Raw genomic sequence first — 72,089 nt, 5'->3', positions numbered from 1 at the left:
GCTGCCACCCCGTAGATCCGCCTCTGACAGTAGTCAACATTTGAAGTGGATCAAACCTTTCTTTAAAGTTGTTTTAAAATCAATATGTCCTAAAAACCTGTTCTGCAAGTTTGAAACCCTCATAAGACACTGTCTATATGAAAGATCAAGAGATTCACACCTTTATCTCGACCCCCACAAGCTATACAGAACTATTCCCAGCCCCCTCCAGCAGAACTGAATTCGGTCTGTTTTTGGGCTGTGAGGAGCGGTGTGTTCTCATGTTACCGGGTTGAAACATGCCTGCACTCACAGCAACCCTACTCTTTTTATTCATTATTTTCTCACAGCCCATATTATTATTTTCACAAGACCACAATAATAACAAATTATCAATTGATAATTAATCATTATTTTTGAGAAAATCGTAGACGTTTGTGAACGTAGACATTTGAGGCAGGCTTTAAGACCAAGCGGAATCCTCCGTCAGCTGCTCCCGTTTCACAGCTAAGACAAACTAAAGGCCAATTTATACTTCTGCGTCGGGTGCACGTAGTAGGTACGGCGTGGCATATGCATTGACGTGTACCATACGTTGTACCCTTCGCCGTACCCTGACGCGCACCTCCTCAAAAATGTAACTACGCGTCGCGACGACGCGGACTGCAAGATCTGTGATTGGTCGGCTTGGTAGTATCACGTTACCTCCTACGCATTTCCGGAATGATCTTCTGCACTCTGGACCGCCCGCCATTTTTAAATTCCGAAATTCAGTGAAGAGCCAACATGGAAATGGACCAAGTGACCGAGCGATTAATTGAAGAAGTGAGGAAATACAGCCATCTGTATGACTCCTCTTCGGGAGATTACAAAGACTGCCAGACGGCAGCGAATTCGTGGACTGTAAACACAGTGGAACCCGCTCGCGTCAACTAGCGTTTCGGCGGTGTAACTGCAGAGCAAAACAGACATACGCAGAAGTATAAATGCTCACGACGGCGTCGCCTACGTGCGTAGTCTATGACGTACACTACGGCGTACACTCGACGCAGAAGTATAAATTGGCCTTAACTGACCCAGCTTCACCATCCACGTTTGGATTTTATAAAATCAGTTTGAGCGAATACAGGAATTGGGTCGTTTCAGCCTGCAGTGTGTACGTAGCCTTATTGATCATGAGCCCAATATTTAGCAAGGCGGGAAAACATTCAGTCTACCTGAAGGAAGACGTATTTCATTGAGTGTAGGCTATTCTTAAACTTGGAGCTCATTATATCGAAGTACAAATCCAAACACCAGAAGCAACCTACATTAAGTGTTCTTTCATTGAAAAGTATGCATTTTATTTATTCACAGGCCATACGGTTGAAATAATATTTTAGTTGAAAACTTTAAGTGCTATTGTTTAAAAAAAAAAAAAATGCATCATAGAAATGTTTCATAGACCTTCAGTTGTTATGCTTTAAAATCCAATGGACAGACATAGGCCTATATTATTGTACATTACAAATATACAAATATATATCCCTTATTTTCTTAAAGAGTATGAGTAAATACTTATTTTCTTCAAGAATAAACATTATAAATAAAGAATAAAAGAAAGAACCTCTATTAGCCCTTATTTTCCATTTCTGACGTTAATTTGCAACTCTAATGATGATGTGATTCCCCTGACAGTGGCACGTTCCTCCAAAAAACAAAACATAAAAAAATAAATAAAACCTTGTTAGAGCTATGTGAGCGATTAATAGATTTAAAAAATAAAAAAGTGTGTGCTTGGTTTCCGAAATGGAAAACGAATACAGCTCGTAAAAAAATGATATGATGAAAAAGTCATGATAACATGTTATTAATTCATAGTATATGTTTGAGTATTTAAAACCTTTTTTTTTTTTTTTTGAAAACGAATAATACCTGAATATGATATTCATCTTTATTTTTATACTGTTTTTATGATTTTAAGATGTTTATAAGTTTATACGGTAAAATGTCACAGTGCATGTTAGTCTAAATGAACTTGTATCTTATATAGTATCTGAAGACCTTGATTGCATGTTAGCATAAAACTAACAATATATTTTGACTTTTTTTTTTAATGAACCATTCCTGTATATAATATGTGACAGGAATCTTTATATCAAACATTCTGAAATCGTCCACAGCTGAGCATCGCGGGAGGCAGCTTGAGCGTGCGGAGTGAATGCACATGCACAAAGTCATTTTCGGGTGCAATGGAAAAATAAAGCTGGATAAAATTATAGCTACACAAAACTTGTAAATAGTTAACATAGCCTAAGTATATAATGTAAGTTTGTTAACCCACAATAACACATTTTAACCGATTAATCGCCTATTTTCGTTTCCTGCATTTTTAATTTTTTTTAAACACGCTAAAGAAAAAATTACATTTGTGAGAGTTGCATTTTATTACATTCAGAAATAATAACGGCAGGCTTAATAATGCTATAGGCTAATGTACCAAAATAATATTTTTAGTTCCCTTCACTTTACAACAAATCCTTTAAATTCAACAAATTTATCAGAACAGAACAATAATTACAAATATATAATTCTAATGGGTAAATATAATTGCAGTATATAATAATATAGTCTTATAAACAAAACAAAAATAATAATTAAAAATAATTTAAAGCGATACATAAGGTTGGGCTTATCTCTCTCATTCGGGACAAATCCGAACATGTTGCCCATTTGAAGCTAAACTCTTATTCATTAGGTAAAATAAGCTTTGGATTTCACACGTGTTTCAGTATCGACGGAAAAAAAGTCATAATTAGCAAAAATATGCCAAAGTGGACCGCTGCTCGCGCCGCATGGCTCGGCGAATGAGTGCTGTTTCCAATGAATATGTGCGCGTGAGGCACCAGCACGATCAAACTCACAATTCACAATTTTTGGTCACACAGTAAAGACATAATTCAAAAATGCAAAGTGTTAGCAGTTTGAAAAATCAAGAATAATAGAGTGAATAATAATTATTTGTAAATCCTGCACCGTTCTCATTTCGCTCTGCAAATGGAACCTGAAGATTATAATTTTTTTTTACCAAGAATGAACCGAAATGAAAACATTTAGCTTTTAATCCGTGTATATATATAAGGTCTTTCTTTAAATTTTTGATGAGTAGACTGTAGCCTAAGACTATCCTATTTTTTTAATGGCTTTTAAGGTTGTTGTATTGTTGTTTTACGTCTTTCTTTCATTTTACAATTACATTCATTTCGCAATCCGTCCCTTTGCGCTACCAGGTGGTAGTTTCGCGAATGATTTTAACACGTGACTGACTTGCAGTTAACGCCGCGGCGGCAATACTCATATATATGTGAACTGTTCAAATTTTGGCTCAGAAGAAGAAGATAAAATAGAAGGTCAGTAAGTTGGCTTTCTCAAGCCAACTTGACTACATAAAATCTCATTTTGGTAAGATATGTCAACATTTAGCCACTCTATATTTTGGTAAGTAAAACCCAATAAAGTATAATTCTGTAAGAAACTAACAGTTCAGGTTCCATTTATTTAAATTTTCATTAAAGGGGTCATATGATGCTGCTAAAAGAACATTGTTTTGTGTAATGAAATGTTTATGTGGTTTAAGGTTAAAAAACACATTTTCCACATACTGTACATTATTGTTTCTCCTCTATGCCCTGCCTTCTGAAACGTGTCGATTTGTGATTGGCCAGCTATCCAGCGCGTTGTGATTGGCGGCGGCGGCAGCAACAATACTACAACGAGAATAAAAGGTTCACCTTCTTTCTTTGTGTGAACATCTGGGCGGTGTAATGCAAATCTTCCCACATACTGACGTAGATATGTGGGGGCATGTTAGAACGAGTCTCAACTTTTATAAAGAATATCTCTTCAGATTTGAGACTTTAGTCTTTGCAACTTCACAGATCTTCTTTATTCACCAAGAGCTTGTAACACTCCAAAGAAAAAAGGAAAATTTGAAATCCCATCATATGACTCCTTTAACAAATAGCATCTATGGCAGCTCTCTTCTTGCACTGTTGCTACGCGACAGGGGCGGCAATTGGGAACACCTGGGCCATTTCTCAATACTCAATAATGTGAACTCCAGAGGATGGGAGGCAGGGGCATAGCACCAAATGTTGGGCCCTGGTCACACAAACAAGGGGGTGGGCCCCTCACAATACAACTCCTCATCAAACACCCAAGACTTATTTATTCATTATTTAATTATTTATCCAACATTTATTTTCACTATTATTATTATTATTTTTTTTTTTTCACAGTCTATTTCCAGAGGGTCAAAAAAAAAAAAAAAAAAAAAAAAAAAAAAACCTATTAACAAAGCAAGATATTCATATAATATTAACATTAACATATTACACCTAACCTTCATTAAAACGATCTTTTAACTATTTAACAATTTTATTTGTTTGAAAATAAAAATAAATAGATTAGTGAATATTAATAATTATAAGTATTAACTACATTTAAAATGTAGACCAAATATTTTTCAGTTAAGCAATCATAGCTTTAAAAATATCAAGTTAAAAGTTGATAATTAAATAAGCATCAAAACAATATATATATATATATATATATATTTTATTTTTATTTATTTATATTTTTTTTTTCATTGCTATGGTTATCACATATTAATCATCTCACTTTGGGGACAGAATAATGGAAAGAAAATGTTGCACATTCTGTCCCATTTTCCTGCACAGTTTTCACTCCTGAAACAGTAGTTGAAGTTTTAACAAAATGAAGAAAAAAAAAAAAGAAAACTTTTATTGAAATAGTGAATCACAGTTGTTCTCAGCTCTGAGCGAGTCCTGAAATAAAACTCTTGAGCAGCGTCTTTAAACGGACTGGGGAATATGCAGCCTGACGATGGGTATATCTGCACTCTTGGGTAAAACCAATACTGCTGAAAAATTTTCACATTTTCAAAATTTCATAATCTACTTTGTACCAATCTACCGTAAACTATTTTTGACAAAACTCTGGGTACTGTAAATGTATGGATAATCAGTAACACAGTCAGGCTTTCTGTCCGTATGCTTCGGATGTGTTCACTCAGAAAACCGTATATCAGAAGTTTAAACTAATATAGTTTAAAACGCATGATTTCAGCATGATAAACATGATAATCAGAATTATCATGTGGGGGGGGGCAGCAGCTCATTTGCATTTAAATAGAAAGGCACGAAAACAGCGTGTTTCTGCATCTACTCAAAATGGGCATTTTCAAAATTATGTAATAAATGATCTGCAATGTACTTTGAGTAGAAACTTCACAGACACATTCTGGGGACACCAGAGACTTATTGCATATTATGAAAATGGGCATAATATGTCTCCTTTAAGATGTTGGACTATGGTTTCATCATAATGGGCCATCACAGAGCATTTATGTGAAGAGGTATATATCTGAGCTGGCAGATTACAATTTTACCTTGAAATATAGACTGGGAATGACAAACAGATATGCTGATTTCCTGTCACAGAGACCAACTGGGCAGACCATCTTAACGAAGTTGTCCATGGGTATAAATCTACTGTGCATGAGTCAACTGGGGTGGACCAGAAAAATTACAGGCTTACACAGAGAAGACGTACATGGTGAAAGAAATGGAAAGTGATGAATGGTGTAGTATATGTAGTAGGGGTGTGAATAGTCATTGGTTTCACGACTTGATTACAATTATTAAGTCAGCGATTCGATATCACAATGCATCACAATTTTATAAAATGTATGTTGTGCTTTAATGAGTCCACTGAAGAGAAGCATAGTGAGAACCCAAGTGCAGTTTATTTACAGAGTGATCCAAAACATCCAAACAAGAAACGAAGACTTAATGAGGCATGAAACAGACTAGACTCACCAACAGCAGGTTACAACATTAATACATACAACAAAATAAGACATGAAAACATGAACATGACAAAACCCAAAACATGAAACAACCCACATTACATTTCCCCCCTTCTAAGGGTGGCTCCAGACACCCAAACAACAGAACCCAAAAAGTTCAGGAGGGTGGTGGAGTGGAGGAGGAACAGGGGGAGGGATGGGGGGCCAGGTTCGTGAATCAGAGGCAGGTTCAGACTGTGGAGCAGAGACAGACAATGAAGCAGAGGGGGACCTGGGCCGAGGAGCAGTGACAGACAATGGAACATAGGGGGACCTGGGCCGTGGAGCAGATCCAGAGCAGTATGGAGCCATGGCAGAGCAGGCCTAGCTGGGAGCCATGGTGGAGCAGAGACATGGACAGGCCACTTGGTCATGACAGGACAGACAGTGAGTTCATGAGAGGCCTCTGTGGCCATGACAGGACAGGCAGATAGGTTGTGGATGGCCTCCTTGGCCGTGGCAGAACAGGCAGGGAGATCGTGGATGGCCTCCTTGGCCGTGGCAGGACAGGCAGGGAGATCGTGGACGGCCTCCTTGGCCGTGGCAGGACAGGCAGGGAGTTAGTTGGTTTGTTGATTGGCCGTGGCAGGACAGGCAGGGAGATCGTGGACGGCCTCCTTGGCCGTGGCAGGACAGGCAGGGAGTTCAAAGGTGGGTGCCACCACCTCGGGAGGTTCTGGCAGGCATGTCGTGACGAGGCTCCGGAATTGTGGCCATGTCCTGACGAGACTCTGGAATGGCGGCCATGTCCTGACGAGACTCTGGAATGGCGGCCATGTCGTGACGAGGCTCTGGAATGGCGGCCATGTCGTGACGAGACTCTGGAATGGCGGCCATGTCATGACGAGACTCTGGATGATCAGTTGAGATATGATGAGACTCTAGAAGAGTCTTTTGTTAAGAGACTCTTGTGTGGCAGCCATCTTACAACGGAGCTCGTCAACAGCCATGTTGAAAATAATCTTGAGTGACCGGCGTGATGTGAGCAGGCTCTGGCTTGGAAGACGTGATGTGAAGAGGACTTGGCTTAGCAGGCATGACGGGAGCAAACCCTGGGGTAGCAGACATGATGTTAGAGGACTCTGGCTTGGCAGACATGTGATCAGGCTTTGACTTGGTAGACATGATGTGAGTAAACTGACTTAACTGGCATGTGGTAAGCAGGTCCTGGAGTAGCAGGCCTGATGTTAACAGGCTTTGGCATAGTAAACATGACATGAGCATGGTCATGACAGGACAGACAGTGAGTTCATGAGAGGCCTCTGTGGCCATGACAGGACAGGCAGATAGGTTGTGGATGGCCTCCTTGGCCGTGGCAGAACAGGCAGGGAGATCGTGGATGGCCTCCTTGGCCGTGGCAGGACAGGCAGGGAGATCGTGGACGGCCTCCTTGGCCGTGGCAGGACAGGCAGGGAGTTCGTGGACGGCCTCCTTGGCCGTGGCAGGACAGGCAGGGAGTTCGTGGACGGCCTCCTAGGCCATGAAAGGACAAGCAGAGAGTTTCAAAGGTGGGTGCCACCACCTCGGGAGGTTCTGGCAGGCATGTCGTGACGAGACTCTGGAATGGCGGCCATGTCGTGACGAGACTCTGGAATGGCGGCCATGTCGTGACGAGACTCTGGAATGGCGGCCATGTCGTGACGAGACTCTGGAATGGCGGCCATGTCGTGACGAGACTCTGGAATGGCGGCCATGTCGTGACGAGACTCTGGATGATCAGTTGAGATATGATGAGACTCTAGAAGAGTCTTTTGTTAAGAGACTCTTGTGTGGCAGCCATCTTACAACGGAGCTCGTCAACAGCCATGTTGAAAATAATCTTGAGTGACCGGCGTGATGATGTGAGCAGGCTCTGGCTTGGAAGACGTGATGTGAAGAGGACTTGGCTTAGCAGGCATGACGGGAGCAAACCCTGGGGTAGCAGACATGATGTTAGAGGACTCTGGCTTGGCAGACATGTGATCAGGCTTTGACTTGGTAGACATGATGTGAGTAAACTGACTTAACTGGCATGTGGTAAGCAGGTCCTGGAGTAGCAGGCCTGATGTTAACAGGCTTTGGCATAGTAAACATGACATGAGCAAGCTGTGGCTTGGCAGACATGATGTGAGTAGGCTTTGGCATAGCAGACATGAGATGAGCAGGCTTTGGGGAATTGTCATGTTCCTCCATGACACCCACAGTGAAAGCAGACCCACTCAACCGTAATGCAAAGTCAATGTATTGTTCAAGTGACCAGTGTGGAGTATTGTGTGGCATTAACTGAGAAGTGTTCTTGTTTAAACCAAAATGGAATATGTCCTTGAGGAAAGTATAATTAAAATCTACCAGGTAGTACGGTTCACAAAAATCTGCCACGTAGTCCTCAACAGAGCGATTACCTTGACGGAGGCTCACTAGGCGATCTGCTGGATTCATTTTGCTGGTCGTGTATTCTGTAATGAATCCACTGAAGGCGAGCGTAGTGAGAACCCAAGTGCAGTTTATTTACAGAGTGATCCAAAACATCCAAACAAGAAACGAAGACTTGACTAGACTTGAACAGACTTGACAGAAATAGATTAGACTCACCAACAGCAGGTTACAACATTAATACACAACAGGGGACAATGGCAAATACATGGCTATTTATAACAGACAATGATGGACACATGACATGAACAAACCAATGGGGAACAAGGCACATGACTAAAACAACCAATGAGTAAACAGAACTGATAATCACATGACAAGACAATAAACCAATCAGAAGATGACACAATGAACAAGAGGTCAAGGGAAGCATGACACAAACAGCAATCAAACAATAACAAAATAAAAGACATGAAAACATGAACATGAAAAAACCCAAAACATGAAACAAAACCCACATTACATTTGTATTTTTATTAAATCATATAAGCAGGCTACTTCTGAAAATAATTACAATTTAATAAATCAAAACACCTGTTAAGAACATAAAATATAGCTTCTAAACATACAAGCAAATATAAAGTAATAAAGAGGGAAAGACATTTACAAGTTCAATTCAATTCACATATGGCAGAAATGTTCAGAAAAATCAATTAAAAACATAATCAAACAGACGATGAACACTATTAACAGCAATTATTATATGATTAAGTGAAGTTTACGAGTGATTAACAAAAAGTATTTTCAGTATCTGAGAGTGCTTTAAGAATCCGAAAGTTTACAGACAATCATAAATATGGGTTTTTCTTTTTTGAGATCATAGACAGTGGCAGCTTTAATAGACTGCATTCACACTCATGCACATATCTATTTCGACATGTCAGATTTTTTATCCTGCTCTGAAAACATAACTGACTGTGTTTACATCAGTTTAGTATCGTAAAAGTATTCGGAAACGCAAGTGCATTTAACCGCAGCCATGGTCAAGCTTCAGAACAAACAAACACAAAGAAAATGTGAAAGTCTGTCAATGAGTTTTATGCATCTAGCAATGTACTGCATTTCAAATGGCATCAAGAATCAGAATCAGAAAGAGCTTTATTGCCAAGTATGCTTGCACATACAAGGATAACTTGGATGTGAGGGATCCAGAGGGATTTTCTGAGCCCTTTTCCTCACTCTGGATGTATACAGTTCTTGAAGCGTGGGCAGGTAGATTTTGTAGCTGATTTTTGCCAGGTATTCTTTGATGTGGATGGGACAGACTCAATGACGGCTGAGTAGAACTGTTTCAACAGCTCCTGTGGCAGGTTAAAATTCCTCAGCTAGTGAAGGAAGTACAACCTTTGTTAGTCCTTTTTAACAATGGAGTTGATGTGAGTGTCCCACTTCAGGTCCTGAGAGATGGTGGTTCCCAGGAATCTTAATGACTCCACTACAGCCACAGTGCTGTCTATGATGGTGAGTGGGGAGAGTGCAGGGGGATTTCTCCTGAAGTCCACTATCATCTTGAGTGTTTGAGCAAGTTCAGCTCCAGGTTGTTAAGACTGCACCAGACAGCCAGCTGCTCAACCTGATTTGTCGCCGTCCTGGATGAGACCGATGACTGTAGTGTCGTCTGCGAGCTTCAGGAGCTTGACAGAGGGGTCTTTAGAGGTGCAGACGTTGGTGTACAGGGAGAAGACATGAATTTCCCCAGTCTCACTAGCTGTTGCCTATCTGTCAGAAAGCTGGTGATCCATTGACAGACAGAGCTAGTGAAAGAGAGCTTGATTAGTTTGATCTGGAGGGCTGTTGGAATGATGGTGTTGAAAGCCAAACTAAAGTCCAAAAACAGGATCCTAACATAAGTCCCTGTTTTGTCCAGATGTTGCAGGATGAAGTGCAGTGACTGCATCATCCATGGACCTGTTTGCTCGGTAACCAAACTGCAGAGGGTCCAGTAAGGGTCCAGTGATGTCATTCAGATAAGCTGGAACCTGTTTTTGAACGATTTCATGACGACAGACATTAGAGCCAACGGGAGGGGGGATGGAACAGGGATGATGATGGAGCATTTGAAGCAGGAAGGGATTTGAAGGGTTTTCAGACAGGCTGGTGTCACACTGTCTGGGCCTGGTGCCTTTCTTCTTTTGTTCTTCCTAAAGACCTGGTGCACATCATCCTCACTGATCTGAAGTGCAGGAGGTGGGGGGGGGGGGATTGCAGGAGGTGTTAACGGTTATGTAGAGAGATGGTCAGAACGGGTGTGGGGGGTTTAGAATCTACAATAAAACTCATTCAGGTCTTCAGCAAGTTGTTGATTCGCCTCAGTGTTGGGGGATGGTGTCTTGTAGTTTGTGATGGCTTTCAGACCTTTCCACACTGAAGCTGAGTCATGGGAAGTGAACTGATCGACCGTTTTTAGCGTAGCTCCCTTTAGCCACACTAAATCTCCTTATTCAGTGTGTTCCTGTCCTGATTGTACAATACTCTGTCCCCATTTCGGTAGGCATCCTCATGGCCTGACGAAGATGTCTGAGTTTTGCTGTAAACCATTGCTTATCATGGTTGAATGTTAAATAAGTCCTGGTAGGAATGCATATATCCTCACAGAAACATAATATAGGACGTTACAGTCTCTGTGAGTTCATCCAGATTGGTGGTAGCAGCTTCAAAAAAAGTCCAATCAGTGGAGTCGGAACAGGCTTGTTTCGTTGGTCCATCTCTTTACAGTCTTTACTACAGGTTTAGCTTTTAGTTTTTGCCTGTTTTTTTTTTTGGTATAAAATGAACCAGGCAGTGATCAGAGAGCCCCAAAACTGCCCGTGGGACAGAGTGATATGCAGTTTTTATTGCTGTGTAACAGTAATCCAGTATATTATGCTGATATCATTTAAAATCTGTAAATTATGTCCATAATACTGCCTTATTTGTATATTTATTGTACATTTGTAACATATTATTTGTGTATTTATTGTTGATTTGTTTGTTTATTGAATTTATAGTTTTATGGTAACTGAATTCTTTTTTTATTTACCTATGATGTGCAATGACAATAAAGTTGAATCTAATCTAATCTAATCTAATCTAATCTAATATCCTTACATGTGCAGGGAAATGTAACATGCTGTAGGTATTCTGGCAGTTTACGGGAAAGATTTGCTTTATTAAAGTCCCTGACAATGATTAAAACAGAGTCGTGGTGTTGTTGCTCTTACCCTGTGATCTGATCAGCTTTTTTTACAAGTTTTTGCAAATCCAGGCTCATGTGTGCTTGCGGAGGAATGTAAACACTCATGAGAATGAACAAGTGAAACTCCCGTGGCGAGAAGAACAGTTTACAGTTAATGAAGAGCACTTCTAGATCGGGACAGCGCATCTTCTTTAACACAGTTACATCTTTACATCACCTTTCATTAACGTAAAAGCATGTCCTGCCGTGGCGCAATTTCTCCGTTGATTCTGTGTCGCGAAAGCTCAGCAGATGTAGCGCACTGTCCGGTATGGCGCCATTCAGCCAGGTTTCCGTGAAACACAGAGCAGCAGAGTGTGAGAAATTCTTATTTGTCCGGAAGAGCAGAAGTTCGTCCATTTTGTTGGGTAGAGAGAGGATATTTGCCAGATGGATGCTAGGCAATGGCATTCAATATCCGCGCTTTCTGAGCTTCACAAAGCGAATCAACTTGCTTCCCCCGTCTGCACGTCCTGAAGCATTTGATCAGCAGTTATAAATGCTTCAGTTTACTCCAAACGCGCCGTCTACCTTTCTCTGGGCAATGAGCGATGCCCATTCGCGAATGATTCATTCTTTTGAGTCAATTCTATTTAAAGGCTTGATCAAACCAGTTGGCTAACCAGTGAATTGGTTCGTGAATCAGTTTGAATGATTCGTTCAGTTCCTTGCTGAGCGTGCTGAGCGTCTGAAGCGGCTCTCACTCAGAGTTGTAACAGAAAGTTCAAGAACATCAAGAGCGTTGAAGACGTGGCTTTGTATCTGCACTGAATTGAAAGCAAATATGCAAAGGCTATTGTTTGCTTGCTATGAAGATCTTCATTAGATGAACACCGCGTGTGCTGCCTACGGTACACAGGCACGTGCCCCCTCAGATTTTTGAGCCAAGTGGATTTTGAATGCAGCTTCCAAAAGACAAAAAAATAGCTGATATTTTCTATATTTGATACAATCACACCGGTGTGAGAACGTTCAGCGAGTCATATCATCAGCTACTAAATTCAGATCTGCGTTCGCTGGCTGGCGCCGAGCCAGAGACAGAGGCGTTTTTACAGCACTGCGCATTCTAACCAATCACACAAGATTCTGTTGAGTTTAAGAATGCAGTGACCAATCAGAGGAGTTCCGATGAGTCATCGCAAAAATAGCCAGTGCTTCCTTAACTCGCTCGCTGACTGAATACCTATTTCTGGCTAATTCTCTCGTCAGAAACAACAAAGTGCAGATGTGTGTACGAATCTATTAATAAGATATTGATTTCACAGTGTTAACAGTTTCAGTGATTTTAATGGGAGTTTTTGAGAGTGATTGAACTCTAGACTGTCAGTGAAAATGTTCTTGGATAATGTAAATGTTCTTTGCTCTCTTTCTGTACAATAAAAGATTAGTAGCCTAACTTTTTATATCACATTAACTTTCCATGTTATATTCACATTTAATATAAAGATATGAAATATAAAAATATGTTAGGCATGACACCCATATCTGTTACTTAAGTAAACAGACAGGTTTTTATGCATGGTTAATAGATTACATTATTAGGCTACTTTGACCATCACATATTATCTAACATAATCTATGAAGGTGAGAATCGAGATATTTCATGATATAGTTCATAAGTCTGGGAATGTTTCTAATAAAAATGAAAAAAATAAATAATGCTTAATAATAATTTGCCAATATGCTGTTGTGGCTGCTGTGTGTCACATGATGACCCATCAAAAATAATGAGTTCATGACTCCCCTGCTTATGCATTAAATAAAATATTATTTTTACATTTAATAAGCTGTCACCGAGTATGAAATAAATACTCTCCAAACCAACGTTAACTCTGTTCCAGGAGGAATGCCTTTGCCTAGACACAATTAACATTGATAATTCCACAATATTTACGCTTGCAGAAATATACATATGTTTACATTTTGCAGAACAGACAGTCATGTGAGGAGTTTTCACTCTTCTCCCTGTCAGAGATTATTTATACATAATACATACTTTAAAATATAATTTATTTCAGTGATGCAAATCAGAATTTTCATCAGCTGTTACTCCAGTTTTCAGTGTCATGATCCTTCAAAAAATTATTTTTTACCAGTGCTGGAAACAGTTTTGCTGCTTAATATTTTTTGGAACCTGTGACAGTTTGTTTAGGATTCTTTGATGAATAGAAAGCTAAAGAAAACATCACTGATAGTAAATGTGACACTGAAGACTGGAGTAAAGGCTGATGAATATGATATATATATATATATATATATATATATTACATAAATTGTATCTATATATCTCAATAAAAATAGACTATAGATATTCAGTTTATGACCCAAAGTAACTAGTAACTAACTACTTGAATAGTTTATCCGATACTTTTTTATTCTTACTCAAGTAACTATTCAGACTAGTACTTTTACTTTTACTTGAGTAAATATCTCTATAAGTACTATTACTTTTACTTGAGTACAGTTTTTGAGTACTCTACCCACCTCTGGCGCTGCTGCTCCACCAACTACAACCTTCAGCAAAAAAGATCTAAATAATCGAAAACTGGTAAGAGATTTTGTGGTGTGTTCTGCCGAATGTTCAACAGTTTCATCCCTGGTGGAATTGATCATGTCTGAAAAACATGAGTATGTAAAACACTAACAAAAACACTAAAACAACTGGAGAGCGAAGCACCGTGGCTGCCATGTGCGGTGCAATAGTGGAATATATGATAAAATATATTATAAAATATATAAGTAAAACACTAAATAACGGCGAGTGGAAGAACACACTGTCAAGCAATACACACGTCTCACAGCACATATCATGTGCAATGAAGCAATTATGACCTATCACTGCATCGATGCAGAATCATCCACATCCACATCGCGATGCATCAATGCAATAATTAATTTCAAAACACCCCTAGCAGTGGCAGCTGGACAAATTTTCTAGGTAGGGCACCACATCCAAACATTTTAGCATACATCCCAGTATGATTTAACCCATTACAAAAGCAGAAGTAGACTTGAGGCATTTTAAATACAGATTTTTTTATGTATTTATTTATTTTACCAGTGTAAAGATTTCATAATTCACAATTCAGGTATACAGTGTGATGTTTAGAGAGCATTTTCTATACATACAGTATATAAATAACGTCAAGCTGCAATGCCAAACATGACCACACAGAGCTGCCCAAACACCACTATACCAGTCGCCTTAACCTGACTGTATATAAATTATATACAGATCCATTCAGAAATATTAAACAGAGCAAAACACAAATTTAAAAAGTAAATAAAAACATTCAGAATTTACGAATATGGTGATATGTGAGTGTTGATGCCCATATGTATATAAAACACTTGCCAGACACGAGATTATACTGAAATGTACATGTGAAAAAAGCTATCAGATAGCACACATACATGGTCTGTTTATTTGCCCATTAATAATAACCTGCGTGTCTAATAATTATGACTCCTGTATGTCACTGTAATTGTCTTTAACTCCATTACAATTGTCATCCAACAAAACTTCACTGGTTTGCTTTATTCAGCCCATACAGGCTTGTATGGGCTTCATATTTCTTATTTATAGAGTTATAGAGAGAAATATATTTGAATGGAAGTCTATGAGAACAGTCATAGAAATCACCCAAAAAAGGGTGGTACTCCACAGAACGTGACTTGATGCTGACTGGACTTTATAACCAGAGGCAGAACAAGCAGTCTAGGACAGTGACAGGTGTGATAGAAAAAAAAAATTCCCTCCCTTTCGCACTTTGGTGGTGCGTCGCCCAATCACCCTAATGAAGAAACCACCCCTGGCCCCTAGTATGTAGTCAAGCCTCTGAATGGGAATAAAATGGAATAAATGCTGCACCTGAAACCTGTCCTCACCTTGTGTATGGGAGGGCAACTGATGTTCATGGATAGGAGAAATCAAAACAAGAAACAGTCAAAATTGAATACTCACCATGACAACACCATAAGTTTTGGTGACAAAGAGTATGACTTGTGTGTTTTCAATACAGAACATGAACAAATACTGATCTATGTGCAGCAGAATTCCAGAAGGGAGGAGAGGAACAGACGACCTAAAAAAAAAAAAACCTGACACAAAGGAAGTCATTGAAAAGCCTGCAAACCTACCTGATCTGGGTGGGCACTTAGAGCCTGAGCCTGAAGAAGAGGTACTTTGGAGATGTTAAGATGCAACTGAATGAAGGTAGCCTAGAAATATCTACACATATAACACCCTTGAGTAGCCCACACTTCGACCTGTGATGTGCATGTGGTGCAGAGACTGATACAGCAGTCTGTTGTGTCTGACCCCAGCTGAGCATCGGTCACACAATACTGTAATCCTTCATGCTGATTTCATTAGTTTAAAAGTTTAATTTCAAATGATTATTTCTTTAAAGTTAGTTACAAACAGTTAAGGAGTACAACTGTGATGCAACAGTTGTAATCATTCCTTACAGCAGAAGTATAGTTCTTTCCAGCTAAAATGGCATTTACAAGATAATACAGATGCATAGTTGAAATGCCAAATGCGTATACTAAAACGTTTACATGAATGCAGTCACAATGTCACAGTTGTATAGAAGTAGAATATATTGGTTTTGCTGTTAAGCTGATTACTGGGGCCTGTTCTGTAAACATCTATCCTGCATTTTCAGTTGTGTGTGGAATGTGTCTCAAACTACCTTCGAAAATTCTTTGATTGGTCAGATTCCAGTCTGTCTCAAATGTGCTTCAGAAAGCTTTTATACATGGTATTCTCATGATCATATAACTATATGATCAACTATCTGTTGTTATTCATGCAAGCAACATCTCTTTTTTCTATTGTCATACCACCATCAAAATTGCATACATGTTTTGTGACATTAAAATATTAATAAATTAAAATTTAATTTAATTACACTCCTTCTCAAAAACCACAGAGAGAACATTTTGATTGACAGCAAGTTTCCTGCATCAGATCTACATAGCATACTCCTGGTTAAACTGTTAAAGTAATGGCTTTGCTCATTTATAGCATCTATAGAAATGTGTTTCCCCTGAAACTTGATTAGAATCAGAAGAGGTTTATTACCCAGTATGTTTACACACAAGAAATTTGACTTGACGGCAGGAACTTCCAATGTAGAAGAAAGTACAACATAGTGCAGACATACATAGGAATAACACAGTAGGGATGTAATATTACTCTAATATAAAAAAGAAAAACAAAACATTAAATAATGTACTATATATACAGAAATAGAAGTATGGGGGAAAAAAATAATAATTGTTTAGATAAATGTACAGGTATGTTATTAGTGTGCAGATATGTTATTTACAAAGTGTGCAATTTAATATAAATATGTCAGATAACTATGTTAGTTGTGATGAACATTGTATAATTATGAAGATTAATAGTTCAGGTTGAATAAAGCCTTAGGGGAAAAATTTTTTTTGTGCCTGGCTGTTCTGGTGGTCAGTGCTCTGACCAGAAGGCAGCAGTTCGAAGAGAGAGTGGGCTGGGTGTGAGGGGTCCAAGTTGATTTTTTTTTTGCCCTTTTCCTCACTCTGGAGATGTAAAGATCTTGGAGGCTGGGCAGAGGGGCACCAATGACCCTTTCAGCAGTCCTCACTGTCCGTTGTAGTCTCCTGATGTCTGATTTGGTAGCTGAACCAAACCAGACAGTTATGGATGAACACATGACAGACTCAGTGATAGCAGAGTAGAACTGTTTCAGCAGCTCCTGTGGCAGGTTGAATTTCCTCAGCTGGTGAAGGAAGTACAACCTCTGCTGCCCCTTTTTTGCAATGGAGTCTATGTGAGTGTCCCACTTCAGGTCCTGAGAGATGGTGGTGCCCAGGAACCTAAATGACTCCACTGCAGTCACAGTGCTGTTCATGATGGTGAGTTGGGGGAGTGCAGGGGGGTTTCTCCTGAAGTCCACTATCATCTCCACAGTTTTGAGAGTGTTTAGCTCCAGGTTGTTAAGACTGCACCAGACAGCCAGCTGCTCAAACTCCTGTCTGTAAGCAGACTCGTCTCCGTCCTTAATGAGGCTGATGACTAGTGTCGTCCGCGAACATCAGGAGCTTGACAGAGGGGTCCTTTGAAGTGCAGTCATTCGTGTAGAGAGAGAAGAGCATTGGGGAGAGAACACATCCCTGGGGGGGCGCCGCTGATGGTGATAGTCCTGGATGTGAGTTTGCCCATCCTCACTAACTGCTGCCTGTCTGTCAGGAAGTTGGTGATCCATTGACAGATGGAGGTGGGCACGGAGAGCTGTGTGAGTTTGTCAGAGAGAAGGTCAGGCATGATGGTATTAAAGGCTGAACTGAAGTCCACAAATCGAGGTGTTGCAGGATGTAATGCAATCCCATGTTGACTGCATCATCCACAGACCTGTTTGCTCTGTAGGCAAATGAAGAGGATAGAGCAAGGGTCCAGTGATGTCCTTCAGGTAGGCCAGGACCAGTCTCTCAAGTGACATCATGACCACAGACATGAGAGCGACATGTGTGAAATGCAGATCTGAGCGGGAGGGATAGACTATCCTTTTCAAATCTGCAAATAAAACACATTCAGATCATCAGCCAGTTGTTGATTCTCTACAGACTGTGAGAGAGGTGTCTTGTACATGGTGAAGTTCCTCAGACCAGTCCATACTGACGCTGGATTGTTTGCTGAAAGCTCTTTTCTCAGCTTTTCCGAGTATTTTTTTTTAGCCACTCTGATCACTTTTGTTAGTCTGTTCGTGGCCTGATTATACAATATTTTATCCCCACTTCTGTAAGCATCTTCTTTTGGTGTGTCGAAGTTGTTTGAGTTTGTCAGTAAACCATGTCCCTCGAGGAACCGTGGTTACATGCATAACCTTGGGGTTGCACATATCTTCACAGAAACTGATGTATGAAGTTACAGTCTCTGTGAGCTTGTCCAGATCTGTGGCTGCAGCTTCAAAAACACTCCAATCAGTGAGGTCTAAACAAGCTTGTAAATCACTCTCTGCTTCATTTAGTCCATCTTTTAACAGTGCTTAAAACCGGTTTAGCTGATTATTTCAGTTTCTGCCTGTAGGTTGGTAGAGGTGAACCAAACAGTGATCAGAGCGCCCAAAGCTGCCCGTGGGACAGAGTGATATGCATCCTTTATTGCCATGTAACAGTGATCCAATATATTACTGTCTCTGGTGGGACACGTAATGTGCTGCTTGTATTTTGGCAGTTCATGGGAGAGTTTTGATTTGTTAAAATATTCAAGAATGATTAAAATAGAGTCTGGGTACCTTTGCTCCATTTCAGTTATTTGTTCGGAGGCATGTACACATTCACGAGAATGAAAGAGGAAAACTCCCTCGGCGAGTAGAAAGGTTTACAATTTATGATGAGTGCCTCTAAGTTAGGACAGTATACCTTTTCAGCGTTGTTGCATCTGAACACCAACTTTCGTTGATGTATAAACACGATCCACCACTTCTCGTTTTCCCCGTTAACTCCACGATGCAATCCACTCTGAACAGCTGATAGCAGATGAAGCACGTTGTCTGGAATGGCTTCACTCAGCCAGATTTCAGTGAAGCACAGTGCAGCAGAGTTTGAAAAGTCCTTGTTGGTGCAGATGAAGAGAAGTAGTTCATCCGTTTTGTTAGGAAGGGACCAGACATTTGCGAGATGAACGCTTGGAAGCGCAGTCAACACAGCTGTACCTCCGACTAGAATGTCCAACAAAACGTCCGAATAATCAAAAAAAAGTAAAAAACCAATTGTCTGGGATGTGTTGCCTAATGTTAAGGAGTTCATCTCTGGTAAAACTTATAGAAGAAGAATGACAAAAAACAGAACAAACAAAAACAACAGAAGAATTGTGGAGCTCAGCATCCTGGCTGCCATTTTTGCAGCGCCACTGGATGTATGATCCAGATATATATATATATATATATATATATATATATATATATGTGTGTATGTGTGTGTGTTACACGTTGAGGTGTGTAAAGCAAAGGGCATGACAAAGGAGTATAACAAAATAGTTATTTTAATAATCCATAGGAGAGAAAGGGCACAACCAAACACAAATCCAAACAATCAAACATCAATAGCAGACAAAGGAATCGGGGAGAACATAATCAAGAAGAACAGAAACAGGTGTGGAGCTAATTAATCAAAAACCATGGAAACTAACTAGACAGGATAACGGAAACACAGAAAACTAAACCAAAACAGATCATACATGTGACAGTTCACCCCCTCCCAGAACAGCCTGTCCTTGCACCAACAAAAATAGTCCAACAGAGGAGGGAGGGTGGGGGTTCAGGAGGGGGGCGCGGAGTAGGCAAGGGGCAGGCAATGGAATGGGAGCATAGTCCATATGGCCAGGGCGGAGTGGATGGAGGGAGAAGCCAGGGAGGAGCCCAGAGCAGGAGGAGCCAGATGTAACTCCAGAGGCCAGCCAGAATAGCGGCCCACGGTGGAGTCGATGGCGGGAGGAGCCATGGTGGAGAAGGAGCCAATAAGTCCAGGGGGCCAACTGATAGAGACTGAGCCTATGGATGAGGAGCCCAGGATGGAGCAGAGAAGCCACAGAGACAGGGGTTACACCGAGGATCCAGAGGACCAAGGTAGAGCAGAAGGCTCAGATGACCAAGGTAGCGGGAGAGGACCAAGGTAGAGCGGCGGAGCCGGAGCGACTGAGGATGGAGGTGGAACCGGAGGGAAGAAGGAGCCTGACAGAGCCAGAGGGATGGAGTTACAAGGTGAAGCCAGAGGAGTGGAGTTCTGAGGTGGCGGATGGTCGACGACTGACCAAGGAAGCCCAGTGGAGCTGGTGGGATGATGGGCCATGGTGGAGATGAGGGAGGTAAGAGCCAAGTCGGAGCCGATGGGTCAAAGGACTGAGGTGGAGTCCAAGACCCGAAGGCTGGAAGCGGAAGCAGGAGATCCTCACAGCCAAAGTGGAGCTGGAAACTGGAAGTCCCGAGGCAGATCAGAGCACCCAGATGGCACTGACTGAGGGTGAGCTGAGGCTCAGATGGGCAAGGTTGGAGATGGAGCTGAGGAACTCTGGAGTCGATTAACGCGTATACGCGTTTTGGGGTATTTTCTCCTGATAACCCCGAAAAGAACTTAAATTACACTTTCAGTTTTGATCGTACAGATAAGAGCAATACATCAATCGAATCTGTAAAGGGTCTACTTTTTTTGTATACAGACATAATAACAACAAAACTTTGTGCACTTATAAAATAAAGATAACAAAGAAGGAGTGCTGTCTGCAGCCTTTGTCTGTGCTGATCTTCATTTACAAACGCGTCATTAAAATGAACTGTAACTCAGTGAATACTCAACACAGAGACATGAGAGAGATATCTATAGAAAGCCTGACATGTCTACTTTTAAACTAAACAAGTGCTGCCGAAAACAAATATTCTGTGATAAAGTAATCCATTTGAAAACAACGCGATGTCCATTTTTCACATCTCCCTTCATTATCTTCTAATGCGACCACGCCCCCACGCTGAACGCGCTTTTGAGATTATAATGTTTCACTGAAGCGCGCGGCTTGAATACGCCCACACAACAGAAGACAACGCAGCGAGATTGTTCTTCAAGTTTTTTTTTATTTTACTCTTTGCTTCGCGATGAGAGGAATAAGACATAATTCACCCCAAAAAGATGTGATGTGGTTGAGGATTTGAGATTTGGATTTCCTAAGAAAAAAGAATGAAGCACTTTATTCAGCAGAGATCATAAACATGAGTAAGTCTCTTTTTATTTATTTATATACTTGTACTAGTTTTCACATAACGTGTAAACATTTTACTAGTTATACTTTTTCCAAAGACTTTTTCCAAACTATAATTCCTGACTAAATGTATAATCAAGCGAAATATTATGAAGTTTCAATAACAATATACACTACTATACCATTCAAAAGCTTGATGTAAATAATATAAATGTACCAATAAATGTAACTGTAACAAATGTAACAATGTTCTTTCAATTTATCCCCCCTAAAAAACCTGAAAAAAATATTCTCAGCTCTTTTCAGCATTAATAATAATAATAATAATAATGATGATAATAATAACAATAAATGTTTTTTGTAGAAAATAAGATTGTTAAAAGGATTTCTGAAGGATTGTGTGACTGGAGTAATGATGCAAAAAATTCAGTTTGAAAGTCAGCTTTGATTGTTCCTAATAAACTGTTTAACTGCACTCACAAGTGAATATTAAATTATGTTGTGGGATAATTAAATATATTCTAAATAAACTACAAACATAAAATTATATACATTTATTTTGTCCTCACATTCTTTCTTGTAACTCATCCCTCTCAGTGACACAGCTGACTGAATGGCTCATTATGCAGCTCATTATGCAGGCCTTTGTCTTCTCAGGTGTGAATTCATGATAGTTGACGCCTACTCGCATATGACTTTTTACCAACAAAAAGTGTCTTAGAAAATTTAAATCAATATATTGTTTTCTGTAAGTGAGTAAACAAGATGATTTTCACATCATTTAGAAAAAAAAAAATTCTAGGCTACAAGCTCCAGTTCTCAAAAGTCCCGGGAACCAATTTTCTGTATGTGTTTTATTGCCTTATTCAAGTGATTCAACATTTTTAGTTTTTTCACTAACCACGCATAACATTTTTTTTTTCAAAAACACAATCATGTACATACATGCTGCTCACATATTATTATAGCCCAGTTTGTGCTGATTACAGTGAGATTAGACATTAGCCATTTAGATATTTATAAGAAACTGAAAAAAGCACAAATGTCAGGGCATGACAAAACTTCTCCAGGCCCCAAAAATACCCTTAGACTCCAGAGGGTTAAGAGGAAGTGGGAGAGGGAGGCTGGGAAGGAACACAGGAGGACTTGAGCTGGGCGGAACTAGTGGAGACAAATGAGATTCAGGGCTGGACGGATCCAGCGGAGACACAGGATATCTGGGAATTACCTCCCCAAACCAGTCTATTAAGTCCATTTGAAAAATGTCCATTAGTTCCTCCATATAATTCCCAGAAACCAGATGCAGCTCACCCTCAGTCGCAAGAGTGTGTGAGGGGCTTTCTTTCAAGCCTTCGATCTCCACCAGTATTCCCACGGCTCACGATGTTGCCGGCTCACACACCTGGTTAGTTCTCGAGTCCTGGTTAGTTCTCTCCAGTCCTAGCTCCAGGGCGATGATTAGCTCTGTTGCTTTGAATGGCACTGGCTCTTCAATCACGACTGGCTCGGGCTCTGCAGCTGCGGTGGGCTCTGGCATTTGCTCTGTGCAGCGGGATGACAGCTGGCTGATCTCTGGTTCGGAAGTGGGGCTGGAGATATCCTCCTCAGCAGGCCAGATGGTGAATGGAGATCCACAATTCACCAGCACCCACTCCATGAAAGCGGCGAAATCATTCTTGGGACCGTTGCGTCCATGTGGAGAGAGTCAGCACTGTGAATTTCATCTTGCAGCCAACAAGAAAACATTTGTTTATTAATAAATAATTAAAATGTCTCCTTTTTCACAATTATTGGGCTACTTCTGCCTGTGCTTTGTGGCAAACTTAATGCATGTGCTTGAGCGCGGAATATATAAGGCTCATTATGGATTATAGATGTAAATTTATTATAAACCTGCGATTAGTTGAATAATGCAACGAATAATGACAAATGAACGACTAGTAAATAGAAAAATCTTACGTGGGAGGCAGATCTATTAAATACCCTCTAGTCATCTCTTTTAAAGTTTTTAAAGCATTTTATATGCGTTTGCATAAATTCTTCTTTCAGAACGGTCTGTAATGGAGAGATGTCTTAACACTGATTTTTCCTCTGAAACACAAAAATGAAAATTGAAATAAAATTGATATTTTATGTTTTGAGAATGGCCAACCCTTCTCTGCAGATATTGTGCTTCTGGTTTGTGCATTTTAAATCACATAAAGTCTACAAAATATATAAAAACTCTTGTGTTTTTTGTCACGTCTGTAAAAAAAGCCTATAAAACAGGTTCATAAACTGATACTTTACTGATGTCTGGACTCTGTTTGGGATTTAAAAAAACTTCAATATATTGTTTATGAATAGGCTACATTCTGTGAAAATTTATATTTCACACTCTAAAAAAATATTGTATGGACGCAACAAAATAAAACGGCCGACGCTTCACTCAGGGCTCGTAGTTGTGATTGGGCTCAACCCTCCCCCGCGCGTTTGAGACACGCTGCCGAGCAGAGTATGAGTGGAGCGGAGTGATTCTGACTGGAGCAAGGAGAGGATTTTTTAAAAGTCGGAGCGTCGTGGTTTTCACTCGCTCCAGCACCACTCCATCACGAGTACAATTCATGCCAACAGCCCATAATATAACTGAATATTTAGCAATAATTCACATGATAAATATATTTAGCTATAGCTTGATAAACATAATCTCTCCGATCAGAAGATTATAATGACGGCAATAGTCGAGCGTTACAGGCTAGTTCTCAAGGAGTTTGTCTTCCTTTTACTGATTATTTTCGGGTTTAAAGCATGATTTAAACAGATACAGCACATTCACACGTAATCGAACAAATAATGCATTCCAGATAGGGATGGGCGACATCTTATCGTTTGCGATATACCGGTAAAAATTCTCCCCACGATAAAAATTAGTCTTCCCACGATAATAACGATAAAGTCTAGTTGATGACACATTTCTGTGTGCGACTGTGTGGAGTGATGTGAAGGAATGCGGACGTGAAATTGAGCAGATCCTCCTACATTCTGGAACAGGTTTGGATAACGCTGTACAGTGCGACAAAAATTGGTCTGAGCCTTGAGTAAATGTACTTCAGTAGCACGTGTGCAATACAGTTTTACATGTGTATGAGTCGTTTACAAACCTGTTGTCCAACAAAGATATTATTTATTGACGTGCTTTTTCTCCATATTAACTTCATAACAGGTTTCAAATAACTTATTTTTGAGATCAGATGTGGTTTCGTATCTCAGAATAAGGCAGAAATCATACTATTTTATAGCATTATATACAGTGATAAAGGCTATGTCGATTACCATTGCATTATAAATATACTTTATTCTTATGAAAATACCCAAATTTGCTTGAAGAACACAGACCATGTATTTTGTGCAATCGCGTGTTTATTGTCTTCAGGTTTCCTCAGTCAATATTTCTCTATCTGTTTTTTTATTCAGCTACAGCGATCACTGGATACCTCTGTCCATATCAGTGATTTCCTGGAGCATTACTTCTACTGTGCATATGTGGAGTTTCTGCGCAAGGGCGCCCTCCGGCTTCCAGTATGAAATAAATAGTCGTGTGTACTGCTCACAACACCCTATTTTTGGGTAAAACTAGGAAAGATAATACTTTTCTCTAAAAAAAACAGGATTCCCTAAATTATCGTCATTGATATCGTTATCGCAGTAAATATCAGAAATTATCGTGATACATTTTTAAGCCCATACTCGCCCATCCCTAATTTGGTTAAATTTTATTTTTCAGTGCTGCTTCATCTGTATCTGATTTTGAAATCAGTAAGAAATGCACCGATCTGTAGATAAAATAACTGACGAAAATGTACTGTTATTTTCATCACAAACTAAATTTGCACAGCAGAAAGCAGCAATTATACCTTTTAATGCTGACAATGTTATTAGTTTGGCGTTTGGTAGGAAAAAAAGTTTGCACACAATAGCGTAATCCCCTTTGAAACTCTCCTGTTATTTTATTTATTTATTTTTATAGGCTACGTTATGAACATAACATTTCAACTTTATCCACGGAGCAAGTGCGGAGCAGTGTTTCTGGTACCAATGAGCGCGGATTTTATTTTATTTTATTATTTTTTTTTAATAACTAATAAACTTTATTGCGCTATACAGTAGTCAACATTTGAAGTGGACCAAACCTTTCTTTAAAGTTGTCCTAAAAACCTGTTCTGCAAGTTTGATACCCTCATAAGACACTGTCCATATGAAAGACCAAGAGATTCACACTTTTATCTCGACCCCCACAAGCTATAGCTACAGAACTACCCCCCAACCCCCTCCAGCTGAACTGAACTCGGTCTGTTTTTTGGCTGTGAGGAACGGTGTGTTGTCATGTTACTGTTGAAACATGCCTGCACTCACAGCAGCTATACTCTTTTTATTCGTTATTTTCCCACAGCCCATATTATTATTATCACTAGACCAAAATAATAACAAATTCTCAATTGATAATTAATCATTATTTTTGAGAAAATCATTGTTATTTGTGAACGTAGGCGTTTGAGGAAAGCGGAATCCTCCATCAAATAGAAATTAAAAAATAAATAAATAAATAAATAAATAAAAAACCCTTTAGACTATTCTTAAATGTGGAGCTCATTATATTGAAGTACAAATCCAAACACCAGAAGCAACCTACACTCTCAGTGTTCTTTCATGGAAAAGTATGCATTTTATTTTTTCACAGGCTATATGGTTGAAATAATATTTTAGTTGAAATCTTTAAGTGCCACTGTTTAAAAAATGCTTTATAGGCTAACGTTTCATAGACCTTCAGTTGTTATGCTTTAAAATCCAATGGACAGACATAGGCCTATATTATTGTACATTACAAATATTTGGATCGTCCCTTATTCTGTCCCTTATTTTCTTAAAGGGTAAATACTTATTTTCTTCAAGAATAAACATTATAAATAAAGAATAAAAGAAAGAACCTCTATTAGTCCTTATTTTCCATTTCTATAGTTAATTTGCAACTCTTATGATGATGTGACTCCCCTGACAGTGGCACATTCCTCAAAAAAATAAAAAATAAAAATAAAATGTGTGCTTGTTTTCCGAAATGGAAAACGAATACAGCTCGTAAAAATATGATGAAAAAGTCATGATAACATATTATTAATTCATAGAAATAATTTAAGCAATTAAAACCTTTTTTTTTTCTTTTAAAAAAAACTTGAATTTCAATACTATTAAACTGACTTTAAAATCTTAAGGAGTTTATAAGTTGAAACGGTAAAATGTCACAGTGCATGTTAAATAGTCTAAATGAACTTGTATCTTATATAGTATCTGAAGATCTTGATTGCATGTTAGCATAAAACTAACAATATATTTTGACCTTTTTTTTTTAATGAACAATTCCTGTATATAATATGTGACAGCAACCTTTATATCAAACGTTTTGAAATCGTCCACAGCTGAGCATCGCAGGAGGCAGCTTGAGCTCGCGGAGTGAATGCGCATGCACAAGTCATTTTCGGATGCAATGGAAAAATAAAGCTGGATAAAATTATAGCTACACGAAACTTGTAAATAGTTAACAACATAGCCTAGATTAGGCCCATACTCTGTTCCTAAGTATATAATGTAAATTTGTTAACCCACAATAACACATTTTAACCGATTAAGCGCCTGTTTTCATTTGCTGCATGTTTTTTTTTTTTTTAAACATGCTAAAAAATAAATTAAGTTTGTGAGATTTGCATTTTATTACATTCAGAAATAATAATGGCAGGCCTAATAATGCTATAGCCTAATGTACCAACAGTATATTTTTAGTTCCCTTCACTTTACAACAAATCCTTTAAATTCAACAAATTTATCAGAACAGAACAAGAATTACAAATATATAATTCTAATGGATAAATATAATTGCAGTATATAATAATATAGGCTTATAAACAAAACAAAAATAATAATTAAAAATAATTTAAAGCGATACATAAGGTTGGGCTTATCTCTCTCATTCGGGACAAATCCAAACATGTTGCCCATTTGAAGCTAAACTCTTATTCATTGGGTAAAATAGGCTTTGGATTTCACACGTGTTTCAGTATCGATGAAAAAAAAAAAATCATAATGAGCAAAAATATGCCAAAGTGGACCACTGCTGGCGCCACATGGCTCGTGAATGACTGCTGTTTCCTAGGAATATGTGCGCGAGGTACCAGCACGATCAAATTCACAATTCACAATTTTTGGTCACACAGTAAAGGCATAATTCAAAAATGCAAAGTGTTAGCAGTTTGAAAAATCAAGAATAATAACAGAGTGAATAAGAATTATTTGTAAATGGTGGACCGTTCTCATTTCGCTCTGCAAATGAAACCTGCAGATAATTTTTTTTTTAACCAAGAATGAACCGAAATGAAAACATTTAGCTTTTAATCCGTGTATATATATAATGTAATGACTGTTTAATAACAATAGCATGCATAAGAGCCTTTGTGTAAAGGTCTTTCTTAAATTTTTTGATGAGTAGACTGTAGCCTAAGACTATCCTATTTTTTAATGGCTTTTAAGGATGTTATAATGTATATTATAATGTTATTGTTGTTTTACGTCTTTCTTTCATTTTACAATTCAGTTCGCAATCCGTCCCTTTGCGCCACCTGGAGGTAGTTTCGCGAATGATTTTAACACGCGACTGACTTGCAGTTAACGCCGCAGCCCTGCGATGCCGGTACGCGCGGCGGTATTACCCATTTTGGTTGTCAACCTACTGTATATATATATATATATATATATATATATATATATATATATATATATATATATATGAAGAGTTTGGTTCCAAAATGCAATAAGTCCATTTTGAATAATTTTCAAAGATTTATTATAAAATTTTGTTATTTTTTTTCCTCAAAATGCAATAAATCCATGATAGTTTTTTTTTCTTTCTTTTTTTTTTTTCAAAATGCAATAAATCCATTGAATCAATATGAAAGTTATTTTTCATATTGAAACTGTTGAAAATACACAACATAGTAAGTTGATCCACATATGACAGCCTCTGAACTTGGTCAATACTAATCTTATATACAGGCACTGGACTAAAAATACATTCATCAGTCATAGCTTCCAAAATGAATTCAACTGGTCATCTTGTTAATGCTATAAATTAATTACAGCAATAAAATGAAATTTCATCATGAACAAGAACATGAACAACAATATCACTTTAGACCACAGACATTCCAAAATGACATTTCCCTTACATTCAACTTCCAAAAGTGCATTCATATTTCATCATGTTACATTCATTTAGTTGACTAGTGCTATGTGCTGTATTAACAAAAACATAATGACATTAATAAAAACAGGAACACTGACAAACTACGCAATATCGCGTTCATAATCGAATACGATTCATCTAATGGACGCGATATAGCGTAGCTTGTCAGTGATCTACGGCTTTGTGTATTAAATGCAAATCTCTTGGCAGGTCTTCCAGCCAGTTCTATCAAGCCTTTACAATTAATCCAAAACGCGGCAGCAAGATTAATTTTTAATGAACCGAAAAGAATACACGTCACACCTCTATTTATCAATTTGCACTGGCTACCAATAGCTGCTCGCATAAAATTCAAGGCATTGATGTTTGCATACAAAACCACCACTGGCTCTGCACCCCTTTACCTAAATTCATTACTTCAGACTTATGTGCCCGCTAGAAGCTTGCATTCTGCAAGTGAACATCGCTTGATTGTGCCATCCCAAAGAAGCACAAAGTCACTTTTACGGACTTTTAAATTAAATGTTCCCTCCTGGTGGAATGACCTGCCCAACTCAATCCGAGCAGCTGAGTCCTTAACCATCTTCAAGAATCGGCTTAAAACACATCTCTTCCATCTTTATTTGACCCTCTAACTTTTTCACTCACTATTCTAATTCTATTAAAAAAAAAAAAATGTAACTACCTTTCTAATCTTTTTGTATCCTATCTATTTTTCTTTTCATTTATTATACAATTATAAAAAAAGACCTCTATCACTAGCTTGCTCTATTCTTTTTCTGTTCTATCTGTTTTCTTTTTATTTATTATATTATTTAAAAGCCCTTGCTACATATACTGTGTTTAGGCTAACTGAGACTTGTTATAACACTTATATTTCATTGCTCTTTTGTTGTTTTTGATTGCTTCCATTGTCCTCATTTGTAAGTCGCTTTGGATAAAAGCGTCTGCTAAATGACTAAATGTAAATGTAAATGTAATGTAAATGCATCTGAATAATTTCCATCTGAAAGCATGTGATAGAGATTTACCAGTACTATTAATCACAGAACTGGCTTTACTGATGAGATGCGCATGACAATCACATGCGATTTATCGTGCAGCCCTTGTTTTTTGATCACAAAGTACAAAGTAGATGAGGAAAACTAGGATGCCGGGTGTATTCAAAGCGCCACCATTACTGTCTAGAGTGTATGGAATGGTGCCCTGTGATTGGTTGAGAGGATATATCACATTCTGCAAAAAAGGGAGACAGGCGTTTGTTGTCGTTTGGAAAAAAAGGGAGAAAACATGATCTAATAATTCTGCGAATATTGCATTTTGTGGCATATTTCCCCGTAAAAATACATTTTAACCCATTTAATCCCATTTGTTTTCCGAGACATGAAAATATACAAATTATGTGTCATTAGTAATACCATAATAATAATTATTATTATTATTGCTGTTGTTGTTAATATTAATAATTGATTTTTTTTTATTAATTTTTTTATGGAAAAGTGTGTGACAAATTGTGTTTTATGGTCAGTCAAAATTGTGACTGGTGGGATAATGTGTATACTTAATTAACATATTTCTGCACTCATCAACATTTTTATTTATCCCAGTCCAGTTATTAACTGTTTCCCCACCATTGACGAGTTATCTCATCTTTTAGAACACAATGCTTTCCTGCCAAAGACGAGTTTTTATGGCTTTTCATGTTTTCACTGTTATACACTCGGGGCACTATTACACATCTTCTGAACAAGTAAAAAAACATCCAGAACAAAAACACACGTGAACAGGATGGAGAAACGAGCGATCTCTTATCTAAACAGATGCATATTAAAAATAATGTGATCATCAGCAATAGACAGCATATTAATGAAAACTGCATAATGTTATGGAGTAAAATGTTGATCCAGGAAGAGGTATATGTCTGTGCAAGCTTTGGAGGTGTTGATGGAAGCGATTTACTGGATTTATGCTTTGATAATTGTACTGAATATTATCCAGATGTAGTTTTTGATAAAAATGTGATTTTCTCACCTTTTTGCTCAAATCTAACTATAGTTGGTATTTATAGTATACTAACTACATTATAAAACTATACATATTTTTATGAAACCTACCTATATTCAAGAGTTGATAAAAAAGAATGCTTTAAGATAGAATAAAACTTAAAAGTAGAGGATCAGATCTTTTTTTGTCTATTGTATATTCAAATATTCATACAGCAAAATATACTGGAGGCCATCAAATTTTAGTAAATATCATAAAAATCACTGGCGGTGGCTGGCAACTTTTTTTCAAAAATGCTTATGGGGAAAGAGTTAACACATTTTAAAATATGTTTAATCACATTTTAGGGTTACTATTATACATAAAACCCTTATAAAATACTAATAGGAATACTGAGATAAAAATAGAAACATCAGTGTATTTCAAAAATTGTTACTTTATTGTAGCATAAATTATAACATTGTTCTAACATATTTATAACATTTTACATTTTAATTTAGTGCAATATTCACTGTAACTATGCCATTGTAACATTTTAGTGCACAAGTCCTCAACTTTGGATGTCAAGATCCACTTTCCTGCAGAGATTAGCTCCAACCATGAATAAACACACCTACCTGCTACTTCATAGTAATTGTAAGGGCCAATCTGGGCACATCATGTACAAATGAAGTCAGGCTATCACGTGGCGAGCCATTTTTCTGAATGTGTATTTTTATTCTATAAAATAACTTGTATTTAAATCAGCTTGTTGAATAATTAAACACCATTACATTTATGATGCTAATAATGTTATTTTCTCAGTAGGATTTGGATGGAACCTTTCCCATCATATGTTGTTTTGTATTTTGTTCAGGCTTAAGTAGGATGATGTAACATTTAGGTGCAAATATGCAGAATAGTAAACCAAAGCTTGAGGCTAAGATAGCAAAAATCTCCACCGCTACAGTAAATTTTCCAGGAGAACTGACATAAGATGGGATAAATGTGATCCATACAGCACAGAATATAAGCATACTGAATGTGATGAATTTGGCTTCATTGAACTTATCAGGCAGTGTGCGAGCCAGAAAAGCCAGAATGAAGCACAAGACAGCCAATAGGCCAATGTAACCCAGAACAGCAGAGAAACCTATTGTAGAACCCAGACTGCACTCAAGAATGATCTTTTCCTTATAATATTTCATATTTTTGTGGGGAAACGGAGGATATATTGTTAGCCAAAGCACACAGATAAGAACTTGTATAAGTGTAAAGGCAAGAACACTGAGTCGTTGTTGTGCAGGCCCAAACCATTTCATCACATTACTTCCGGGAAGTGTAGCCTTGAAGGCCATTAACACCACTATTGTTTTTCCCAGAACACAGGAGATACAGAGGACAAAGGTGATTCCAAATGCTGTGTGACGCAACATACAGGACCACTCAGTGGGCCGACCAATGAAAGTAAGTGAACAGAGGAAACACAGAGTCAATGAGAAAAGCAGCAGGAAGCTCAGATCAGAGTTATTGGCTTTTACAATGGGGGTGTCCTTCTTACTGTAAAAGAGGATGGCCACCAGTGCAGTTAATCCTACTCCAAAGAGTGAGAAAAAGACTAGCACTATACCCATAACTTCTGTGAATGACAGAAACTCTACAGCCTTTAACACACATTTATTTTTCTCACTATTGGACCAGTATTCTCCTGGACACTGCTTGCAGTTATTTGAATCTGGAAAGGAAGTTGATGGTCACACTTTATTTTAAGGTCCAATGTTTGCTTTTAACAAACCATTAACTACGACTTTTGCCTCAATAATCTCCTAATTTGCTGATTATTAATGTTTAGTAAGAAAGTTGTTAAGTTTATGTATTGAGATAAGGGATGCAGAATATTGCCATGCAGAATGTGTGCTTTACAAGTACTAATAAACAGCCAATATGATAATAATAGGTATGCTAATAAGCAACTGGTTAATAGTGAGAATTGTCCCCTATACTAAAGTGTTACCAAGTTGATCACTGTAGTTAGAATTAGACATTACTTGCAGAAACTATAATTGTAGAAGGAAAACACTAAAAGGAACTAAACAATTGTCTTTGAAAATGTGAGATGAGCTAAAGATTACCTGTCTCATTACTAATTTCTCCTTCCGCACATGGAATACAGTCATAACAGCAGACAGGTCTTCCTTTCTGTGCAGCTTTCCTAGTGCCTGGAGGACAGCTCTCACTGCACACAGACCTTGGCTTCTACATAGAAATATACATTGTACATTATTATTTAATGTAGTGTCTACTTGTCCTGAATGCAATGGACAATATTACAAAAGACAGATATCAGACAACAAGATCAGTGGCATTGTTAAGGTTCTGTCGCTTCTAGTTTCTAGTCACGGGAGCTGGGGTTTCCCTTGGTCGCATGCTTTCATGTTATGTTTTGTGTTAACACACGGCTTATGAGTGTTCTCATTAGTTGCATATTTGTCTTGTTTTGTTCAAGCACATGGTTTGTTATTGTTTTGCTGGCCATGTGCTTGTGTTTTGTGTGAGCACACGTCTTTTGTTTTGTTTGTTTCTGTGTGCCATGTGCTCTCATGTCTATTTTCTTGACCCTACCCTTCTTGTTATCTAATTATTGGTTCAGTTAATCCACCTGTGTCTTCCTTGTTACCCTCCTTGTTTTTGCAGTCCTGTGCCAGTTCATTGTCGAATGTACCCCTGTTGGTTCCTGTCTTGTCCTATCCTGCCTTGCTTTGTCTGCCTGTTTTCTCTCTTGGGTTAGTTTTGTTTGCTTTTGTTTTATTTATTATTAATAAAAGACCTCCACTGTTCCATGCATCGAGTCCTCACCTCATCCCTTCACCCCAGCCCTGACAGGCATAGGGTGTAAAGCGTGATGGTGGCATATTTTGACATGATCAACCAGTTTGAATTGGTCTTTTGCCAAACTCATACTTATCTCTTTTCCCATCACATATCTGACCAGAAAGACATTTTTTTTTTCAATGCAAATTAGGAAAATATTAGAAAAATGGAAATAAAATGCCTCTCGGATATTTAATAATAAAGTGTTTATTGGGTAAGGTTAGGAATAGGTGTAGGGAGGGCTTTATTGTCCCAAGATAAGGTAACATTCATTTGGTAATTTTAAGTAATATGATAATTTATATTATATTAATATGTTATTATTGCATACTGTTTTATATTGTAATACAGTACTGAGGTGCAAATTACTGCTATTGTTTGCACTAAGTATAAATACCATCTTCTAGGGGTGAGCAGGGCACAAACTAACGCGGGATTAGTTGTAACACACATGGTTCAAACATTTCCACACATGATAGCATAATTGTTTTTTTATGGTAGTAAAACCATTACTAGTTACCATAGCAACACTATGTGAGAAAAAAATGCCAATATTCAAAATACTTAAAATCACTGAAAATGTATTTAACCACAGCAAAAGTAAATTTCTGGTTCAAGTAAAATTTTCATCTCAGTTTTTAGTGTTTATTTAAAATGAGACAAATCTGCTTTTATTTTAGTCTCCAATCTGTTATTCAGCAGTTTTGATAGTTCTTTAATGCTTTGCTAGCTAGCAGAAGACACTAACCATTTTTAAATTGCAGTTGCGCAGATGGGGAGCGTTCTAACACTGCATTACAATTATTACTAACTATGCTATATTACTAACTAACTACATTCTATGACATTAGTGATGTAATTTACATTAATTACTTTAATTCATTTTCATGAGAAACAGGTTAATAAAGACTGAAAGTCAATGTGCAATATTCAGAAATAATTATTTCAATAAATATAAAGCATTTTGACTATATTTGTTTCCTGTTTTGTGACAGCTGTGTGTGGAGAAAGAGGAGTGTGATGTTCTTCTCTGTGTTTTTCTGAATGTCTGAATGTATTTCTTCATCTATTTACGCACACTGTTTTGAGCTATACTGTATAGCTGTGTGTTACAATCAGGGCCATCCCAAGCATGGGGCCCTAGTTGCAATGTTTTTCATTTTCATTTTTCATTTTTTAAAAAAACTATTCTTTTATTTGAAGAAGTGACAAAATATTATTGACAAAATATTTTAGTTTGTTTGTATGTATGTATATATACAAACTGAGAAAGTAGGAATTATATAATTCTATATATAAATTGTTTTGTGTAAGGGATCCAGATTTGGTCCTGAATTTGAACAAAAGGCACTGTTTATTATTCTTTTTTTGTTATTGTTGTTGTATCCTTTGTGTCATTCTTTGCATGTATTATAGGTCAATGTAAGTAATCTGACATTTTCTTTCAAATAAACATGTTATTGCCATTTACCTCCAGCTGTCCTCCAGTCCAGATAATTTTTTCAGTGTTGAGCACAAAGTGCTGGTCAGGGGGCAGTGAGGCATCATAGTATCCCACTGGTGTAAATTGGATTGAGTCATCAGAGTCCTTCTGCCAGTTCACAACTTCATATTGGGCTACTGCAGCACCAGTGCTGTCAAAGCACACACGATCTCCCATCTTTACGGTAAAGTTTACTCTTTTCAGAGCTTCAACAACCTGTTGAGAAAAAGGCATTTTAAATATTTGCAAACAGAAAGCCATCTAGCTGTCCCTTTTGGTCTGTCACTCACTTTACCTGCTGAGGTTGTATTTTCAGGTCTTTCTCACAACCTTCCCTTTCTTTACAGTTGAGTAGACTGTGTAGTGAATGAGCCACAGCATAAACTGCTTTGTACACATTGCTTGAATATCTTTGTTCAGGCACATCTTCATTGTAGTTTTTAAGCAAAAGCAGATCCTGATATATGTTGCAATTTAATGCCTTTTGAGAAGAATTTCTCTCTGTCCGTGAGCATGGAAAATCTGTTTCCCAGAATGATTTTATAACATAGTCTGCAAAACCTTCAATATCGATTTTTCTCACTGCAAACCCCAGCGACCCTCCAAGTACACGGAAGCTGTTTGGAGTGATCAGACTCTTGGCAGTTATCCATGCCTCCACTCCAATTATTTGGAGGCCTGTAATATTCTCAGTGCTCAGCTGCTCAAGCAAATTTTCCATTTCAAAACTGGTAAGAAATGCAACAATCACTTTTGCAGTGCTTTTTTTTATTGTGTCGACCACTTTTCTAAGTTTTTCAGGCTCTGTTCGGTAGAATTTCACAGAGTACTCCACACAAATCCCCTCTTCCTTGGCTGTATTCAGAAATATGGCCATTCCATTGTTTCCATAGTCATTGTCACTGTTCACAGCTCCCACCCAAGACCAGCCAAAGTGCTTGATTATGTATGCAAGTGCTCTGCTCTGGTGGTAATCACTAGCAATAGTCCTGAAGAAAGAGGGATAATTTTTCCTGTTACTGAGACATTCACATGTGGCTGAGTGACTTATCTGAAAAAGAAAGAACAGGAAACAGTGATACTATGATCGGTATGGAGATCATTATTAGACTTACTGTATAGGCAGACCCTTACCACTGGAATTTTAAAAGGTCCTGTAGTTCTGGACAAAATCACTGTGGCTGATGACTCTGTTTCTCCTATGATGGCATGTATAGGAGACTGCCCTTTGCATGTGTCCTCTGCTGCAAATTCTTGTCCATTCATTAATGCCATAGTTGCACTCATAGAAGACAGTCTTGAACCACAGGTATCATAAATTCGGTAACCGATATAAACATTTGGGAGTAAACTTTTACTATTGTTAATCTCATCAATGGCATAGGTCATGGTCTGAGCCATCCGAAAATCTCTTAGATTTACACTGTGAAAACATTTAAAAGCTAGAGTTAGTAAAAAAAAAAAAGGATAAGGATAAGGGATATGACATTTCATCAACTTGGAATTATATGTTTCTATCTGCCTTTTTTTTAAATTGAGTTATTCACAAAATATTATTCTGTGATAATTCATTTACATTATGTGATTATTTATTATTATTATTATTATTATTATTATTATTTTAAGTTGCAGACATTTTGTGACTGATGTATGGAAGAGACTTGTTCCCCATATCACTAAATAGAATGCAAAAACTTTGAAACTCAATATTTCAAACCTGCTCAGAATGCAAGATAGAACCTTATTAACTCCAAGGTGACAATTTATATTCTTTTTAAATTTTACATCTGGTTAATTTGTGAAACATTATGACATTACAGATGTTATGATATACATTAATAAATGTACTAATTGCAGCAAATATATACATGATCAAATTAAATGCAATGATTTATTTATTTATTATTTTTTTTTTTTTTCAGTTAGTTAAATGTAGAAAACCTGGAACATGATAGCAGCTGAGGTTTTTGTGTAAACTCAAATGAAGGTAATGTCTCTATGCTCCGGATTGGAAAAAGTGCTCCAATAGTTACATCTCCATCTTTGGATATCAGCAGGTAATTAGGGTCTCCCATCATTCGACAAAAAGGCTTTTCTGCTTTTGTATGAAGTTGAATGAAAAGCAGGAATGTGTAAAGAAAGAAAAGCATCCCAAGGATTGAGCTCAACTGCAGATGTCAAATGCAACTGACCATATACATTGTTTTCCCTTTTATAGATGTAATTAATATGGATGATTGATTATAAACGTAGCCAATGATTTTATAAGGCAGGACATGAGGCAGGTCAAGTGGGTTGGAACAGAGTCTAAGTAATATGATGGATATATTTTCTCAAACAATCAAATGTATTAAACTGTAAAAAGTTCAATATTGAAACCACTTTTGTCTGTGCAATTGTATTTGCATTACCTAATATCTAATAAAGTGTTTGAATTATCTAACCTAACTGATGAAGCATGAGTTAAAAAATATAAAATAATAGCATAATTAAGAAGTATCAAACATACTTCTTAAATATTCTATATTTTTAAAACATGCTTCATCAGTTGTTTTTTTTTTTAATGAGAAAGTTGTATTATTTTATTAGTAATTACTTATACCTTTGTCAGGGAACTTAACATAGTTGCTGTATGTATTTTTAATTTTAATTTTTTTACATTTTTGTATTTTTATACCATTTTCAAATAAGTTTATATACCTCTGTATACATGGCCAAAAGTTTTGGCAGTGACAAATTTTGTGTTTTGCAAAGTTTGCTGCTTCAGTATTTTTAGATCATTTTCCCACATATTTCTGTGGTGTACTGAAAAACAACCATAAGCAAAACATAGGTTTTAAAGAGGTCCTATTATGCTTTTTCACTTGTTTTGGATTTTAGTCAGTGTGTAGTGTGCGTGTTTGGGCATAAAAAATATCTACAAAGTTACAAATCTCAAAGTCCACTCCAAAAGGAGATTTTAAAAAAAAAACCTGTTTTTCGGGTTTTGTGATGTCACAAAGTGGCCCATTAGAATATCATTAAAATAATTCCCGCTTATGGAAATTAGAATAGTTGGGAGGTGGGGAGGGGTGAGGTCGTGGCTAGAACACTTGGTTGAGTGCATCAGACAAGACGACGACGACGAACAAGAAGAAGTGCTGCTGTTGCGTCAAGTTTTTGCCATGTCGAAGAAACACTGTTTTTTTCACCCCTGTGCCTTTTGAATTTCCTTGCAGCAGATGTTTTCTACCTTGCTGGGCATTTTAATGCAGTTATTACACATGCACCTGAATAATAATTATGTATGTAAATATGTATTACAGTTATGAAAACGTTTTTTAGAAATTGCTGACTGTACAATACTGGACAATGATGTAATCTGCAGAATTTACACTTCAATTATGAGACTATGTATAAATAAGTTCAACTGTATAACAGTTTCACTGCAATTCATGTTATAATGTTAGAATTCAAGAACAATAAACATATTACCATGGCACTTGTCTGTACATAGTAAATGCAGTTATTTTTAAGCGGTTGTTGACATTGTATCTAAAAAGTGATTTAGCCAAAAAAACAACAACAACAATAATATAACCAATCTAATATGTCTAATATGTCAATATCTGTGCGTGCAAAGGTTCTGCGCAATCCTCTTGCTCAATATTCTTGGGATCTGAATCCAGCTCAAATTGATATAACAATATTGACACCGTCCTTAACTATACCAGATCAGATGGAACTTTCTGCTTTGGCAAGGGGCGTGGCAGTGCTGAAACACCATGCGCCAATCACAATGCACTGGGACAGCTAACCAATCACATCACTTTTCGTTTTTTCGGCCTTCACCAAACCTGTAACTAATCGAGCAGTTTGTGCCAGGCTGGGGAGAAAGGTATTGTAATAAGGTAAATTATGTGAAAAACAATGCATTTTTCGAACTACCAAGCATGAGAACATGTTCTAGTACACCCCCAAAACAAAATCAAGACTTTGTAAAAGAACATAATAGGACCCCTTTAAAGGCATTTATTGGCAAAATAATATAATGAGTCAATATTTACAGTGTTGACCCTTATTCTTCACAACCTCTGCAATTCGCTCTGGCATGCTGGATATTAGCTTCTGGGCCAAATCATGACTGATGGTGATCCATTCTTACTTTATTAGTTCTGGGCCAAATCATGACTGATGGTGATCCATTTTGTCCACTCACCTTTTGAGGACTGACCTGGTGCTCCATCGTGCTGGAAAATGCACGGATCGTCACCAAATTGCTTGTATCATTGGAAGTCGCTCTTGCAGGACATTTTGATACCATTCTTTATTACAGTCTTTTTGGGCAGAATTATGGGAGAGCCCATTCCCTTGGTTGAAAAGCAACCACACACATGGATGGTCTCAGGATGCTTCACTGTTGGCACAGCACAGGACTCATGGTAGCTGTAAGTGCTGTTATGTAGATGCTCTTTATATTTGTTTCATAATTAATTATTTTGTAATTAACTCCATAATTTATTGTATTAATCCATTTGAGGTTCAATTTAAAAATGTAAATTTGTTGTGATGTAAATTCATTTGGTGTATTTCGAAAAATAAGAAAATGCATCACTTTAACGTAAATGACATGCTTGTTAGTTGCCCCATTGGACTGATGATGTCGGACGCATCACAAGGCTCTGCTAAGTTAAAATACATTCAAGTTTAAAATAAGTGCTGTCACAAGTCAAAAGGACAGTACAGAAGATTGTCATAAACTCAAAGACCTCTTTTCATGACAAGCGGCCAACTAGCTATTTGTTTGTAAAATGTAACAAAAGTGTTCATAATAGCGCTAAGCACCATTTTGTGTTTGATGTATTTTGTACTGTTTTTACTTGTGTACGGTTCTCATGGCATTGCGGCGTTGTGTCGTTAACCCTTTCATTTGTGAGTTTAAATATTCTATCGGTCCCCCCAGAGTGTGTTTTTTATAAGGCGAACATTATTTTAGAACGTTTTACCTTACTGTTTCTATGGCGACGCATCAGACTTGTCACATGACACACCGTGGCCACAATAACACTGTATGACAGTTGGATTGCTTTTATTTTGTTTTACATTTTTTATTCAAAATATTCACAAACTTGCAAACTATGTTATGAACAATCTGACATTCCGATTCACAAATATGTGTAAATGAGTGTGTTTTGTCATTTAAAAACCATTCTAAATGATCTTGAGCGTGATCTGTAATGTGAGATGGGCGCCGCCATGTTTGTTCGCGCTGCAGTTTAGAGAGTCCTGTCAGTCGGATTTACAGCATGTGAATTCATCAATTTCTCCCAAAATACAAGTAATAAGTGGCCGGTAAACTGGGTGAAGAATAGAGTGAACTTTATACACTGAACAAAATTATAAATGCAACACATTTGTTTTTGCCCCCATTTTTCCCATTCCCCACAAAACACACACACATATATGAAAAATGATGAGGAGGAAAAAAAAAGAAAGAATTATTTTTGCAAAAAGCAAATTGCTAAGTTACGCCCCCATCAGATGACACAGCGCACGTCACGAGCCATCACAAGAGAGCGCCAGAATTCAAATAAACAATATTGCATATATCGGACTTTTTTTTTTTTAGTGGATGGTCTCATTCTGTTTGTGACACTGTATGCTACAAAACCATGCTGTTTTTTTACAACCAAGATGCAGTTTCTTGAGCATAGGTTATTCCATAACGGATACAAACAATACTGTCCCCGAAGAAATGAGATGTAAACAAAGGAATTACCATCCATATTACAACCGTTATTGATTCGTTGGACTAAAGGTGCTCTATGAGATGTCATTCAGGGGACCCTTAACTTTCTAACTAAACCGGGATTTACAGCTGTGGATATGTTTATGACTCGCTATTATGATGAATCTGGTATGTACTGCATTTTGAGTATGCATGTTTTGATGTGTACGACTTACAGAAATTTAGCAAATACATTTCTTATAAGCTTTCCATTGCAAAACAGCGATCTGTCATCAATGCTTGAGGCATAGACCTTTATAATGATATATAGTTTGTAAAGATTAATTTTGTCCCTTTTCATTTAATCTATTTGTAAACATTGACACTTGCAAACAAAGAGCGTTCAGTGCATCGGCGTCCAGGTGTGGGTTAACAGGTTAAGCCTGATCTGGTTGCAGGTATGGTTCTCTTGGGGTGTGAACTGAGCTGCTCTTGGATGGTGTAAGCCTCATCCTAGGTAATGACTTGGCAGGTGTTAAGGTCTTTCCCTTTTCAGTTGTGGTAGATATGCCAGATTTCTCCTGACTCTGATATCACTGCTTGTTTCCCTTCTGTATTTCCTGCTTACGCAGTAACGCGTGCACAAACACGGAAGTGGGAAGAGACTGTGAATCTTGCTTATTCATTCCTGAATTCAGCAAAACATTCTTTGGAGTGTACTCTTGCTATTAAATCTCAGCTAGGTCCATTGGACAGAGAACACTTAATTGCTGCTCAAAGGTCTGACCAATTTCTATCACCCTGTGTTTAAGCTGCTGTTAAGTTAGGCAATTGGAGCAGTACTAGTATCGCTTATATTTGGGAAGATGATGTCCTAATGTGTTGTTGAAAACCTCATGATGTTGATGATGCTTATTATCATTCTCAAGTATTGCAGCTTGCCCATGAGCATCATCTTAATGGCCATCTTGGGGTTAACAAAACGTACAAGCACATTTCCTGATACTTCTTTTGGCCCGGATTGAAGTCCAGTGTTTGCCAATCCTGCAAGAGTTGCCATGTGTGCCCACTCGCAGGTAAGCCAAATCAAACCATACCCCCAGCTCCCCTCCATCCAATTCCAGTGATATGAGAACCATTTGAATGTCTTGAATTTTGGATTGTGTTGGGCTGCTACCAAAATAAAAATCAGGACACCAATATCTTCTGTCTCTGATGTGTACTGCAACTAGGTTCCCAGAAGCATTTCAGCTCCGAACTCTTAAAGCTCAGGCAGTAGTGAAGGAGAGTTAAATTCTGCTCAACAATTGGGTTACCCAAGGTTATCCAAACCAACCTAGGTACTAACTTCACTTCCAGCATGTTCGCTTAGGTGTTAAAAGTTAGGGGTTGATCATCAACTGTCCAGCGCACACCATCCAGTATCCCAGTGTGCGCCAGAACGCTTTCACCAAACCCTAAGTGACATTAAACACCAAGGTACCAATGGTTTCACCACTGAACGAAATTGTCCAGCCCATAACCACGGCAGTGTGCTTCACCCAAAAGCCTGCACAAAAATAAAAAAGGCAAAATAACAAACCAATGCAAAGTGATGCTGATCCCTATGGGCAAAAAAGAACAATGTACAACTCGTACTTTAACATAAATGCACCTAGCTTTCATGATGAATACCGTCGGACCAACAGGACATTCTAGACAAATATTCCAAAACATGTTCCAACACAGGCCTAATATAAACAAAAGCTACAATAATAAACAACAGATTAATTAGCTTCGGACAAGCCCCCATTTGTTACGATTAGTTTTCTTGGATCACAACAATAAGCCAGGGAGACGCCGCACACAACCAATGCTTAACACAATAAGTTTATTTTAAAAGGAAAATAGTCATGTGATGTAGTCAATGTAAATGAAAGTCAGTATGTCAGCAAGTATCTGTAAGGAATACCAATGACATCAGTCCAAGCAGACATCAATAACAAAACTCAAAACCAAACATCCAGTTTAGGGAGAGATGAATTGAGGCGGAAACTTCTCTTAATACAACCTCCACGCCCCATGAGTTCTCTGGCAGACTCATGCACAAATGCCAACAAACAACTATTCCTCTTCTCCTTCATTGTTCCTGAAAGTCCTTTTTAAGATAAGTTGATTTAGTCCAGGTGCAGCACCACATCAGCCAATCACCTGTGACTTGGGAATAAACACAGAGTAACTCACTAAGATGTCACATTAGACATAAGTCTAAAGAATAAATTAATGAACATTTAGAAGCTATAATTGTCTTGTAATGGGCAGTTTAGATGAGCCCATTTGGATTATGATTTAAGACTGATTAAATATATGATTGATGTCAGACTGTTTTTTTTTTTCTCTCAGAGCATTCCCTGCTCTGTTCAAGGCACAAAAAGGCTTTATCCCAAATCCTAAAAAAAGGCCTGCCAGGTCAAGGCCAATGCAGTTTTTTCCTTCTAAATAAGTGTTGAAATGACTCCAAAAGCCTCTGATGAGCTGATTCTACTACAGGCTGGATTAGGACAGAGGACTGTTGCCATCCCAGAGGATGCTGACCACACTGAGGTCTGGCATTTCAAGTTTTACATACAGGTCCTTCTCAAAAAATTAGCATATTGTGAAAAAGTTCATTATTTTCCATAATGTAATGATAAAAATTAAACTTTCATATATTTTAAATTCATTGCAAACCAACTGAAATATTTCAGGTCTTTTATTGTTTTAATACTGATGATTTTTGGCATACAGCTCATGAAAACCCAAAATTCCTATCTCAAAAAATTAGCATATTTCATCCGACCAATAAAAGAAAAGTGTTTTTAATAAAAAAAAAAGTCAACCTTCAAATAATTATGTTTAGTTATGCACTCAGTACTTGGTCGGGAATCCTTTTGCAGAAATGACTGCTTCAATGCGGCGTGGCATGGAGGCAATCAGCCTGTGGCACTGCTGAGGTGTTATGGAGGCCCAGGATGCTTTGATAGCGGCCTTAAGCTCATCCAGAGTGTTGGGTCTTGCGTCTCTCAACTTTCTCTTCACAATATCCCACAGATTCTCTATGGGGTTCAGGTCAGGAGAGTTGGCAGGCCAATTGAGCACAGTAATACCATGGTCAGTAAACCATTTACCAGTGGTTTTGGCACTGTGAGCAGGTGCCAGGTCGTGCTGAAAAAAACGAAATCTTCATCTCCATAAAGCTTTTCAGCAGATGGAAGCATGAAGTGCTCCAAAATCTCCTGATAGCTAGCTGCATTGACCCTGCCCTTGATAAAACACAGTGGACCAACCCCAGCAGCTGACATGGCACCCCAGACCATCACTGACTGTGGGTACTTGACACTGGACTTCAGGCATTTTGGCAATTCCTTCTCCCCGGTCTTCCTCCAGACTCTGGCACCTTGATTTCCGAATGACATGCAAAATTTGCTTTCATCTGACCAAAAGTACTTTGGACCACTGAGCAACAGTCCAGTGCTGCTTCTCTGTAGCCCATTTCCTGCACACGCCTGTGCACGGTGGCTCTGGAAGTTTCTACTCCAGACTCAGTCCACTGCTTCCGCAGGTCCCCCAAGGTCTGGAATCGGTCCTTCTCCACAATCTTCCTCAGGGTCCGGTCACCTCTTCTCGTTGTGCAGCGTTTTTTGCCACACTTTTTCCTTCCCCCAGACTTCCCACTGAGGTGCCTTGATACAGCACTCTGGGAACAGCCTATTCTTTCAGAAATTTCTTTCTGTGTCTTACCCTCTCGCTTGAGGGTGTCAATGATGGCGTTCTGGACAGCAGTCAGGTCGGCAGTCTTACCCATGATTGCGGTTTTTGAGTAATGAACCAGGCTGGGAGTTTTTAAAAGCCTCAGGAATCTTTTGCAGGTGTTTAGAGTTAATTAGTTGATTCAGATGATTAGGTTAATAGCTCGTTTAGAGAACCTTTTCATGATATGCTAATTTTTTGAGATAGGAATTTTGGGTTTTCATGAGCTGTATGCCCAAAATCATCAGTATTAAAACAATAAAAGACCTGAAATATTTCAGTTGGTGTGCAATGAATCTAAAATATATGAAAGTTTAATTTTTATCATTACATTATGGAAAATAATGAACTTTTTCACAATATGCTAATTTTTTGAGAAGGACCTGTATTGTGTAAAGCAGTGGTTCCCAAACATGTTCCTGCTTTTTCACAATATGCTAATTTTTGTATGTCTCCTTTATCTGATGCAAAATTATTAGTACACTACAGTGGTTCCCAAACATGTTCCTGTTTTAAGTCAATTATTTTTATCTTTTGCTGTAGTGTGCCAGTAGGAAATATCAGTTTACATTGCCAAACATTCATTTTGCCCTTTCAATTCAGTTCAATTCAAGTTTATTTGTATAGTGCTTTTTACGATACAAATCATTGCAAAGCAACCTTACAGAAAATTAAGTTTCTACAATATTTAGTAGTAGCTTATCAGTGGTGTTAGTTTATGTGCATATGGCAGAAATGTATGGAAAAATCAATGACGTAATCAAACAGACGATGAACACTATTAACAGCAATTATTATATGATGCAATCAAACTTAAAGCAAAATTTGGTAGTTATGTATGTTGTTTCAGGGTTAGCATCATCTGAGGTCCTCTGAAGGGTTGGCATCATCTCTTCTCAGGTGTACTGGATCCAGACTGGAGCTTGTGTAAATCCTAATTACAAAACAGAGAAACAAATAGACATAATTAGCTTAGCTGCTGTTCCAACCAAGTCTAGCTGCTGCATTTTCGAGTACCTGTAGCTTGTTTATTGAAGATGCAGGACAATCATCTAACAGTGCATTACAATAGTCCAGTCTAGAGGTCATGAATGCATGAACTAGCTTTTCTGCATCAGAAACAGGTAACATGTTTCGTAGCTTGGCAATGTTTCTAAGATGGAAGAATGCTGTTTTTGTAACATGGGAAATATGGTTTTTAAAAGACAAGTTGCTGTCTTATATAACACCCAGATTTTTGACTGTAGAGGAAGTAACAGTACATACGTCTAGTCGCAAACTGTAATGTACAAGATTCTGTGTACTGTTTTTTGGTCCAATAGGTAATATATCAGTCTTATCCGAATTTAATAGGAGAACATTATTGATAATCCAATCTTTTACATTTTTTTAACACACTCTGTTAACCTAGATAATTTAGAAGTTTCATCTGGTCTCGTTGAGATATATAGTTGAGTATCATCAGCATAACAGTGGAAACTAATCACATATTTTCTAATAATATTACAAAGGGGCAACATGTATATTGGAAATAGCAGAGGACCTAGGACAGATCCTTGTGGCACTCCATATTTTACTGGTGATAAATAAGATGTCTCCCCATTTAAATAAACAATGTGGTAGCGGTCAGACAGGTAGGATCTAAACCATCTTAAAGCCTGCCCTTGAATACCTGTATAGCTTTGTAATCGATCTTTGAGTATGTCGTGATCTATGGTGTTGAATGCAGCACTAAGATCAGGTAAAACTAGCAATGAGATGCAGCCTTGGTCTGACGCAAGAAGCAAGTTATTTGTAATTTTAACAAGTGCAGTTTCTGTGCTATGGTGGGGCCTGAAACCCGACTGAAATTCTTCATAGAGATTTTTTTTTTTTTTTTGCAGGAAGGAGCACAATTGAGCAGACAAAATTTTTGACATAAATGGAAGATTTGAAATGGGTCTGTAATTTGCCAGTTCACTAGGATCTAGTTGTGGTTTCTTAATAAGAGGCTTAATAACTGCCAGCTTGAATGGTTTTGGGTTGTGACCTAAAGATAACGACGAGTTAATAATAATGAGAAGTGGTTCTTCTGCTACAGGTAACAACTCTTTAAGTAATTTAGTGGGTACAGGATCTAATAAACATGTTGTTGGTTTAGATGCAGTGATAAGTTTATTTAACTATTCCTATCCTATAGTTGTAAAGCACTGCAGTTTATCTTTGGGTGCGATGGATGAAACAGTACGTTTTTCTCTAACCTATTTCAATTTGATTGGGGCAGCAGCTTCTAATGTATTAGAGAAGTTAATGCCCATGTTGCCAGTCATTTCGTCTAGTTCATGTGTATTTATGGGTACACAGAGCAGCTGAGATAAATCAGGCAGGTTATTTGTGAATCTGTCTTTGGTGGCTGGAACAATAGTTCTGCCCGGACGATAATGCGGAGCTATATAGTTAATATCAGTAATACGCAGAATGCACGATACATGGAAATGGTCAGTAACATCATCACTTTGAGGTACAATATCTATATCAGTAAGATCGATTCCATGTGATATAATTAAATCTAGCGTATGATTAAAACGATGAATGGGCCCAGTGACATTTTGCTTGCCTCCAAAAGAGTTTATTAGGTCAGTAAATGCAAGTCCTAATGCATCATTTGTATTATCAACGTGAATGTTAAAATCTTCTACAATTAGTTCTTTATCAGTGGTAAGATATGATAGATTTCTTTTGCATATCTGACAGTGTAACATTAAGCAGAAGTATTTTGAATGATTTAAACCTGTATCCTTAATTGTATAATCCAGTGAGATTTTTGTTTGCATAAATGTGTGTTTAATTTCACCAGATATCTAAACTATTTGTGGAGACGGAAATGATGTTTCATTAACAAGGTTCAGGAGGAGCATGTCAGATACTTAGCCTAATCAACACCATAGTATAAATACAGCTGACTTACCTCTATCCATTGAAGGTTTATCAGCATTCGGTTCGCACCTTTTGCCATTATATGTCAGACTCAGCCTCTCCCATTTAGACGACGAGGTCTATACTGGGGATTTTTCGATTCTCTGGCCAACCTGCCGGCCCCAGGATCGCTCCTTCTCCGCCAGACACCATTTAGACGACGAGGTCTATACTGGGAATTTTTCGATTCTCTGGCCAACCTGCCGGCCCTCCACGACGCCGAGGCATAACCTCGCCTCTACCCGGCGTCACCTCCAATTATTCCCCGGCATCCTCTTATCTTTCTGCTATGCCTACAATTCCTCCAATCGGAAAGTGGATCGTATTTAAGTCTGAGGCAAATGCTGATTATTTCAACGCTCTGCCCTTGCGAAGGGTAAACAGAGCGGATCTGTACAATCTAAGTTATTCGTCTCCCAGCAGTCAGCCAAACCTCCAACCTGCCGGCCCCAGGATCGCTCCTTCTCCGCCAGTCTACAATATCTGGGCACAAATCCTGGCAAGTGCAGACATAGACCCCTCATCTAAGGCAATAACTAATGATTTATTGGGTAACAGAGTTTTCTGTGGATTATTCTGTGATTAATCGGATAATTATAATTTATATAGATGAAAGGAAAAAATAAATAAATAAATAACTGGACCTAATCAAACAATAACCTTTAGGTAATTTTAAAGGCTATTGTTTACCTTTAAAATTACCTAAAATACATATATAATAGCAATGACACTGTGGTGATTGGTTTAAATGAAGTATGAAAAGCAATTAACGATACTGTTCTATTGAACAAAACTTAATGTTTTTTAAACAATATAGTGTACATGCACATTATATCAAAAGCCTTCAAAGGGCACCAACGTCCCAACAATTGTTTCTACATGTCAATGTGCAATCTAATCCTCGTTTGGCTAAACATTTAATTCATATGTACACAATCTTTAATATTTGGACAATTCTTCATGACAGAATTGATTCAGCAATCATAAATCCTCGAATGTGCACATCAGGTGTTGCCATTTTTCATTACGTTCAGCCATTTCACTGAAATAATCTGTTCAGCTTTCCCCCATAGGTGGCATGAATTATGATCAGCCCTTGCGAAGCCCCACCTTCTCAGTTTTGCATCAGCCCATTGGAGTGGCTACTCTGAAAATTCTGGGATAAGAAACTCCTAATCGATCTGTCAGCTCCATATAATTCGCCATTTTCTTGATTAATTCTCGCTCTCAACTGTAGAACAACAATCATGCAATCAATATGTAGAGAAAAAAAAATCATGGGTCTTAGCACTTGGCTGGCAAAAGTCGACATCACCAAATTCTATTTTGTTTTACGCTTAACTTTCAAATGCAAAGCCGCACCAATATTTTCTGACACGTTATCGGACGCGTCTTATTGGATTTGTTAAACAATTACGTAAAGTAATCCTCATAACATCTACCCTTTTAGACAACTCAAATTGTTCTTAGTATTGAACTCCCTGTCAGGTGCTGCAAGAGTGCTACCGGCGGAGCAAATATTTCTCTTTCAACTACTGGCAAGGCTCACCCATCTGATGCAGTGAGTATTGAATTCCTGTCAGATGCCTCGAGGGCCTCCCGGTCGAGCAAACCTTGCCTTTTTTGTCCAACTACTGGCGGAGTTTACCGGTCTGATGCCGTGAGTATTAAACTCCCGTCAGATGCTGCAAGAGCTTTCCCGGTCGAGTGAATGTTTTCTTTCAGCAAACGGTGTTGCTAACCCTTTCATGCAGTGAGTATTGAACTCCCGTCGAAGGCTGCAAGAGCCCTCCCGGTCAAGCAATCTTGGCCTTTCCGACCGACTACCGGCGAAGCTTACCCGTCCGTGCTTTGAGTATTGAGGTCCCTTCAGATGCCGGCGAGAGCCTCCCGGCTACACAACCTTACCTTTTCCTTTCTACGGTTGGCGAGGCTTACCCATTCGATGCTGTGTGCTCCCGTTGGACGTCGGCGAGAGCCTCCTGGCCAGGTCGTCAAGCTGACCTATCCAATACTGTGAGTATCGAGCTCCTGTTGGAGGCCGACGAGAGCCTCCTTTTCCATTCTATGGTCATCAAGGCTTACCCATCTGATGCTGTGAGTATCGAGCCCCCATCGGATGCCAGCGAGAGCCTCACGGCCACACAAACTTAGCTTTTCCTTTTTTCGGTCTTCGAGGTTTACCCATTCGATGCAGTGAGCATGGAGTTCCTGTTGGATGCCTGTTTTACCTTTCCGTCTTGCATCCGGAGAGGCTTATCCATTTGATGCCGTGAGTATAGAGCTCCCGTTGGACGTCGGCGAGAGTCTACTGGCTAGACAACCTTATCTTTTCCATTTCTACGGTCAGCGAGGCTTACCTGTTCAATGCGTGTTCTCCCGTCGGACGTTGGCGAGAGCCTCCTGGCCAGACAACTTTACCTTTTCGTTCGATGGTAGGCACGTCCGACACCATGAGTCTCAACCTCCCACCGAATGCTGTCTAAGCCCTCTCAGCTATCCTCACATCTTCCCCCCCCCGCCTGGCGAGGCTTACCTGTTCGACGTTCTGAGTATGATACCCCATTGGATGCCGCAAGAGCCCTCCCAGTCGGGTTTTCCTTTTCTCTCTCCCCGCCCAGCGAGGCTTACCCGTCTGATGTGTGTGCTCCCGTCAGACGTCTGTGAGAGTTCTCCCTGTTGGGCTTCTATACTTGCCACCCGCAAGCGAGTCTCATCCATCCGATGCCGTGAGTATTGATCTCCCGTCGGATGTCGCAAGAGTCCTCCTTGTTGGTCAGCCCAAAGCCTTTTCATCTACCAAACCGAGAGGACCCACACGTCCATTATCCTGAGTCATGATCTCCAGTCAGGGCTTCATGGGCCCTCTCGGTCAGCCATTTGCCCTTTGCCCACTGATTAGCAGGGAATTATCAGCCAGTAGGGCCCGTACGCCGACACCGTGACCTATTCCAGTCGAGGCAACTCGGGCCCTCCTGGTCGGGCTATACAATCATGCTGCTCCTCCCCATCGTCCAGTAGGGCTCACCCGTTCCAATGCTGTGAGCTCCCGTTGAGGATCGGCTCGAGCCCTCCCGACCAGGCACCCAAAACCACGTAGTCCAGTACCAGCAGCCGGTAGGGCCTACTCTTCCAACTAATAAGTCGCTTCCACCAAAGTACGTAGTCTCATCCGGCCTGCCAACCAGCTGACTTCTCAAAAATTAGCCCCTGCATGTACTCAATGCTTATTTTGGGGGCGTTCTTAGTCTGGCGGCTGTCCTTTGCTCAGTTGCTTTTTGGGGGTACTCTAGGTTCGGGCCATTCCCGAGCTCGGAGCCCTTCTCCCGACAGCACGCCAAATACGCATTATCATACTTCAGCTAATTATATACAAGTGTGAACTCGTGAATCGTTGGAAGGAGCCTGGATGCTCTATAAAGCTGTTGGTAATGTAGTTTTTTGATTTTAGAAGTTTTATTGTGACCTTACAACAACTTTACACATCATTAGACAGTATTGTTATTTTGAGTGTCATCTCTGCTTAAGTACTTTTGAAACTGTGTTAGGTTAACTTGACTATTCAATGTTTGAGTGAAATGGAAGATTCATACATTTCAGAAATTGTATTTCTTTGGCTTAAATTAAATAAATAGCTGATATGGCTTCTGATCTTTTTAACTCAGGTGGATCAGGCCAGGGAAATTTGAATATCATTGCAAAGCGAAGTTTTTAAGAAACCTCAAGATCGAAGTTTTATTGACGACCTTGTCAAGGACAGCAGCCCGAATTCCAGGCAAGTTCAGTCTTTTTTTGTTTTGTTTTAGGTCTTGCTGAGGAGATTGTTTTCATAGTTAGACACCACACTAGCCAGCAGCGCTAGCTTCATAGTTCCTGATATTAAGAGGCAAGCACTAAGATAAAAAAAAACAATACAGAAAACCCACCCGAACCTATCCTACTCAAAACAGTGCGGTTATAGTAAGTTATGATCGTTATGTGAAAATGTGAACATGTGAAAGAGCAGAAAAATAAGAGCAGAAAAAGCAGTTACCTCAGTATTAAAATGATTTCAGAATGATTGTAGCCTGTAACGTTAGCTACTCAATGGTATACCATGCTAAAAAAATATTATTTTTTTGTAATGAACCTGACATATCCAGGAGGGGAAAAAGTAATGCTAAAAACAGCAGCAGGAGAACGAGAAAGAGAGCACCAGGCAAAGAAAATATGAAAAAAGCATCATCAGAGAAAGGAAGAGAAACTGAGGCAGAAGAGGGAAGGAGCAATGTTGTAAAGGAGCAATGTAAAATCAGACTTTTAGACAGAGAGGGAGAAACAAGCAGTCCAGTAATACCAAGACAGAGAACAACAGAGAGAGGAAAGGTAAGAATCAGTCAGTCAGTCAGAATTTGTTAGTTTAGAGCTACAGAGGTGGTGAGCTAATAATAAGAAACTTTTCTGAATTTATTGCATTCCTGTTTTTTACATTGTGTATTTAAATATTATGTTTAAATATGTATTTTTTCAAATGTATTTTTTTCTCCAGGTAGGTGACAAGGTAGATGCAGCAGGGCCTAGGTACTTACCAGACAAACCAGTCGAACCAGTGACCAAGCCAGTGACCACACCAGTCGAGCCAGTGACCGCACCAGTCGAGCCAGTGACCAAGCCAGTGACCGCACCAGTCGACTGCACCTACCAGTTTACAAATGAAAGAGCTGGGGGCTACTCAGAAAAGAAGAAACAGGAGACATGTTTCAAATCCTTCAACATGGAAAGCATGTACCTGCAAGAAACTTTATCAGGAGGGCAAGGAACATGTCAACTCTGCAAATAAAAAGGCTTCTGCCAAACAAGTGAGAACTTTGAAGAACTGTAGTACATCATGTAAATACAAATGTGCAAAGAAAGTAACCCCAGATGAAAGGGAGAAATGCTTTACACAGTTCTACCAGTTGAGTCAAAACAGAAAATATGACTTAATATGACATGACTATAGCCATGACTACAGACTGCACAGAAAAAGAAAGACAAACCTGTGATGAACCACACAGAAAGCATACCTACTCATTTAAGTACTATCTAAACGTAGAGGGTGAAAAGGTGAGAGTCTGTAAGCAGTTTTATCTGGGCACACTTGCCATCAGCCAGAAACCTGTGTATAATACACACATGAAGAAAAATCAGACAACTAGCATGCCAAAATCAGATGCAAGGGGAAAGCATGCAAAAAAAAAAAATGCATAGATGAAAATCAGAAAGAGCAGATAAAGACACACATCAGTTCATTTCCTGTTGTTGAGTCACATTACTGTTGAGCCAGCACAGAAAGACAGTACCTTGAACTGGTACTCAATGTTTCAAGGATGTATGATCTCTACAGGCTTAAATGCAACGAGAATGGAAATACACCTACACCTAAAAGAATCTTATTACCGATTCATATTCAACACAGAGTTCAACCTTAACTTTCACACCCATAAAAAGGATCGGTGTGATCAGTGTGAAGCATATGAGACTGCCGTAAAGCAAAACATGGTAGGCCAAAGTGATGAATACCATCAAACAAAGCATATAGCTGACAAGACGGCAATGCGCCAAGAGCGCCAAAAAGACAGAGAGGATAAAGATACTCTAACAGTCTGTTTTGACCTACAGAATGTTATTTCATGTCCACGTGCCAAAATTAGCTCTTTTTTCTACAAGCGGAAACTTAACATGTATAATTTTACTGCTCACTTTTCGCAGACTAAAAAAGGCTACTGTGCTTTGTGGACAGAGGCAATGTCAGGTAGGGGAGGAAGTGATGTTGCAAGTGCACTAATGAAAATATTAGAACGCGTTGTACGTGATCATCCACATGCCACTGAGATGATTACATGGAGTGATATTTGTGTGCCTCAGAACAGAAATTCCATAATAGCCCTTGCTATTTCAGATTTCCTGACAAGGCATCCTCAAATTAAAAAGATAACAATGAAATACTCTACAACAGGCCACTCCGCAGTGCAGGAGGTAGACAAAATGCACAGCCATATTGAAAAGGCAATGGCAGTGTCTGAATTCTATTCACCACTGTCTTTCTTGCGCATTTTACTGAAGGTGAACAGGAACAACCCATATGAAATCATACAGATGAAGAGTATAGATTTCTATGACTTTCAGACATGTTCCAAGCTGTTTCAGTACAAACAGGTTCCATTTTTTGAAGTGTCACAGCTTGTGTTTGATCAGTGTCCATATACTCTTCATTATACAAAATCACATGCAGAGCCTAGAGTTAAAGTAGACATAAGAGGACCAAGCAAACACACGAGAAGCCTGGCACCTACATCCATCTTACCCAAACCAAGGGTACTCTCCAAACAGAGCATCATCTCAGAGGCGAAGATGAGTGACATTAAGTCCATGTTTAAATTCATGCCACTAGCAGATAGAGAGTATTATAAGTCTGTGTTTTAAAAAATGAGTCAAAGAGTATAAGTCTGTGTTTTAAAAAAATGAGAAAAAATATTTAGACCTACCTTGCTTAATTTGAAATGTCCTAAATACATGGACGTGCTAAAAATATGAAATAAATATCATAGAAAGGATAAAATTTTACTTTCTAACACATGTTGAGACATTGTTACAACATTAATTTTATATTTAATGTTCAAATAATGTTTTGGCAGATAGAACCTTATAATTCTAAGCGAAAAGTGTTTTTTTTAGAATTAGAAGGTTCTATCTGCATTTGACCCATTCCAAAAATCCCCATTCACAAATTTGAGAGGATTTTGATATTGTATATTTAGAATACATTTAGGGTCCCCGTTTTTTTCATGTTTGAAAGAAACTTGTTCCCCATATAAATTTTCCTATATGTAATGCAAAACTTTGAAGCTCAATATCTCAAAACTGCTCAGAACGCAGATAGAACCTTATAATTCCAAGGGGACGACAAAGGATCCTACCTCATTAAAACAGTAGGAGCAAAGGGTTGTCTATATATTATGCCAATAGAGAACAGTGTGGACCTCTCCCCTTTACCCTAATCATCAAAAAAAATAAACAAAAATGCCAAAAGCTTGATGTGCCGAACATCATACAGACATGCCTGTTCAACTGCTGACTATGCAAGTCCAGAAGTGTGTGACAGACATATGGATTAACAGCAGTGATTGTGAATCGGTAAACTCTACTTTTTTTTTTTTTTTTTTTTAGTAAATAAAATATCAAGTAAAATTGTACACACAATCGGTGTTGAATTTGTTACAAGACCCTGGAGATTCCTTGTCATCTCATACAGAAGTGTCACCCATTTCAACAAAACTGGATTATGTCAATGTCGATGTACAGTAGGTGGACATCCAAAACGTCGTTTCTACCGCCGCTCGTACCGCCGCCGCGGCGTCTGCAAAGTGCATTTCCAGCTTTTGACCGCTGAGTGGCTGAAGTTTTCGAACAAGCGCATCAAAGCACATTTTCGCAAATAGACGTCAGCTTTGCCTCGCTGATGTGTTATATTTGACTGCAGTCGGGGAAAATAAAAGAAAAAATATTTAATATTCACAGATGAAAGTTTAGTCCTTATGAAGATATGTGCGTTTCTTAGAACGAATTCAAGCAGGATAAATGTCAAGCCTATGAGCCTGTGCTAATATTTTCTCTACACCATAATTTAGATTAGACACATTTAAATAGTGTGCAGTATTATTTATATAATATGAATTATGTGTTATATTATTAAAAAGAAAATGTGGTTTTTTAATGCATCGGAGCATTAAAAGTGGTAGCCTATTGTGAGCTAGGCTTGCGTGTTTTATAAATTATTTTCTTTATTTTAGTAAAACGTAAGGCACTGTATAATTTCGCTCCCATTATTTAGGCCTAATTAAAACAAGAAACGAATAAATTAAACCTGCATGGATTAATACAACGTCATCACTTATCAACAAAGTGCACATGATGTAAAAAAAAAAAGAGCTTTATTAATTGACAACTTCAGTGATTTTAAATGGAGTCTTCTTTGCTTGCTTTCATATAATTTAAGTAAAGTAAAAATAAATAAATTAAATAAATAAATGGCAGCCGCATTTAAATGCATAATATAAAATGTATAATATTCCGTAAAATATCAGTGCAAGATTTGCTCTGCATGATGCTGAGTGCACGTGCAGCATTTATTCTTATTTGTCCACATATTTTATCTTCATTACAAATCTTGTTTGGTTTTATTTTGGATAATTACATGTAAAAAATTATTTACTTTGTAATGCATATGCAAAATGTGAATTATTATTCATATTCAAGTGTTTGTGCAAAAATTATTAATGCGCATGCATGAGAGGGAGGCGCCCTCTCGATCACGTGATTTTTTTTCCTAATAATGAAATAAACTGAAAATCTGGGTGTCTCACATACATGATAAATATATCTGCAGAAAGCTTGAAATGTCTTCTAAACGAATCATTTCAAAACGAAAGCATTATGTAATCTGTGAAGGTTGTATTTCTCTTTAAAGGCGCGTCCATGTGGAGAGAGTCAGCACTGTGAATTTCATCTTGCAGCCGACAAGAAAACATTTAATAAATAATTAAAATGTCTCCTTTTTCATAATTATTAGGCTACTTCTGCCTGTGCTTTGTGACAAACTTAATGCATATTCTTGAGCGTGGAATATATTAAGGCTGGATTATAGTTGTACATTTAATATAAACTTGCGATTAGTTGAATAATGACAAATGAACGACTATAGAAAAATCTTACGTGGGAAGCAGACCTATTAAATACCCTCTAGACATCTCTGTTAAAGTTTTTAAAGAATTTTATATGCGTTTGCATAAATTCCTCTTTCAGAACGGTCTGTAATGGAGAGATGCCTTAACACTGATTTTTCCTCTGAAACACAAAAACAAAAGTTGAAATAAAATAAATATTTTATGTTTTGAGAATGATTGGGCTCAAGCCTCCCCCGTGTGTTTGAGACACGCTGCCGAGCAGAGTATGAGCGGAGCGGTGTTATTCTGACTGGGGAGGAGCGGATTTTTTAAAAGTCAGGAGCGTCGTGGTTTTCACTCGCTCCAGCACCGCTCCATCACGAATACAATTCATGCCAACAGCCCGTAATATAACTGCATATTTAGCAAGAATTCACATGATAAACATATTTAGCTATAGCTTGATACACATAATCTCTCTGATACGAAGATTATAATGACGGCAATAGTCGAGCGGGATGTTACAGGCTAGTTCTCAAGGAATTTGTCTTCCTTTTAACTGATTATTTTTCGGGGTTAAAGCATGATTTAAAAAGATACAGCACATTCACACGTAATCGCTGTCGCAATAATGCATTGGGTAAATGTAATCTTACAGTAGGCTACTTCATCTGTATCTGATTTTGAATGAGCAGAAATCTGTAACAAATGCATCAATCTGCAGATATAAATACTGTACGAAAATGTAAAAACTGTTTTTTCATTACAAACAATTTGAGCAGCAGAAAGCAGCAATTATACCTTTTAAATGCTGACAATTTTATGTAGTTTGGCAAGTTGGTAGGACAAAAAGTTTGCACACAATAAGCCTAATCCCTTGTTTGCCAAACTCTCCTGGTAATTTAATTCATTTATTTTATTTATTTTTTATAAGCTATTATGAACATAACATTTCAACTTTAGCCACGGAGTGAAGGCGGAGCAGTGTTTCTGGTATCAATGAACCACGGAGCTTAGTGATTATTAAATGCTAGGAGCGCGGAGGGAAATTGTTGCCGCTCCACTCTCACATACTCTGCTGCAGAGTGAGAGATGTTTCGCCCTATATGAACAAGGCCGTCCAGTGTAGACACGGTTAGACAATGTCTGCTATATTTACAAATAATTGATATAAGAAATAAAAATAAGTCAAGTCAAGTCAAGTCAAGTCAAGTCTGCTTTATTGTCAATTTCCACATGTACAGTACATACATACAGAGAATCGAAATTGCGTTACTATCAGACCCCCGGTGCCATACAGATAACACTTAACATTAAAGCCTAAAAAAATAACAGATCAAATATACTTCCTTAGATACACAATTATACAATAAGGGAATTATATATAAAAATTCCGTGTTTCGACATATAATAAATAATAAAAGTTAAAAATAAAGTTAAAGTTAAATAAAGCAGCGCAAGGTAAAATGACAGATATAGTAGTGCAAATCAATGAAGTGAAACAACAGTCTTCCTTTAAAAGATTTTTTAGTGCAAAAAAAATCACTTATTAAAAATATCTTAAGTCTGATTAAAGTGACAAGTGACAAGTGACCAAGAGCAGTTATTTTAACGGAATGATGAGGTGAGGTAGTTCCATGCCGAATGAGGTAGTGAGCGGTAGTGAGCACTTCAATGCTGTAAGTGACTCGTGCATGTCATCATATGATTAGTGTGGGGGGGGGGTTCATAGTTCAGTGGTGCCTGGGGAAGAAGAGGGGAGGGGGGGCAAATTCGGGAACTGGAGTTCAGCTTCCTGACAGCCTGGTGGATGAAGCTGTCCTTCAGTCTGCTGGTCCTGGCTGGAGACTCCGCAGTCTCCTCCCTGATGGTAGCAGGCTGAAGAAAGCTGTGTGATGGGTGAGTGGGATCAAAACCTTGATGCAGAGGGCTTTGCGGGTGAGACGTGTTCCCTTTTTTAAATGTCCTGGAGGGAGGGTAGAGAGACACCAATGATCTTCTCAGCTGCTCTCACTATGCGTTGTAGAGTCTTTCGGCAGGACGCGTTGCAGGCGCCATACCACGGAGTGAGCAGCTCGTCAGGATGCTCTCGATGGTGCCTCTGTAGAATGTGTACATGATGGGGGGTGGGGCTCGGGCTCTCCTCAGTTTGCGGAGGAAAGTAGAGACGCTGCTGTGATTTCTTGGCCAGTGCTGCAGTGTTGTCGGTCCAGGAGAGGTCCTCTGTGATGTGCACACCCAGGAGACTTGGTGCTGCTCACTCTCTCCACAGTCGCACCGTTGATGGTCAGAGGAACGTGCTGAGTGTGTGCTCTCCTGAAGTCTACAACAATCTCCTTCGTCTTCTCCACGTTCAGAGAGAGATTGTTGTCACACAAAATAAATACATAACCTAAACCAGCGGCATAACGAGATGAAAATATAAGCTAGAAAATTGATTTAGGCCTACACTTGGTCTGTCCTCCGTCCATGACACTGACTCACTGCGGAGTTGCCAGTTTTAATCTGAACAGCTCTTAACGCCGAGTGGATGGTTAGATGCATGATGGGCTAGTATTAAAAAATAATATATTGTTATATTAACACTTGTTTTGAGCAATTTCTTTGTCATTTTAATATTGATTTTAAGTAGGGAGGGGAAAAAAATCGATTTAAATTGTAAATTGGATTTTTTGTGAAAAAAATCGGGGATTTTTTTTAGGCCATAGGCCTATCGCCCCGTCCTAATGCAACAGTTTTTTTTTTTTTTTTTTTTTTTTTTTTTTTTTAAGTTAAGGCAACTTCCTCTGAAATTAAGTTATTATAACTAATAAACTTTATTGCGCTATATAGTCAACATTTGAAGTGGATCAAACCTTTCTTTAAAGTTGTCCTAAAAACCTGTTCTGCAAGTTTGAAACCCTCATAAGACTGTCCATATGAAAGAGCAAGAGATTCACACCTTTATCTCGACCCCCACAAGTTATACAAAACTACCCCAGCCCCTGGGTTGAAACATGCCTGTACTCACAGCAGCCTTACTCTTTTTATTCATTATTTTCCCGCAGCCCATATTATTATTTTCACTAGACCAAAATAATAACAAATTATCAATTGACTAATTTATCATTATTTTTGCCAAAATCATTGTTATTTGTTAACGTAGGCGTTTGCGGAAGGCTTTAAGACCAAGCGGAATCCTCCGTCAGCTGCTCCCGCTTCGCAGCGCGCGGGTCTCGCGCAAACTGACCCAACATTTAGCAAGACAGGAAAACATTCAGTCTGCCTGAAGGAAGACGTATTTCATTGTACGTTAATGCTGTTAAATAGAGAGTAAAAAAAAAAAAAAAAAACCTAGTGTAGGCTATTCTTAAACTTGGAGCTCATTATATTGAAGTACAAATCCAAACACCAGACACGCAACCTACACTCTCAGTGTTCTTTCTCTGAAAAGTATGCATTTTATTTATTTATTCACAGGCTATATGGTTAAAAAACTAATATTTCAGTTGAAAACTTTAAGTGCCATTGTTTAAAAAAATGCATCATAGAAACGTTCATAGACCTTCAGTTGTCATGCTTTGAAATCCCATGCCATTTGTAATTTCACTGTATTTTCACCTCCTAAATTACTACCCCAATTCTATAATGGTAAAATTTATTCAGGCCGATGGTGTTTTTTTATGACATTATTTATTTTTATTTTTAGAATAGGTAATTGTAGCCTACATAAATGGATGAATCAAAACAAATATATCTTTTTAACTGCAGGCAGATATAGGCCTATATTATTGTACATTACAAATATTTGGATCGTCCCTTATTTTATTAAAGAATAAATACTTATTTTCTTCAAGAATAAATATTATAAATAAATAATTAAAGAAAGAACCTCTATTAGCCCTTATTTGTAGGTTGTAGGAGATATGCGAGCGATTCATAGATTTAAAAAAGAAAAAAGTGGGTGCTTGGTTTCAGAAAACGAATACACCTCGTAAAAAATGCTATGATGAAAAAGTCATGCTAACTTATTAATTCATAGAAATAATTTAAGCAATTAAAACCTTTTTTATACTAGATTCAACTTGAATTTCAATACTATTAAACTGACTTTAAAATCTCAAGGAGTTTATAAGTTGAAACGGTAAATTGTCACAGTGCATGTTAAATAGCCTAAATGAATTTGTATCTTATATAGTATCCGAAGACTTGATTGCATGTTAGCATAAAACTAACAATATATATATATATATTTTTTTAATGAACAATTCCTGTATAAACTGTGACAGCAACCTTTATATCAAACATTTTGAAATGGTCCACAACTGAGCAACGCGAGAGGCGGATCTGAAGTTATATTTGTTTTGTTCACGAAGTGAATGTGATGCACAAAGTCATTTTTAGATGCAATGAAAAAAATAAAGCTGGATAAAAACATACTTGAAAACACGCTAAAAAATAAATTACATTTGTGAGAGTTGCATTTTATTACATTTAGAAATAATAACGGCAGGCCTAATAATGCTATAGGCTAATGTACCAACAGGACATTTTTAGTTCCCTTCACTTTACAACAAATCCTTTAAATGTAAAAAAAAATTATCAGGACAGAACAAGAATTACAAATATATAATTCTAATGGATAAATATAATTGCAGCAGGCTATATAATAATATAGGCTTATAAACAACAACAAAAATAATAATTAAAATAATTTAAAGCGATACATAATGTAAGGTTGTGCTTATCTCTCTCATTCGGGACAAATCCAAACATGTTGCCCATTTGAAGCTAAACTCTTATTTATTAGGTAAAATAGGCTTTGGATTTCACACGTGTTTCAGTATCGACGGGGAAAAAAAATCATAATTAGCAAAAATATGCCAAAGTGGCCCGCTGCTTGCGCCGCATGGCTCGGTGAACGACTGCTGTTTACAATGAATATGTGCGCGTGAGGCACCAGCGCGATCAAAGTCACAATTCACAATTATTGGTCACACAGTAAAGGCATAATTCAAAAATGCAAAGTGTTAGCAGTTTGAAATATCAAGAATTTATAACAGAGTTAATAAGAATTATTTGTAAATGCTGGACCGTTCTCATTTCGCTCTGCAAATGGAACCTGAAGATTATTATTATTTTTTTTTAACCAAGAATGAACCGAAATGAAAAATTTTTAATCGTAATTTATATTATATATATATATATATATATATATATATATATATATATATATATATATATATATATATATATATATATATATATATATAATAATGACTGTTTAAAAACAATAGCATGCATAAGAGCCTCTGTGTAACGGCCTTTCTTTAAATTTTTGATGAGTAGACTGTAGCCTAAGACTATCCTATTTTTTTTTAATGGCTTTTAGGATGTTATAATGTATATTATAATGTTATTGTTGTTTAACGTCTTCCTTTCATTTTACAATTACATTCAGTTCGCAATCCGTCCCTTTGCGCCACCTGGCGGTAGTTTCGCGAATGATTTTAACACGCGACTGATTTGCAGTTAACGCGGCCGCGGCGGCCTGCGGCGGCGGCGGGCAGGCGGCCGGCGGTACGCCGCCGCGGCCCTGCGGCGGCGGCGGCGGCGCTACTGTAGGTTGTTCTGTGCTATGTTTATTCCAGTTTACTATACAAGTCAGACACAAGTCAAAACCTGTTAATATGAGACTATTCATTTTTTTAAATTTGGTAACAAAATTATTTTGAGTTACTTTTTCTAATAACTACAATTGATGTCTTTATGCCCATAAATCTGTATAAAAGGACCCTAGCCTTAACCTTAACCTTCAGATAATGAAGCACCATCAACTTCCACAAAAATGGATAATTTAAGTGGCAATGTAAGTAGTAACTTAATATCACGACTTGCGGGAACTACTGTAGAAAATGATTTGTTCTCACTTTAAATCATATATTTTATTTTTGTTCACATCCACAGTTGGGGGGTGAGTTTTATTTTATGGATTCCTCTTTGGCAGTGATGGGTGTCAAGCTAAGACCAATGCATGCAGGACTATTTAGCACATTCTTGGAGCCCCCCAACAGAAGGGGGAGGGGGTTTGAGTTGTTGGATTATTTCCATTGTGGTTGAGAATCACTCGTTCAAGTGTATGAAGGAGGAAAAAAAAATCATGTTATTTACCAAATAGTTATTAATAATGCTAATTGAATTTTATAATGGTAATGATTTTTAGTTAGCTTTTGATCTTGATTCTTGCTTTAGTTAATGTTTTCTTAAAACTATTTTTCCACATTTGAAAGGTATCTTGTCTTATGTGTACTTGTCCAAGTACCTGCGGGGAAAGGTTAATATTTATTGCCTTATTTATTAATATTACTTAATACTTTGCGCTTTCCATTAGGTGTTGGTGTGTGTGTTGTAGTAATTTGTATTCATCTAATTATATTATTTCTTTCAGATGTGAAGGTACACCAAACATGGATTTGAATATTGTAGAGCAAAAGCAAGATAAGCAAAAAAGCCCAAAAACAATATTTATTGCTCAGTGGTTGCTTTTCCTAAGCACGAGACTTAGATGAGATTCTCATATATCTTTCATTTTAGTATCAACAGCATTTCAGATGTTTCTCCTAAAATTCCTTAGGAGAAATGGAAGTAGACACAAATGAGACATGAGAAATATTTGAGAAAAAAATAGTCAAAACAGAGAATTTGGTGGAAGAAACAGAATATCTCTTTATTATCTTGCTGCAATCTCTATCAAGACTCCATTATAGGAATATTTTATTGCTCAGTGTTTGATCTTTCTAACCTCAGGAGACGTAGTTGTGATTCTCATGTATTTCTCATTTTAGTCTCAACAGTGTCTCAGATGTTTCTCCTAAAAGTCCTTAGGAGAAATAAAATAGACACAACTGAGACGTGAGAAAGTTCTGAAAGGAATCCAAAATGACAATTGGAGAGAAACGTGTGAGAAACGGGAGATCTCTTTATTGTCTTGCTGCAATCTCTTGCAAGACTCCATTATAAAAATGTTTTACTGCTCAGAGGTTGCTGTTGCTTTTTTTTATTGCAATGGGGTTTTTCACCTTTAACCCCTTTAAAATCACCTAATCCATCTATGATGGCCCATCCCCACTCCAGCCATCCTAGCAGTTCCCACTCCCGCAGGAGCCTTTCTGTATTTCCCCACTGCTGCAGCAGTGCCCGCTCCCACAGGAGCCTTACCTAAATTCCCACACGCCACAGCAGTGCCCGCTCCCACAGGAGCCTTCTCTGTATTTCCCAACTGCCGCAGCAGTGCCCACTTCTGCAGGAGCTTTTCCATATTTCCCCACTGCCACAGCAGTTCTTGCTCCAGCAGGAGCCTTTGTCTGTATTTTACTCTGGCGCAGCAGTGCTAGCAGAAGCCATTTTCTCTTTTCAGATGCCGTAGCAGTTCCCACTTCCACAGGAGTTTTCTTTTCAGATGCCACAGCAGTGACCGCTTCCGTAGAAGCCTCTAGTTCTCTCTTTCTAAAGCCCCAGCAGTGTGCTACCATAAGCGACGTCCAGCACCCCACCAATCTTAAGCTTTGCAAATTTTGGGGGTTATCAATGCTCCTCTCTGGCTGCTGTCCTATAGTAATTACATCTTTTGGGGGAGTGCTCTGGGTCTGGGCTAAAAGCTGAGCTCGGAGCCCTCTCCCTGGACAGCACGCCAAATACACATAACCTTTACTCTGTTCATTATATGTAAGTGTGAACATGTGAAGTAATGTATTATTAACGAATTTCGGGAGGAGCATGCACAGATAATTAACACGGCCAGTCCATCATCAGTAATTACACCATCTATCCAATCATCACAAAAGAGAACCCCTATAAATAATCATAGCAGCCTTACCTTCATTATCTCTAGTCTTTCAGCATCCCTCCACCACCCGACTCCTCACCTTCAGCCTGTTCCTACCCCTGCATGGGGAGGAACACTCGGGGAGAGTGCTCTGGGTCCGGGCTAAGAGCCAAGCTCGAACCCCTCTCCCCGGAAAAGGGGAGTAACCCGGGCTCAAGAGTAATTGCTGAGCTCTGAGCCCTCTCCCTGGACAGCACGCCAAATAAGCATAACCTTTACTCTGTTCATTATATGTAAGTGTGAACTCGTGAAATAGTTCATTAGTGGCATGTATTGATTGCTGACAGATTGTTACAAATTCAATTCAGAAACGAAGAGAAAGGTATATTTATGTTCAGTAAACTTAAATGCAAAATAAAATCTGTCTTTAAGCTTCAGAAGGCATTCAAATTCTGGAACAACAACTACCAAGTCTTCACTGGCATCATAAGAAACTGTCCAAAATCCAGGTCTGGCTCTTCAATGTCCTGTAGGTATAGCAATTTAAGTATCTATTAAGATCAATAACTTACCATAAATAGCAGTGTGGTGAAAGGAAATAAAGCAGTGTTACAATACCTCGTAACTCTCTGATTGGCCAGTATTTGTGTGCATCAGTCCAATCTGCCATAGCCGCTCTGGACTTTATTACCCTCTGAGGAGAGTGGGTGATGATTCCAGGCTTCTGAAAATGTGTCCAAGTCTGTCTGAATTCTTGGCAGAAAAGTGTATTGCACACAGAAAAGGTCTTCAACCACTGATAAGTAAAGCAATCCTTTTGCCTCCAGGGAGTGTAGCATGTACTTGTTGGTAACTATGATTCTGACATCACGCCAAAGGCGCTCAATCCTATTAGAAACGCAATAAAAAATAAAAAGTGTTGAAATAAAAAAACAATGCAGATAAGACAGCTGAGATTAATTATTACATGTAAAATATTTTGTTACTTCAGTGACACTGAAAAGCTACCTACAGATGTACTGGCCAAAAACTATATTATAAACAATATTTTATTGCACTACCTTAAGATTTGATTATGGTGTGTATTTGTCATACCTTTGTTTTCACAACTACATGCAATGTCAACTTAATTTCCTTCATAGGTAAAATTACTCCAGACTTGCAGTGAGTTTGAGATCAATAGGTGGTAAATTCATGTGTGACAATTAAGCCTTCTTCCATAATTTGTTCCTGATTAATTTTGCATTTGCATTCTAGAACATGACCATGGGATACATCTTTCAACATGGTTGTTTAAGAAATAAAAAGCTACAAACTGCACCTTTAATGGTTAAAATAACTGCTGCCAAACATATAAAAAGCCAGACACATACTAATCACTGCAATAAAGATCCAGTCATAGATTCTCAAGTATTTCCTTATTTAAATTCTAACAGCAACTGTTGTTTGGAAAGGCAGTATAGGTTACTGAAAATACAAATTTTAGATAATTTTTTGATATTTTAGAAATTGCAGACAATTGTACTTTATGTAACGAGGAGTCAGAGACATTCGGATCCATGTACAATGTTTATTATGAACTCGTAGTGATAACAGGCACGATTCAGACAACAGGGTCAGAGATTTCAGAGACAGTCAATACCAAGGTCGGTTACCAGGCTTGAATCGGGGCTGGCGGCAGACAGTAGACAGGTCGTAGACAAAGCAGAGGGTCAGTAAGGCAGGCGGCAGAGGATCGTCAGAATCCAAAAAGTTCAAGGCAATACACGGAAAGGCAGACAGGGATAACCGCTCAGAATTGCAAGACAGGCTAAACAAGACTTCTCAACGAGTGAGTGTTTTGCTTCAGCTTATATAGGGCATGGAATGAGGAACACCTGGTGGTGATTAATCTGAGGTTACGGGGCCGCTGGGTAATGTAGTCCATGAGAATGTCAGTACTCAGGTGGCCGTCGGAGAGAGCCACAGAGGCCTGGGTCGTAACACTTTACCTTTGATTATAGACACATTTACCGACTATGAAACTTCCACGGTCAGTCCCTCTTAAAGAAAACATGAACCTGGCTATCTGTACATTTTCCACTCCTTGATCTCCCCTCACCCTTATGTTAAAAAATAAATTACTTAATGAAATATATTTGCAGACATACAATTTGGGTTTTTTATTTCTTCTTTTTCTTTCTTTCTTTCTTGTTACTATGCACACCTTGATGGCAAACCAAATTTCTAAACTGCTTCTGAGAAGAAATGGTATGCTGTTGATGCCTGGTTATTATTTGCTGCATTCAAGTACATAACAGGAAAATACAAAGAAAAAGAACAATAATGCAACAATAAGTACATATAGTTTATTAATTTAGTTTAGTTTATTAATTTATAGAGCACATTTAAAAACAACAGAAATTGCAAACAAAGTGCTGTACAGAGGTATTAAAAGAAAAAGAAAAACAATATTAAAACAGAATTAACACACTGGATCAAAACCTTGAAAACACGTAAAAATATAAACACCATCATTCAAAACATAAAGAATACAGATAAGTTTTTAATGAAGATATAAAAGTAGATCAGAAGGGGAAGATCTAATATAGAGAGGTAGACTGTTCTAGAGTCTGGGAGCAGCCACTGAAAAGGCCCAGTCACCTTTAGTTTTGTAACGTGAGCGAGGAACAGAAAGAAGTAGTTGATTGGAAGAACGTGAGAATCTTGAAGCATTGTGTGGGTCAAGAAGATCACTGATATACTGAGGGGCAAGACCATGTAAAGCTTTATAAACAAAAAGCAAAGTTTTAAAATCAATCCGGGACCTAAACGGTAACCACTGGAGAGAGGCAAACACAGGAGTTATGTGCTGAAACTTTCAGTGGCAGTCAAAAGCCTGGCAGCTGCGTTTTGAACCATCTGCAGACGATTTATAGTTGAATTAGGCAAACCCAAGTATAAAGATCTGCAATAATCCAACTTTGAGGTAATAAAAGCATGAATAACGGTTTCATGATCTTTCTTAGAGAGCATCATCTTGATTTTAGCAATAAATCTTAGCTGAAAGAAACTACTTTTAACAATGGCACTAATCTGCTTATCAAAACTAAAATTAGAATCAAAAATGACACCAAGAATTTTTGACACTGTCATGAACATTTGAGGATAAAGAACCAAACTGATTAACTATGTGAGAGGTCCTATCTGGTGAGGCGAAGATAACAATTTCAGTTTTGTCATTGTTTAACTTTAGGAAGTTCATGTCCATCCAACATTTTATGTCACACAGGCAGTTAAACAGGCCAGACAAAGAACCATTATTATTTTTGATAGGTAAGTAAAGCTGAGTGTCATCGGCATAAAAATAGTAAGATAAAACACCAGAAGAGCAAACAGAAGATTTTAGACTAGAAACAATACCATGAAGCTGTGAAGGTGACACAGGTTGAAAAAGTGAAAGAGCACTTTCACAGGGGTGCATTTCAATGGATGAAAACCTCTGGGGCTGAATATTAGAGCGAAAATACCCTCAGTTTTATGGATGAAATGCCTTAAAAACTGATCACACAGGTCAGTAGAAACCTCAGGTTGAACATTAGTAGAGGGATTTAGAAGTGCATTAATTGTGCTAAAAAGAGCCTTAGGCCTCTGAGAGTTTTATGCAATTAAATCAGACATATATTTAAACTGTGCCTCCCTAACAGCATTCTGATACTGCCTAAGACACTCCCTGAAAATTTTGTACGATATATGAAGTTTATCCTTCCTCCACCTGCGTTCAGCATGCCTGCACTCTTGTCTGACTGCGCGAGTCATCCCATTTAACCAGGGCTGCACTTTCTTCACCACACTGGATTTTTGTAACCTCAGAGGAGTAACTGAGTCTAATGTAGCAGTGCACGTACTATCAAAAATGTCAACCAGAACATCAGGATTAACGCAGGAGGAAAGATTTTCAACAACAGGGTTTGAGAAGATAAATAAACATCACTGAAGGACCTAGCGGTGGTAGAATCAAAATGTCTAGATAAACGTGGAGAATGATATGGTTTAAAGTGAGTACCGACGAAGTACAGAAGGTTAGAAAATTCTTGAAAGAAATCCTTATTAAAATTAGGTGGTCTGTATACCAGGGCACAGAGCAAGGGGGTAAGGAGATCAACCTTTAAGAGCTGCACCTCAAAGGTTTGAAAGTTTTCATTAGGTAGAAAAATGCACTTAACGGAGTTCTTGAAAATTGTTGCTTATCCACCTCCACGACCAAGGGATCTTGGAGAATTAAAAAATAGGCAGTCTGGAGGAGCAAGTTCTTTAAGAGCTGAATAATCACCAGGGCTGAGCCAGGTCTCTGTTAAAAATAAAAAATCCAATCCATGTGAAGTTAAAAAGTCATTCAAAATAAAAAGATTTGTTAGACAGAGATCTAGCATTTATTAGTGCAAATTTGATCGGGCAGTCTGAGATCCCAGCCGATTCTGACATGTGAATAGATGGTGAACACTCCAGAGGTTTTAGGTTACAGAAATTTGCTGCAGTTCTAGCACTAGAACTAGCTCGAGAGACACGAGAGGAAGACCAAAAAGAGGATATGAAGTAGTCAGCAGAGGTGTGAGATAAATTGACAGTTCGACGTGAGCCTTAATGAATATAGCTTGGACGATGAGCAATACCCAACGCAACAAAAATATTGTAAATTCCAACTTGTAAAGGTGATGGCAGGTTCAAATGAAGAAGTTCCTCAGATGAGTAGCACTGAGTCATTGTAGAAAGCATATAACGACAAAAAAGGGTACAAGAAAGACTGACATTCTGTGCACTATAAAAAAGCTGTAAAAATCCGACCAACAGGGAAAAAACATTCAGCCAGAAACAGCGCATTATTCCTTCTGCCTCGTCTCCCACACGACCATGTTAAAACACGTTAGACTGAGCACCACACCACAACCCAGAAAACGTATTGGGTAGGAAAGACTAGTAACTAGAAAAATCTTACATGGGGGCAGACCTATTAAATACCCTCTAGACATCTCTGTTAAAGTTTTTAAAGCATTTTATACATGTTTGCATAAATTCTTCTTTCAGAACTGTCTGTAATGGACAGATGTCTTAACACTGATTTATCCTCTGAAACACAAAAACTAAAATTGAAATAAAATCAATATTTTATGTTTTGAGAATGGCCAACCCTTCTCTGCAGATATTGTGCTTCTGGTTTGTGCATTTTAAATCACATAAAGTCTACAAAATATAATGTCTCCCAAAACTCTGGTGTTTTTTGTCACGTCTGTAACGCATGTGTATTTCCCAAATCTAAAAAAGCCTATTAAACATGTTCATAGATGGATACTTTACTGATGTCTGGACTCTGTTTGGGATTTAGAAAAACTTAAAGCGATGGTTCAATATATTGTTTATGAATAGGCTACATTCTGTGAAAATTTATATTTCACACTCTAAAAAATATTGTATGGATGCAACAAAATAAAACCGCTGATGCTCCACTCAGGGCTCCCGTAGTTCTGATTGGGCTCAACCATCCCCCGCACGTTTGAGACATGCTGCCGAGCAGAGTATGAGCAGTGTGGAGTTTCTGGAAAGGTTTGATCCACTTCAAATGTTGACTACTGTATAGCGCAATAAAGTTTATTAGTTATTATAACTTAATTTCAGAGGAAGTTGCCTTAACTAAAAAAAAACAAAAAAAAAAAAACTGTTGCATTAGGGCTGGGCGATGGCCTAAAAAAAAGAAAGGTTGCCTTTCACAAAAAATCCGATTTACGATTTAAATCGTTTTTTTTGCCTCCCTACTTAAAATCAATATTCAAATGACAAATAATTTGTTCAAAACAAGTTTTAATATAATTCTTTATCATTTACCCAGTCAAATTTATAACTGAAACAAGACGATTAAAAAAAAGCAGTAGCTAATGTATTACCTTAATGCTGGAAAGACCTTTATTTTATTTATTAATTTATTTTTTAATACTGGGAGCCCATCACGCATAACCATCCACTCACCTTAAGAGCTGTTCAGATTAAAAAATGGCAGCTCCGCAGTGAGTCAGTGTCATGGACGATGGACAGAGCAAGTGTAAAATATATTTTCTAGTCTATTGTCATCTCGTTATGCCGCTGGTTTAGGTTATGTAGCCTATTTATTTTTATTTCTTACATCAATTATGTGTAAATATAGCAGGCACTGTCTACCGTTGTCTACACCAGATGGTCTTGTTCATCCCTCTCACTCGGCAGAGTATGTGAGAGTGGAGCAGCAACAATTTCTCCTCCACGCTCCGAGCATTTAATAATCACTCCGCTCCACTCAGCGCTCACTGATACCAGAAACACCGCTCCGCCTTCACTAAGTGGCTAAAGTTGAAATGTTATGTTCATAATGTAGCCAAATGTTGAATATAAAATAAAAAAAAATAAAATAACAGGAAAGTTTCAAGGGGATTAGGCTATGTGTGCAAACGTTATAACATTGTCAGCATTAAAAGGTATAACTGCTGCTTTCTGCTGTGCAATTTTGTTTGTTTGTGATGAAAAATACAGTACATTTTCGTCAGTATTTTTATCTACAGATCGATGCATTTCTTACAGATTTCAAAATCAGATACAGATGAAGTACTGTAAAAGTCTTACATTTGTTTGAATGCATTATTGCGACAGCGATTACGTGTGAAATGTGCTGTATCTGTTTAAATCATGCTTTAACCCGAAAATAATCAGTAAAAGGAACAGACAAACTCCTTGAGGACTAGCCTGTAATGCTCGACTATTGCCGTCATTATAATCTTCTGATCAGAGAGATTATGTGTATCAAGCTATAGCTAAATATGTTTATCATGTGAATTCTTGCTAAATATGCAGTTATATTACGGGCTGTTGGCATGAATTGTACTCGTGATGGAGCGGTGCTGGAGCGAGTGAAAACCACGACGCTCCGTCTTTTAAAAAACACGCTCCTCGCTCCAGTCAGAATAACACCGCACTGCTCATACTCTGCTCGGCAGCGTGTCTCTAACGCCCGGGGAAGGGTTGAGCCCAATCAGAACTACCAGCCCTGAGTGGAGCGTTGGCGGTTTTATTTTGTTGCGTCCATACAATATTTTTTAGAGTGTGAAATATACATTTTCACAGAATGTAGCCTATTCATGAACATTGAAGTTTTTCTAAATTCCAAACAGAGTCCAGACATCCGTAAAGTATCCGTTTATGAAACATGTTTTTATAGGCTTTTTTATATATTTTGTAGACTTTATGTGATTTAAAATGCACAACCAGAAAGCACAATATCTGCAGAGAAGGGCTGGCCATTCTCAAAACATAAAGTATCAATTTTATTTCAATTTTCGTTTTTGTGTTTCAGAGGAAAAATCAGTGTTAAGACATCTCTCCATTACAGACCGCTCTGAAAGAAAATTTATGCAAACACGTATAAAATGCTTTAAAAACTTTAACAGATATGTCTAGAGGGTATTTAATAGATCTGCCTCCCACGTAAGATTTTTCTAGTTACTAGTCATTCATTTGTCATTATTTGTTGCATTATTCAACTAATCGCAGGTTTGTATGAAATTTACATCTATAATCCATAATGAGCCTTAATATATTCCACGCTCAAGCACATGCATTAAGTTTGCCACAACGCACAGGCAGAAGTAGCCTTATAATTGTGAAAAAAGGAGACATTTTAATTATTTATTAATAAACAAATGTTTTCTTGTTGGCTGCAAGATGAAATTCACAATGCTGGCTCTCTCCACATGGACGTGCCTTTAGAGAGAAATACAACCCTCACAGATTACATTATGCTTTCGTTTTGAATTGATTTGTTTAAAAGACATTTCAAGCTTTCTGTAGATATATTTCTCATGTATGTGAGACACCACAATTTTAAGTTAATTCATTATTAGGAAAAAATTATGTGACCGAGAGGGCGCCTCCCTGTCAAGCATGCATAATAATTTTCGCACAAACACTTGAATATGAATAATAATTCACATTTTGCATATGCATTACAAAGCAAAAATTTTTTTTTTTACATGCAATTATCCTAAATAAAACCAAACAAGATTTGTAAAGAAGATAAAATATGTAGACAAATAAGAATAAAATGCTGCACGTGCACTCAGCATCATGGCGCGCCGAGCAAATCTTGCACTTGTATTTTAAGGAATATTATACAAACCTGCATTTAAATGCGGCTACAATTTATTTATTTGTTTATTTCATTTTTTTTTTTTTTACTTAAATTACATGAAAGCAAGCTCTTTTTTACATTGTGTGCATTTTGTTGATTATAATGAGAGAACTTGAGTTTATACGTGAAG

At 38.0% G+C, this 72,089-nt stretch overlaps 1 protein-coding gene across 1 annotated transcript; it reads right to left on the bottom strand.

Moving 5' to 3' along the window:
• Positions 1 to 31,320: 31,320 nt before the first annotated feature.
• LOC109088976 (extracellular calcium-sensing receptor-like) lies at positions 31,321 to 37,018 on the bottom strand. The gene is made up of 6 exons (XM_042775868.1): positions 36,795 to 37,018; positions 35,988 to 36,276; positions 35,149 to 35,904; positions 34,842 to 35,069; positions 32,632 to 32,755; positions 31,321 to 32,234 (listed from the first exon to the last, which is right to left on the bottom strand). The coding sequence occupies exons 1-6, from the start codon at positions 37,001 to 37,003 to the stop codon at positions 31,321 to 31,323; spliced, it is 2,520 nt and encodes an 839-aa protein (XP_042631802.1). The 5' UTR covers positions 37,004 to 37,018.
• Between the last annotated feature and the right edge of the window lie 35,071 nt (positions 37,019 to 72,089).

This window comes from Cyprinus carpio, chromosome A18 (assembly GCF_018340385.1).
Source record: "Cyprinus carpio isolate SPL01 chromosome A18, ASM1834038v1, whole genome shotgun sequence".
Taxonomy (NCBI): domain Eukaryota; kingdom Metazoa; phylum Chordata; class Actinopteri; order Cypriniformes; family Cyprinidae; genus Cyprinus; species Cyprinus carpio.
Note: the sequence above shows the minus strand (reverse complement) of the source record. Positions and strands in the feature narration are given on the sequence as shown.

Excerpts from the sequence above, each read along its gene's own strand:
- LOC109088976 (XM_042775868.1), bottom strand. The coding sequence starts at position 37,003 with ATGCTTTTCTTTCTTTACACATTCCTGCTTTTCATTCAACTTCATACA. Across the intron at positions 35,905-35,987 it reads GACCTTTTAAAATTCCAGTG|ATAAGTCACTCAGCCACATG; the intron begins GTAAGGGTCTGC and ends TTTCTTTTTCAG. Across the intron at positions 35,070-35,148 it reads TGAAAATACAACCTCAGCAG|GTTGTTGAAGCTCTGAAAAG; the intron begins GTAAAGTGAGTG and ends TTTTCTCAACAG.